The 72,089-nt window shown below is 42.5% G+C and overlaps 2 protein-coding genes across 2 annotated transcripts; one reads left to right on the forward strand and one right to left on the reverse strand.

Annotated features, from left to right (window-relative positions):
• Window positions 1–8,852: 8,852 nt before the first annotated feature.
• Window positions 8,853–52,110, reverse strand: LOC111145938 (WD repeat and FYVE domain containing 1). Its single transcript, XM_022501294.1, has 12 exons — window positions 51,944–52,110; window positions 37,078–37,145; window positions 31,586–31,665; window positions 28,344–28,398; window positions 26,408–26,558; window positions 24,664–24,776; window positions 22,759–22,885; window positions 21,344–21,449; window positions 15,632–15,733; window positions 13,928–14,058; window positions 12,974–13,082; window positions 8,853–12,179 (listed from the first exon to the last, which is right to left on the reverse strand). Exons 1-12 carry the CDS (start codon window positions 52,078–52,080, stop codon window positions 12,120–12,122), a joined length of 1,239 nt encoding a protein of 412 aa, XP_022357002.1. The 5' UTR covers window positions 52,081–52,110; the 3' UTR covers window positions 8,853–12,119.
• A 5,738-nt stretch (window positions 52,111–57,848) lies between these two features.
• LOC111142643 (mitochondrial ribosomal protein L44) lies at window positions 57,849–67,300 on the forward strand. The gene is made up of 4 exons (XM_022495960.1): window positions 57,849–58,063; window positions 59,606–60,074; window positions 64,036–64,214; window positions 67,014–67,300. Exons 1-4 carry the CDS (start codon window positions 57,885–57,887, stop codon window positions 67,183–67,185), a joined length of 999 nt encoding a protein of 332 aa, XP_022351668.1. The 5' UTR covers window positions 57,849–57,884; the 3' UTR covers window positions 67,186–67,300.
• Window positions 67,301–72,089: the final 4,789 nt, after the last annotated feature.

Consider the following 72,089-nt stretch of genomic DNA (forward strand, 5'->3'; position numbering starts at 1 on the left):
TCAGTGGGTTAAAGCCTCTGCCTTCTGCTCAGGTCGTGGTCCTAGGGTCCTGGGATCGAGCCCCACATCGGGCTCTCTGCTCCACGGGAAGCCTGCTTCCTCCTCTCTCTTTCTCTGCCTGCCTCTTTGCCTACTTGTGATCTCTGTCTGTCAAATAAATAAATAAAATCTTAAAAAAAAAAAAAGATTAAATCAAGTAAGCCAGGTGAAGAATTTCACACCGTGGCTAGAACGAGTAAGCAATCGTCCTGCTCAACCGGGGCCAGAACCGAGAATGTTCCAGAAGATATTCAAATGAAGACATAAATGAACAAATAAATGACGATTTATTCTTTTTGAAATGGTTCGTCGATGCCCTACCTTTTAGTTTGACTTTGTCGAAATAACCAACTGGCTCTAAGTAGCAACCTAATTTTCCTAAATTTCATCAGAGATAGCTAGAAAAATAATGAGACATATATTTTCATTGAATTAACTCTAATAAAGCTCCTGAGGCCAGAAGCCAGGCAAAGGCTGCCATACTTATTCGAGGCACACACGCTTCCTTCTATGTTCCTTTCGATATTTGATCTTCAGACACTAAGTGCACATGCCGACATCCAGTCTCTAATGGTATATGATGTCCTGAGATGTATATGGCCCTTTGGATCCTGCTGTGAGTCGGTTTGGAGACTTAGGCCAAAATTAAACCAGCACCATGCACGTAATTAGAAGCTTCCAGTGCATTCATTAGGAGGCAGATAAATAGTTTAAATAGGAGATCAAAGAGCCATTAAAATGATTACGGGAGCACAGAAACAACTCTGCAACTAGGGGACTAGGTCCCCTAATGTTCCCTAAATGTGCAACTGCATTTTCAACATAACTAGGTACTTATTTGTGTACTACCCTCAGTTAATACATTTTAACACATAAAACATTGGATTTTTTTAAAAAGCTACTTTGACTCACTTACTTTTACTCACTGCTTTTAGAAATCAGAAAAAAATGTATGAAGTTTCCTTCTTACCCTCTACCCAACACGTTGCTAAAGTTTTCATTGATTCAAATTCAAAAGTGTAATTTGCTTAATAGTTGTAAATGCTTGTCTAAGTCCCTGTAAGAAATTTGTAAGGAGCCATGTGAAAAAGTCTACTTCACAAATTGGACTTGGCTCCATAATTAGGACTTTGAACTTTTTAATCAAAATTATATATGAAGATTTGAGATAACATGCTGTAAATAGGTACACTTCTTCATTTCCCTTTAAGCACTTTCACCAACAGTGGCTGAAATGTGGCCCAAAAAAGTCTTCAAATAATTCATGATAACCAAGCCACTGATGTCCAGGTTTTGAGTGTAGTTTTTCAGGGAGAGAGGGAAACACAAAATTGTTAGAGCACTCAGCACTCAAACAATAAAAGAATTCAGTCAAGAAGCAGGATATAATTTCCAAAGGCAAAAAAACAAACACAAAACAAAACCCAATATCCTTCATCTGTACAATTTCCAATTAAAGGATATAATAGCAGGCAGACCTCCATTTACCACAGCAACAAAAATTAAAAAAAAAAAAATTACCTGGGAATAAATTTAACACAAAATGTTGGAAAACTTATTTGAGAAAAATGAACATTTTCCTGAGAACCCAAGAGCAGACTTCAACAAAAGGGCACACATTCTCTATTTTGCATAGGATTACTCAACAGTATAAAAGCATCAGTTCCAATAAAATGAGAAGTCATTGTTTATGGAGCAGGACAAATAGGAATCAAGTTGTTATGAAAAAATAAACGTGCAAGAACAACAGTCAGGAAACATTTAAAATGAAGAGCTGCAGCGTGGGACCAGGCCTACGGGACACGGCCAGGTGCTGTAAGGTCTTTACAACTGTGGCAGCTTAGCAGGCCCAGAGGTGACCAGACCAGCGGAAGGGCGCACAAACTCTAGAAATAGACCCAAGTTCATTGGCACCTTCATGACAAAGCTGGTATCTCAAATATTGACAAGGCAAGGAGGAGGTTTTTAATAAATGATGCTGGGATATTGATTCACTATTTGGAAAAAGATAACATTAGATCTCTACCTCACACCATAGATAGATGGTGTGAAACTCCACATGAATCAGGGATCTAAATCATGTGGTTTTTGAATGTTGGTGAGGTCCAGAGCCAACAGCCAAGAAAGACGTTTTGAGACGTCTTTGATGCAAAAAGTTGGTTTTATGAAAGCACAGGGACAGGACCTGTGGGCAGAAAGAGGTGTTGACCAGGGTTGTGAGGAGCTACTAATTACATATTTGGGAATGAGGGCTGGGTAAGGAAAAAGGGAGATGTCTAAAAGGGCTTTGATATGCTGAACACTCCCAGGATCCTGGAGGCCTATTGTCAAGCTAAGGTTGTTTAACATTAAGACATTTGGGAGTTTCCTGGAGGAAAGTTATACTCTGCCTGGCTCAAGTATTTGTTAATGGGCTGCTTGTTATAAGGAAATTTAATTTTATCTACATTTCCTTCTACATCTGTTTCTCACATCACTATGGATGGATGGGTGATGTTCAGACTCCGGGAAATTGTGGCTATGGGTTTCTGGAAGTTAGGCTATGGATAAGAAAGCTTTTAACTTGTGAATCACTAAGATGTTTGTAAACGGCTGGAGACTCCTGTCCCACAGGACCGTGACCTCTATTATTTAACCATTTGCTTTTCTTTCCTTAACTTTTACGGCAGCTGGGAGTGCCTGAGGAAGGTCACACATATCCCACCTGTGTGTGTGTGTGTGTGTGTGTGTGTGTGTGTGTGTGTGTGTTGGGGAACTGTTGCTCCATGTCAGCTTGTGCTTCGCCCTTAGCTTGCCTTCTACTCCCTCATCATAAATGTTAAAAAAAAAAAAATGGGAAGGGAAGAAAATCATGTAAGTACCAGAAGAAAACATAAGTTCCTCTTCACCTGTGTCTAGGGAAGGGATTTCTAAAAACAGCTAGACTCAATCAGAGATTGATAAATTTGACTCCATAATTTTTTTTAATGTTATTACAGGAAAACAAACACCATAAGTCAAAGTCAGAAGGCAAATGAAAAAAGGGACAAAATATTTGCAACATTGGCCTTGGATAAAGGGCTAGTTCTCTAACATACAAAGAACTCCTTGGAATTAAGGAGGAAGAGGTCAAAATACCTGCTAGAAATATGAGCAAAAGGCATAGAGACACAGGTACAGGTGCACGCACAGGCATGTGCACCTGCACGCGAACATTTTAAATGACCCTTAAACATACGAAAAGATGTTCAACTTCACTTGTAATGTGAGAAGTGCAAATTAAAATTACAGAGATACCATTTCTCACCTTTTCTGGTTAACAAGAATTAAGCAGTACGACAACAAAAATTAAACGGTGTAACAAAAATTAAACAGTATGAAAATAGCATTTCTGATTTTTAGAAGAACTTAAAATTCAGACATCTGCGTGAGCCCCTGCAAGTGTCATGTTCCGTAGGCGCCGTGCTTTCTAAAACTACTGGATTAGCAAACCTTGTTCGTGATAAGAGTTTACATTTTCATGGAGCTTTTTATAGTCTGATGGGAGAGGGGACTATTTCACATTATTCACCTCGGTAAATAAATGAAGAAGATAGTTTCCGATTATGATAAATACCAAGACAATCTGGGTAATGTGACTCAGGATGGGATTAGGGTGCAGCCTGTGAGTCTCTGTGGGCAGAAAATTTAAGGAGTCAGACCACGCAAGTATCAATTTAATTAAATCATGATCAATTTTAATTTAAATTATAATTGGAAACAGGGAGCCAAGATTAAAAAGCCTTGAGGCAGAGTCGGAAGCAGCCGAGGTTTCGCAGGCATCCCACAAACCAAAGAGCTTACGCTACCAGCTGATGATAATGAGAAAGGAACCATGGACCCTTCGTGGATCGAAAATGGTGTGTTTGGAATGGCTCTTCCACAATGGGACAATAAAACATCGGCAGCCCCCTCTTCTCAGACGAAGAACCCAGGCATCTAACAAAATAGTCCGGAGAAGTCCCCACCCCCATATCTTGCCTAGGGCTGGACATTCCAAGAGGCACAGGCATTTACACAACAGTTAACAATGATGCTCACTTTTTCCCATTTCACCTATTTCCTCCTTCTAAGGATTATCTGCATGTGACAGAAGTCCAGCGAGATGTCAAATATAGTCATATCAAGCATTCCTGATTAACAGATCATTTGGCATCAGGTGAATCCACAGTATTTCAGAAATAAAATGGTTTCTGAAGTCAGCACAACAAAGATACAGAGAAACTATAGGTAACTCACATACCTATGTTTGGAAGCCATAAATACTTATCAATAATTAAAAATTATGTATCAATAATTGGAAAACTATAGGTGGGACCAAAAGCAATCTGCCTTCAACAGTCTTTGGCATCCATATGTTCAAGCCGTTTCAGATCATAAAAAAACAGAGGGCCATTCAGACTGAATAAACAGGGTAAAGGAAGTCTAATGGATTTGTAGGTAAAATACACTGAAGTGTATTTTCTACGGACCCAGGAGAGGGGAGGTTTAGAAGGCAGTGATACCCTTTGATCAAGAATTAATTTTGTCTTATACAACTGGGCAGTTAAGGAACATATTGTGAAAACAAGCAAATTGTAACAAGGAGTAACAAGAGAGAGTAACAGGTCTTGGAGATGAGATGGGATTGCGTCCCATCCCTGCTCCTCCACTAGGCTGGGCAAGTTCAAACTTTTCTAAACCTCATTGACCTTTTGTCTCCTTCACTGTGAAACCCAGATCCTGCCTCATTTGTGGAAGTGGTGTGAAAGAAAAAAAATCATGTGGAGTAGCGGAGTATTGGCTTGGCCCTTGGTCGGTTCTGAATATGCTGTGTTCTTTTTCTAGCGCAAATTTAGACCAGAGTCCCACAACATCGACTGGAATAATTCTGAGCTATATATACGGCACTTCCTCCCTTCCAGGTGCTTGGGGCCAACCTTGGAGTCCCTGTTGACTTGCCGATTTCCCTCGTACCTCCTCCCCTCCAAGGCAGGAGGAAGTCATGCTGGCTCCCGGATGTCCAGAACATGACCACTTCTTACCCCCTTCATCACTGCCCCTGGGGGAGCTGCTGTCATTTGTCCTAGGTTACCCCACAGCCTCTCCAGCAGCTTCCGTGCTTCTATTCTTGCCTCCACAGGGTATGCACAGCAGAGCAGCCAAAGTGAGCTTCCCAAGGTGCAAGTCAGATAATACTCATAGCCTTCTGATGGCTGCCACCTCACTTAGTTAAAGCCAATGTCTTTGCAAAGGCCCGCCAGACCTCCATGACCCAGCCCCCACTGAACTCTTTCACACCTTCTGTGCTAAAACTCTCACTTTCCCTCACTCTGCATAGCCACTCTGGGCTCATTGCTTTTCCTCAGACACACCCCGCTCACTCCTGTATTGCAGCATTTTGTTTAGCTGTTTTCTCTGCCTGGGACCTCTTTCCTTTTCACTCTATCTTCCTCAACTTTTTCAAATTCTTTGAGCTTGTATCACCCCAATCACTCCAGCTGGCAAACTGGCCCCCACCTGTGTGCATTCTCCATCTGCAGGAACCTGCTTTTCCTGGTCTCCATGGCACTCTTCATACTGTAGTAGAATTTCCTTTTTTTTTGTTTTTAAAGATTTTATTTATTGGGCCGCCTGGGTGGCTCAGTGGGTTAAAGCCTCTGCTTTCGGCTCAGGTCATGGTCTCAGGGTCCTGGGATCGGGTCCCAAGTCGGACTCTCTGCTCGGCAGGGAGCCTCCTTCCTCCTCCCTCTCTGCCTACTTGTGATCTCTCTCTCTGTCAAATAAATAAATAAATAAATCTTTAAAAAATAAAGATGATTATCAAATAAATAAATATTATCAAATAAATAATATTATCAAATAAATAAAATCCTTTTTTAAAAAGATTTTATTTATTTGACAGAGAAAGACACAGCAAGAGAGGGAACACAAGCAAGGGGAGTGGGAGAGGGAGAAGCAGGCTTCCCACTGAGCAGGGAGTCTGATGCGGGGCTCTATCCCAGGAGCCCTGGGATCATGACCTGAGCTGAAGGCAGACGCTTAACGACTGAGCCATTCAGGCACCCCAATAAGGAAAATCTTAAAAAACAAAAAAGGCTAATGGAATCATCCAGATAATACTGTACTGGACCATGGCAATAGCAGCTCAGTGGTGCAAAGGGGCCATGCTAGGATACATTTTGAAGGTAGAGCCCATAGGCTTGTACTGAGGTTTGTAGCCGCAAGCCCGCCCATGTTTTCAGCACACATGTGCAACTTGAGATCCATTTCATACAGTAACAGCTGCTAGGACTCCTGCAGCAAGATATTAGATGTCATGGCTGTCAGAGTTCTACTGGAACTCTTGGGTGTGCGAAAATACACCACACTGCCTTGTTAATGCTGTTATGAAATGTCTATCACTGTGGCTTTCTCCAGAAAATCAAAACTCAGGATCTAAAATTTCTTCAAATATTAATGAGGCAGATCGGGTAAAACAAAAAGGAGTGTGGGCCTTGACGTCAGAAAGAACAATCTTGAACCTTCAGTCTCCCACTTGAGTTTGACCTGCAAGGTTGTCTCAGTCCCTGCTTCTACACTACAGATGACAGCACTGAAGGTGGACCCAGAACGTGTTTCTCTGCTTTCATGAGAAACTGCATGTACCAATATGTAATGGGCTTCGTGAGGGACAGTTTGCATGTACAACGCAAAGACTTAGAGAGAGATCTAACGTATAGCCAAGGAGATTCGGAAACTAAGGAGTGAAGGGAAGGAAGGCTGGAACTCTAATACTTGAACCGCTCATCTGAGCATGTGTTTTACAAATCAGTGGTAAGTCGGGTGAAGTCTACAAAGGAAGTCCAGAAACAACTTGCTCATGTGTTTCCACTGTTCAGCAGCCTTGGCAATGAGCACATCAGACTGTCACGATGGCATCAGTCATCCAGCCAACCTTTCTGTGTCCTTGGCGGCTAAGCAACCTTCCAATGGTGATTTGGGTTCTCTGTGGACTGTTCTAAAGGTATGTGGCCTGGGGGCACCTGGGTGGAGCAGCAGGTTAAGCGTCCAACTCTTGGTTTCTGCTCAGGTTAGAAACCTTTGGGTCATGAACTTGGGCCTCACATCAGGCTCTTCCCTCGGTGCAGAGCCTGCTTGATATTCTCTTTCCCTCTGCCCTCTTGCTTGTGCCCTCTAATAACTAAACAAATCTTTAAAAATAATAATAATAATAAATTAAAGAAAAAAAAACATGGTCTGCTTGGCAGATAGAATTCTTACAGTAAATTAATAAACTGGAATTCCACATGTTAAGACATTAAGACGTGCCTTTTTATTCCCTAGTCAAAGGAAGAAAATTCAAGTGTTGGCAATAGGGTGAAGATTCTAGCAGTAATAAAAAACTTAAAATATGCATATTCTTTGACCTAGTAATTCCCACGTTGAAGTATTTATCCTATGAAAATAACTGGAAAAGTGGGCAAAGATGAACATACAAGCATGCTGAATTTAGCATTTCTTAAAGTATTTTAATTAAAATTATATATATTCTAAAAATATATGGTCTAGTTTTAACATGTTATTTGTAAAATAACTGACAGTTGAGCCACATAATAGAACAATGGGATACCGCGGTCCAGACTAGGTGATGCCAGTGTGCGCGTGCGCGCGCGCGCGCGCGCACACACACACACACACACACACACACACACACACACACACACACACTCCAACCTCAGTGGGTCAGAACAAAGATTTATTGATCTCCCATGCAAAGTCCACTGCAGGTCCAGGGCAGTCAGGCTTCAGATCTTCTCTATCAACATGCACTTCTGTGACCCCTGTGGGAAACCCGTGGAGGTTAAGCCTCTCCCCAGCCATTAAACGCTTCTGCCCGTACTTAATTGGCTAAAGCAAGTCACGTGGCCTCACTGGCCCTCAAAGCCCGCAGCACAGGTCCCGTTGCACAGCGGTCATATCCACAACTGTGAATGCTCCTGTGGAGCTCTATTTGTTGATGTGGGCAAAGGATCCATAGTACCTTGGCAGTGGTAAAAGTATGGCCCCTGAACACTCTATCCAGAGGTGTTTTGTTACATGTCCTGCATGCATTTAACGAAAACACTGAAAGACATATAGCCCAGGTTTAACAGTGTTTTCTCTGGGGGGTTAGGACAGAGGGCTTAAAGCACATCATTTTAACATTTTTGGTATTATCTTTTTATTTTCACTTTTTAAACTATATATTATTTTATTACATATTATTTACTAAATAAAGCTATATGTCTTTGAAGACACAAAGTAAACTGCCATGCTGGTTTCTAAGAAACCAACTTCCTATCAGTGAAGCAGAGGAATCATCTCTCCTGGGTCAGAAGCACCCCGTGTTTATTCACAAGATGGAGCTGCTTGCTGATGTGGAGAACTGGGGCACAGATGCCGGTGTGTCCCCATGCACCTCGGGGAACCTAGACATCCAAAGCAATCGGACTCTGGGGCTTCACAAACTTGGAGAGAGATAACACCTAACCCCGAACCCTTACAGGAAACACTCATGACAAACAAGCACGTGAAAGCAGGTATTATGGAGAAGGCAAGTGCTTTCAAGTCAGACCAACAGACAAGATCTTCTTAGCTTCTCATCTGTAAAACAGGAACAGTAACACCCCTGAAGTGTCTCCAGGATGGAACAGCAGAATGCAGGCAGAGCAGCAGCATACTGTGATAAATACAGGCTGGCTAGTATTACTGCCTTGGGTCCGTATCAAACATAACAAAAGCTAAATTAAGCAAGAGAGTAACAAGCAAGGAACATTTTATTGTGTACGTATATTCTCAAAAAAAAAAAAAAAAACCCACAAAAACAGAACCCACAAACAGGAGCAAAGAACAAAGTTTTCTAACTCTCTGGGATTCACTGGGGCACCATATCTCATAGAAACACAGCTAGTACAAGACAAAATGTACTAATTGACACTGCCCTCTGCTTCCCCAGTCAAAAAGGCTATAGAGTAAAACACTTTAAATTGTATTCTAATATAAACTCATTGCACAAGGAGTTACTGTATAGTAAACTGCAGAAAACAGAGTAGGCATTTGATAATCTGCTCACAACTAACAATTAAGCAATAGACACTTGAATAAATAGAGCATGTATTACTTATTTGTTAAACCTCGGGTTTATAATGAGCAGATGGTTTATCATTAATAACTGGTTAACTGGTTCCTTACATTTTAGAAGACACCAGATCCAGTAACGGAAGTAGGAAGTAACTGAATGAAACCCAATTCAGAAAGTATTTCCTTGGGTCTGGGTCACCATGGAATTTATAACATATTTATGCCAGTTTCAACAGTTTAAAAATGTAGGTACTAGTAAATTGAATTCTTTAGGGGAGAACCAAGTGACATGTTCTAGAGAGCTATTTTTTGTTCATATCCTCCAGGCAGCAGGACAGAAAGTAGGACATTGTAAACAGAGATTTACAGTATAATGAATAATCTGTTTCCAGCTAATGCCATGGGGGTGTTTCTGTCATTTGCAGTTAAAAAAAAAAAAAAAGGAGGGCAATTTGAGAATACGTCTCAAATGAAGAACTGACATTTCCTTATCACAGACATACTAGATCTAAAACATAAGGATCTTCTCTAACATTCTGTACTTCTTAATCCCTAAGTTACAGGAATTAGCGTGAGTATTCAGGAATGGAAAAACCATGAAGTGTTACTTGAAGAGCTATTTTAAATGACCCGTTTAAGAGTAACGCAGTCAAAATAAGGCAATAACTAGAAACCTAGTTGGATCTTCCTTCTGTGTCCGGTCAGCAGAACTGTGAAAATAATTTTTGCTCACCTTTATAAAAAATATTACCCATTTGCTCCCTAGTGTGCAGTAGAGACAAGACAAGCCTGCGATGTGTGTCCCTAAAATGAAAAGTGCTAACAAGCTCTGGTGGAGAGAAAAGTTAACTGAGACATTCTTTCCTTTTGCCGATACCCCTCTCTAATTCTCCCTTATATAATGCCTTTCCTCTTTGATTTACATTAGCTTAACCCCATAGGAGGTGCTCTCACAACCTTATATTCTCTATTGAACACTGCGTTTTTCATTCAGTTTTTAAAATAAAAGAAGGTTGAAAGCTACAGCATGATATTGTGCTCAGTCGACCATAGACATTATAAAATCACATTTTACAGAAGTTAAAGGCAAACAAAAAACCACAGTTCGGTACTTGTCAAAATGGCAAGAAACAGATCATATCCTATTTTCCTTTCAGGACTTCACAAAATCCCCAGGATAGCACCTTTGCATGAGCTGGACCATTAACTGAACAAGAGCTAACATTCAAAACTGCCCTGTAAGAGCTCATCCCTCCAGTTTCCTTCTGTCTTAGTATCATACGTTTTGCAAAGAGCTCACAAAAAGTTTTTAAAAAGCAAACACCTTTTTCAGGTGATAGAACACAAAAATCATATGGAGCAACAAAACCCTTCAGTCTTATTTGTGAAAGCAAGTCAATTTTTAATGCAGATTATTCGAAATATGAGGTACCTGAACTCCTTTCCCTATCATTTGTGTCACTTGGCCAGTAAGACATCTTAATTACCTATCTTAAATATTACAGTCCCTTTCAGCTGTTAAAAAAAAGATTTAATCCCTTCCTCATATCACAGCGAACCACCATGCTGTCTTGATAGGATCCCAACACAGTGACGCAGTAGTGAGTTTTTAATCAATATCCACTAGGAAGACTAACAAAAATACTGTTGCCATCTACTTAAAATTTGTCTTTAAGAAAAGTAGGCCTCTCTCCACTCACTTGCATAGCCCTCAAGTAATAGGTACGTGTACTATTGTTAAAAACAATCAAAGAAATAAATATTGGAATATTAAAAGACAGGCTCTCCCTTTCCCCATATCTTCCCCATCCTGTTACTAAATGGCCAAAAACTTTTAAAATGCCATTTGATACAAGAGAATTCACTAGTTGCTATGAAAGCAATTTACAAGTTAGGAATTACTGTGCAGGACCTGGTTAACAATTCCTGCTCTGGGTTACTAATTCCCTTCTATGAGATGCTGATAATATTCCTTACAACGAAAAGTCAACATAGTTTAAAAAGCTTTGGAGTTCTTTTCCCAGGTGTATTATTACTAAACTGCCACAGTATCGCAGGGGCCCGTCTTGGGACTACAAACAGAATGTGTCTTTTTAGGAGGACTGGGCTGTTCCACGGAGCGGACTGATTATCTCCCTTCATCATCATGCTGCCAGCGGGGCTGTTTTCCCATTTTCTGAGAGTCGTTACTGACAGCAGCGAGTATCAGGTGGCTTGTGTGACTCCCACATTAACAGCACCATTAAAAACGTTTTGTCTTCAGGGAACATTTGGGGGAAAGGGAAGGATGTGGGCTGCCTAGGTTAATACAGAAATTGTACAGCTCACTTGGTAACAACGGGGAAGGTTGGCCCCCGGCACACCGGCTGGCTGGGAAGAGGAAACTGAGCGCTCTCGACACCGAGTGCAGGTAAGGGTGCTACCTGGAGAGAACAGAGATCTTTAAGAAGAATCACTACGTGCAGAGAATATTCACATACTGCCAGTGAGGAAGGAGAGATCTCTGGGTTCTTGGGGTCCTCCTGCACCCCTCAAGAGAGAGACAGCAAGTCCTCCTCTCCTAATCCCTGCTCTAACAACAGAGCCACAGGAGCCCGTGGAGGGCCGGCAAGTCTTAGGGGAAGGGTGTTTGCACTTGGGACTGCTTTAACGCTTTTGTTCAATGGTTTTTCCTCTAAACTCTCATTTGCCGAATGACTCCTTCAGCACATGTGAGCTCACTGCTCATGAGGAGGTCTCACTGAAGTCATTCCTTTCCTCAGGGAACCACAACAGATGAACTTTTTTTTTCCATATTCGTCCCTACAGGTAGTTCCGCAAAGGCCCCCAAACACACCTTACATTTTTTTCTCTTTAAAAATGTTGCTTTGTTTTTTAGTGGCTACTATCCATTCACGTGACCGTGACCACGGAGCCACGGGGAAGGGCTGTGTTGGTGAAGGGTGCCGCGGGGAAGGTGCAGACCTTGACCAGCTCCTGGATCAACGTGGAGCAAACCCAGTTGCCAGACTGCAGCCCACCACAGGCGTCATGTCCCATATCTGCAAGATAAAGAACATGCTAGAGAAGGCTGCGCTCGTCACAGGGCCCAGAATCAGCACTCACACCAAACAGTTATTAACCTGGAAAAGGGGATAAAAGAACTCAATCTATCATTCTTTCACTACAAAACCTCCTCAAGATCTACAGACGAAACCCCTCAGTGCACTAAAATTTGAAAAAAGCTTGTGTTATCTTGAGATCCGAAAATGACATAATAATGATGTTTTATTATAAATCTAATTTCATTTTTAATAAAAAGCCCACTGGGAACATTTCCTATTTTAAAAAAAAAAAGATTATGAAATAAAGTGTGTCATGGTTTCACAACTCTGGAGTGGTACTCAGTATGAAACACTTGCTTTTCGTTCCTGTGTTAGTGACCTGAGGGATCTAGTGAAAGAACATCTGGTTATTTCCTACAACTAGGAAACCTGTCTGGGCCAAAAGGAACACCAGCCGGGGAAGGATGACCAGGCAGAGGGGCTGACTAAGCCCTGACTGACTGGGGAGGCAGGACCTCTAGGCAGAGAGTGACCCAGGGGTGCCAGGCCCCAGCAGCTACTCTGAGAGGTAGAGGTGGTGCCGGAAACCCCCCCGGAAGGAGGGGCCACTGCATGCGGCGGTGGAGTTTGTTGCTCAGGGTTTCCATCCTGCTACAGGCTGCACGGCTGCTCATGAAAAGGGAAGGCAAGCCCATTGACAAGAGAGTGAAACCAGGCCAGCAGCTATCTGTCCACAGCACAGCCACGGAGCACTCCACACACAGATGCTCCCTGGGACACGAGCAGGCTACCTTTACGACGCGGTCGGTCCCACAGGTCACCATCAGTCCCCGAGCAATGTCCATGGACATGTGGGAAATGTTATGTTTTCCTTCATGAAAGGTTGCTAGAGAAGTCCGACTAACAAAGAGAAAAAAGAAAAGAGACCGCTGAAAGCTCACCTGTTTCCAGAGCTAAGGGAAGAGGTTTTTTTGCAACGTAACAATGATAGTGTTAAAAATTTATTCCTAAAAATGTGGCTACAGTTTGGAAAACTGTTTATAATTAGAGGACAAAAGGCAGGATAAGCTGAAGATTATTTTACATAAGGTCTGACAAAACTCTCCAGATAACTGATTTTATTTTTTTAGTGGAAAGGCTAGTATACTCCTAGACATAGAACAAGGGCCTTAACTGTGCAGAGGAACTGCACAACAGGAGATCCTACCCCGTGGACAAGACCTTCATAGGGAGGCAACAGGCCCCTGAAGACTCTGGGTCCTCCAGGAGCAGCTCGGGGCACCGGCTCTCACTCTGCTCCTGCACCCAAACCCCGGCCTCGTCATGAGCACGCATGGACTGATACCAGTCATGCCGACTAGCTTTTCCACTTGGGCCTCAGCCAAGGTCTGCCAATGTAGCACTTTCTAAGATGATTCAAAGGGAAGGCAAAGGAAACGAAATTCCCAGACCCATGCAAGCCAGGGTTGGGACACTGGAGGGACAGCAACCTCTGCCACCACACTGGTGTGTGCTGGTCTTGACCCTGAGGGGGCTCAGGGATGCCCCGCCGCTCAGCAGCCCCAATGGTCTAAGCAACACCACGCCCCAGAGTGTTGGGGAGAAACTTGTCTAAGGTCATACAGCGAGGACAGAACGCCCTCCCCAGGAACATTTAGGGAGCTGGGAAGAGACGAACAGGGGGCATCATTTCTCAGTCCTCCCCCTGCAGGCACCTAGTAAGACGAAGACCCACAAACACTCACTCCTCGTCCTTGATGGAGTCGTAGCAGGAGTCGCACACCCGGACCTGGAACTCGAAGCCCATGACAGGGTAGCTGGAGCGCTTGCTGCTGCACTTCCCACACACAGCCTGCCCACATTTCCGGCAGTGATGCTTCAGGACCACCGGAGGGAGGAAAAGGCGGAGTTTAACTTTCGCTCCTGTTCCGCTTCAGGGCAGGAGGGTAGGAGTGGGGAAGATTCGCCCTGAATTATAATTACCCTATTCAATGTACCATTAACACGGCAGGCAGAGAGTGTCAACATTTGTCAAGGATTTCCAAAGATCCTTGTTTTATTGGTCAAATACTGCTTTTTATTCATTCATATTATCTGTCTAGAGGTCCTCAAACAACATTATTAAAACCAACTTCAAGATCATTTAGGAGCTCAAATGACTACAGGTTTCAGGAAAAAAAAAAATCTATTCCTATGTCAGAGAAAAGGTTTCAAATAAAGTAATATGACCTCATTAAGAAATAAATATTCATAATGTATGTTTTATCATCTCTTTTAATCCTTCAAACTGTGATTCTGGAAATAAGCTTCAAGGACATTCAGAACAGTCCGGTTATTCATTCTGCCATATTCTTTTACCACTAAAAGTTTAGTAACCCATACCTTTCCTCTCTCTTCTAGTAGTTAATTCATAAGATGGAAATTAACGTCTTCACGTTTAGAGGTAGGGATTATCTTGCCCAGCAATTACAATGCACTAGTTACCAGCAGACATGCATTGCGGGAAGCAGTCTAACCATGGAACTAGAACTCGAGTTCCATTTCCGAGCATCGGAATGTTATAGGAATGCTAAGATCACCCCTGCACTGCCTGCCAGTCTCATAGCAGACCTTGTGGGGAGTAGCTTTGTAAGTGACACTGAAGAAAGTTTATTGACACACACAAACTTTAGGCCAATCCCTCAGAGAGGCGCAAAGAAATAAAATCAGCATTCTTCATTACTTACCTGCATCAATTCATACTGAATTCATATTCAATCTGAGTGGACTACCTTCAAGGTTGCTGTAGAAATATGTTTTTTGTAGAACTTTAGAATTACATGAATACCTAGTGATAAGGGCGTCTTTGAAATCTATAGGCTATTTGGGACATGTTTCTCTTATCCAAAAGAGAGAGAGAGAGAGAGAGAAAGAGAAAGAGAGAGAGAGAGAGAGAGAGAGAGTGTACCAGAAACATGCTTAATAAAAATGTTCCAGGTACACCAGGCACACTTATACGGAACAATCTGTGAATAATTTAAAATTCTTAGTGTCACAGTACTCCAGTGAGGGCCAAATTTTTACATTTTTAACAAACAGTGAAAGCATAAGGTTTACAACCATATGACCTGCTTCATTCTCATTCTGAGCATGGTTAGCACGGAACACTGACTTGAACAAGCCACACTCCTAGACTGAAGGATCTTTCATGTATTTGCAAATAGGCTCTCAGTGTTTTCCGTGCATCCATGCTTTTCCAACACTGGACAAGTGACGGAACACTTGGGTAATAATCTTGCTGCACCAGGAACGCCTCACTCATGGTTGTTACACAGAGATGGTGATCTCAAAAATGCAGGAGGTCACAGCACTTACAGGAAAAAGTATGATTCCAAACAAAATGACAAATTAGTACCACAAAGAACAAGATACATGATTAATCCAGTGAGAGCTCAACGTCGGCTACTCACCTGTCTCAACCCCAGTGTCTTTGTGTCCCACATCTGCTTTATATTCCAGAAAAAGGGCTGCTCGCATTTCTGGCAAGAATCACTCTCTAACCACTGAGGAGCCTGGGGGAGAAGAAAGTCAAAGCCACCATTGGAACATCTCCTTGTTTACTAGGATTTTTCAGGGTTAATACCACAGTTTCAGACCTTGCTAGGTTGTTAGCATTTTTTTAAAAACTTCCTCATTTTAGCTTTTGCCATATTCAATATTATGTATTTTCCATAATCTCTATCATTTTAGCAACGTTGACAAGATTGTTCCATTTTTGGGGCGCCTGGGTGGCTCAGTGGGTTAAGGCCTTCGGTTCAGGTCATGATCCCAGGGTCATGGGATCGAGCCCCGCATCAGGCTCTCTGCTCAGCGGGGAGCCTGCTTCCCCACCCACCCCCCATGCCTGCCTCTCTGCCTACTTGTGATCTCTGTCTGTCAAATAAATAAATAAAAACTAAAAAAAAAAAAGATTGTTCCGTTTTTAACATATATAGATAGGAAGGAGTAATTCAGTTTTTACTGTGAACTCCTAAGGGTTGTCTTCATGTATTTCTTTTTTGTGCCAGATACTGTTTAATATCTATATCCAGTTGAGTGAAAGCCCATTTCTTACAGAATCTAGTGAACTACCACTCGGGAAGTCTTGCGAGGTCACAGGGTGGCCAACAGGAGCATTCTTCCGGGTGTATCTCGTGTCAGACAGATTTGCCACCCCCAAGCCCCTGCCCCCAGCTCCTGGGAGCTCCTGTGTCTCACACCACCCTCAGACCTCTGCTCCAGCACTGGCCTCTCTGTGCTGTCATCCTTTATGCCCATTTCCTTTCTGTCACTAACCTGTTATTCACCAGGCTCGCCCATCTTTGTGTAGGGATAGCCTGTCACAGACTAGGTTCTTGATGAATTTTTATTGAAAGACGATGACTAAAGTCTCAGCATTACTTTAACAAGGGCTTAGAAAATATTTCTCTAAACAAACCATTACAAATTGTACCCGATTAGGGGCACCTGGATGGCTCAGTCAGCTAAACATCTGCCTTGGGCTCAGCTCATGATCTCAGGGTCTTGGGATCCAGCCCTACGTCATTCAGTGGGAAGCCTGCTTCTCCTTCTGCCCCTCCCCCACTCCTGCTTTCTCTCTCTCTCCCTCAAATAAAAAAAAAAACAAAAAACCAAAAAACCAAATTGTACCCTATTACAAGATGAAATCATTCAAAGTTATCATTCAACCTCAATCACTTACCATTCTATATGTGCACAAATAGAAAACATGCATTTCTATCAATTAAACCAAAGACTATGACAAAATAATCCTTTTGATCTTGAAATTGGGACGCATAAGAAAAATATCCACGGTAAGAGGAGACAATGCTGGGAGAACACAGACACGGCATCACACCGACCCTTCTAACACAGGCAGGAGAGACTGAGGACTTTCAACACTCAAACCCGGACTTCTGGGGGCTTCAAGGACGGGTGCCCTTACTTCCTTATTTTGCTTCCTATTGCATCAGAACTTTTGGGTTTCCTACTTCTTATTTCAGCGATGTCACCAGAAATATTTCTACACGTGACAGCCATGACAAAGGTGTTTCTTGGTGGGGGCGGGGGGAGCACTCACAAATCGCAGGACATGCGCTGAGACAGAAGAGAGGTCCCTTTAAACAATGGAGACGTGCTGGAAGGACGGGAGGACGGACAGAGCAACAGGGACGGGCACCTCGGTGAGGAAGAGCACCGTCTGGCTGCAGAACCACCTCTGCTTCTGTGGTCCATGGAACGCGGAACGAGGTCTGGGAACAGTGCTTGAGCACCCCGTCCCCCACAGTGGGCCCTGCCGCCAGCGGCACAGGGGAGGGGACGCAGGGGCCATGGCCTGGTCTCATGGCTGGGACTCCTGCCGGCCAGACGCCCACAGCACCACACGCGCGTGCAAAAGAGCACAAGACGTGTTCAGGGCGGCAGGATCCAAGCAGGAGGAGCCCCGGGTGAGGGCGTGAGGAAGGCGTGAGTGAACCCAGGTGAAGTGCTCGCACGGCACCCGGTATGCGAAGCGTCACGCACGTGCGGGCCGAGTGCTGAGATCAGCTGTGCCTTATTTCACCCGATTCTCCACACAACCGCAGGGCACACAGGCCACACCGTCCTCACTGTGCCGCAGACGAACCGGGGCTCTGACCCCGGGAGACGCAGTGGCCGCAGCCTGAGCCCCGGTGCCTGTCGGCCACACTCCACACAGCTGCCGCACGTGGGCCTCTGGGGCGGGACCCGTGAGGTCTCCACCCGTGGCTCTGGGGGGGGACCGCCAACGGAACCGGGTCCCTGCCCTCAGGAGCTTCGCTCTGTCTAGGGGTTTAGGAAAGAATATTACTTCGCTGAGCTGCAGGAGAGAGCGGCTCGGAGGAAGAAGGGTAAGTTTGAAGTAATCTGAGGTAACAAACCAAAAACATCAGAAAGAAACAGGCTTTCTGGAACAGTTTACTGTAAGAAATACCCGTCACTGCTATGCTCTAGGCTGTCAGGGAGCAGCCGGTTATGTGCTTACTCCCTGCAGAGGAAAAACACTCCTTTCCTAAGAAGAGCAAAAGAGAATATTAATCAGGAATTCTGCTCAAAGATGATGCAGCAAGAACAGCCCCTTGCACCACCATCACCGGCTGGGCAAGAACGCACACTGTACTGACGTATACACACACACTAACGCGTGCCATCACACACCCTGGGATCTACTAGTTTAAAAGTTCTCTTTTAAAGAGGATCCAGTCTAATGATTACTTGCTCGTTTATATTTCATGCCTACCTCCAAAAAGGAGCCCCTCTAATTATGATCTGGCAGGGAAACAATTGCCCCAGTCAGCATCTCCAGGTGACTCAGAAAGAAATTCCAAGCAGGCAGTGTGGGCCTAGAGAATCTGGGCCTTTGCCTAAGGAAGTCCTACAAATTGTACAAACCCTAACTCAGGGCCAGAACCTTATAGATCACAGGCTGTTTCCCTTTGCGCTATACTAAGCTGGTTTAAAAAAAAAAATAAAACTACTAAAAATAATGCATTTTTAAAAAGATTTATTGATTTACTTTAGAGAAAGATAGAGTGCATGGGGGTGGGGCAAAGGGAGAGGGAGAGAAAATCTCAAGCAGATTCCGTACTGAGCATGGACCCTAATATGGGGCTTGATCTCAGAATCCTGAGATCATGACCTGAGCTGAAACCCAGGTGCCCGAATAATGCATCTTTTTTATATAATTCGCTTCCCCACCAACACTGTCAATTACTGGGAGAGAAGCTAGTCGAGCGCGATGTGCTACCAGCCAGCATGCAAGTGATCCTGGGTAATCTTCCACAAACAATTAAAGAGAGAACCACCTACACAGGAAGTGGCCTGAGTGATGGCGCTATATTTTCTTTCCCTAGACATACAGATAAACTCCATAATTGCGTAATCTTGAAGGAGGGGTGGAATCTTGCTTTTATTTTGTCATTCTTTCCTAAAAGAATTTACTAAGGATAAGAACAGTGGATTGAAATCCAAGTGGGTAAGCCCTTAGGGGAACCACCAGCAACACTGGCCCCAGGGGGCACCTTCCCACGTGAACCAGGGAACACAGCCTCCGAGTTAGCTGTGTTCTCAACAAAATCAAAACAAAGAGACCAAGAGCCCAGGAAACCGAACAGTATACTAGTTGTTCTTGACACCTGAATCTAGCAGCTATTGTAAAACACAGCTAAAATAAATCTTTGTAAGGAAAGTGCCCATAACTAATATTAAGCCAATATTATATGTGTTTCATGAATTACCTTAAGCCTTACCAAAATATCTTGCCGCACACAGGTAATCAAGATTTCCTACACTTAACTCATCTCACAAGGTTACTAGAAAAGCTAGTGATCACTACTTCTCCACATATGGATTTCATTTTATTATTTATGTATAGGTTAGTCTATTTCCTTCATGAGATTACAAGTCTACAAAAAGCAGGCAAGAATCTGCGTAATGAGCATGGTAGCCATAAAACCTGAAAATGAGTAATGTTGCCTTGATTACGATTTCTGTGGTATGCCTAAGATGCAGGTTTATTTGGTGAAAACGAGACTCCCAAGTAATCAGGAGGCCCCACAAAGCAGATGTGTGCGGAGTGGGGTGGAAACGGTGCACCCACGCCCAGAGTCTGCTTCGAGGGGCACACGGGGCCTCTGCAGGACCCCGGTAACGTCACACAGCCCGTGTGTAGGGCCATGCAGTGCCGTAACCCTCTATGAGGCAGATGCACCTGCCTCCAGACCTGTGAGCCATCCTGTAGGGGCTCAAGAGATGTCTGAAGTTCAACTGTAAGCCCTCAGTTCCTCACACTCTAAAATCTCTTCTGAGTCAACAAAGAGGCAACTCTTCTGCTGTTTACATCACAGGTTGGAAAAGACAGATAATAACCACGCTGGCAGACATGAGAATGGAAATCCTGCCTGGAAGTCAGCTGACACCATCTATAAAAAGCCTTAAGACATCTCCTTATCCCAGAAGGTCTATTTTCAGAAATCTGTCTGAAATAAATAAACAATCACACAATGACGAGGTCAAGAATGTTCACTGCAGCATTATGTAAAATAGAAAAAAACAACCAAGTTGCCCATGAATAAGAGAACAGACTGGTGGCTGCTAGAGGAGAAGTATGGAGGTGGGGGAAAGGAGTGAAGGGGGTCAAAAGGTGACCCAAGAATCTGGGGGTCTCCTAAGCGCCTACCCACTTGGATTTCAATCTACTACTCTTACCCTTGATAAATTCTTTTAGAAAAAAAAAGTTGCAAACTAAAAGCAAGATTCCCACCTTCAAGATTACATGATTATGGAGTGTACGTTCTTCAATACAAGAAATTAAAGTTTTGAAACAATGGTTGGTGCTGGATGCTAACTGGGCTCATCGTGGGATCATGGTCCAATACCTATGAATGCCGAATTGTTATTTTCATACCTGAAGTTCATATAAAGATATATGTCAATTATTTCTCAATTTAAAAGAAGATGGCGAGGTTGTTTAGACAATCAGTGAATCTGCCTCAAGAACTAGAAGAGGTTTGGAAGTTGTGTCATTGAACGATCCTGCTTGAAGGAGGGTGGAACTGACACTCAGAGATAATGACACTCCTCTGAACAAGGTCCCACAACTAGTTAGTGGCCCCAGCAAATTAGAACACCCGTCTCCTAAAAAGAACACTATGTCAACATGTGCTCAGTGGAAAATAAAGCAGAGGATAGAGATATTCTTTCCCAGGAAAACATGAGGCTCCTGGCAAGGTCCCGGGCACTAGTCACAGCAGGCATCCCAGAGTACTGGGTAACAGGGATGCCGTGGGGCTGCTGCAGTGCTTCCTGCGGCTGCGCACAGTGCGTGCCCCAGGCGACACAGGGAACTGTCTCCGGCATGTACTCAGTGCACGTCTGCATACTGAAAACAGCCCACATCCTCAATCTGTGGGCAAGGCCTGTCACTGCGGAAACTCTCACGTGGCGAGAGGACACGGGACAAACTGACGGGCAGGACCTTGTCAGATAATAACCAGTAAGTACAAGGGAGAGGGGCTGGGGCTGTCTGTAACCTGGTCAGCATCGAGAGCCCGCAGGGTGGGAAGCCAAGAAGCCAGGTCCTCGGGGACCTCTCCACATCAGCCTTGCCCTGCTCCTTCTCTTACCTCCTCTCTGCTAACGTCCATGTTCCACACTGCAATCCCACCATCCGAGGAACAGGAGACCAGCTGCCTTGTGAGCTGAAGGTAACACAGCGACTGCACTCTGTCACTGTAAACAACACACATCGGTCACTCGTCTCAATGTGGAGAAACATAGATACTGTCTTCACTTAGGCTCCAATCTCTCCCCTTGCTGGAATCAGCCACTGGCATTTTATCATTGACAATTTGGTATAATTTCCTGGCTTCTAGTCTAAACTTGGATCAGCGTTCTGTAACTTATTACACAGCATAGTCGCTTCTATGAAATAAAAACTACTTTCAAGTCAGTCCCTCAGAATTGCAGGCCACAGATAGGGCAATGGCTGTTTTCAGGACCAGTCGCTGTGGTCCATTCCTTTTCAGGTATACAAGACTCACCTACCTGCTCATAACAAAGAACAAAGGAGGGGTGACTCCCTTACTGGAACACAACCCATAAGAATAGGTGATGAAACGCCAGAGACAACTGACACACACACTTGCCCGTGCACTCACTCGTGCACACACATGTGCACACACAATGATGGAATGAAATCTGCCTCCTTCCCATATGCTTGTCAGACTCCTTTCTGGATCCCCTACGAAGCAATCTCCTGCCCTGCAGACTTGTGTGAAGCATCTTTCCTGGGGCGCCTGAGGGGCTTGGGCAGTTAAGTGTCTGCCTTCAGCTCAGGTCATGATCCCAGGGTCCTGGGATCAAGCCTCACATCAGGCTCCCTGCTCAGCAGGCAATCTGCTTCTCTCTCTCCCTCTGCCTCTCCCCCTATTCTGCATGCTCTCTCAATCTCTCTCTGCCTAATAAATAAATAAAATCTTTAAAAAAAAAAAAAAAAAGAATCTTTCCTTGGCTAATTTTCAATGTGATTCTGCTTACGGTAAGCAGCAACAGGCTAACCAATGGGGAGGAAAGGCCAGTGTCCCTTCCCTCTCAAAACCAGAAGGCCTGGGTATTACACTGTCCTAGCTCAGCTGACGTGTCAAACCACACCCACATGTGACATTTCAGAATAAAAGAACAAATCGGGCATCCAGTTCGAGACAGGCTCAGCACGACATTCCACGCCATCTTCCACGGTCAAAGTCTCACCGGAACCTCCTTAACAGTCCCCCCAGCAGGTAGTTCAACAGGGTGACTCCTCAGGAGAGGCAGGTGGCAAGTGCTCTTTGGACTAAGAAGGAAGAAGACCCTGGGCTCTATTTTTGTTCTACAACATCAGTCAGGACTCACAGAAGAGCAGTTAAAAGGGACTGAGTGAGCCCCAGTAAATGGCTGTCTTAACAGATGGGGTTTGAGAAAGCAGGAGCAGACTACGAATGCTGCCCTCCTGCCCCCACAGACTCTGATTCTGTCCCCACCCCCACAAACAGTCACGCACTGATGGCCTTGCAGCAAGAGCGTGCGGCCTTTCCGTCCCCCGATGTCCCACATGATGATGCTGTTGTCAGAGGCTCCTGAGAAGAGTAACCGCTGAATAGGGTCCCACCAGAGGCAGGCGATGCTTCCTACAGGGCAGAGAGAGGGCGAGGTTAGGTACAGCTTTCCACCTGCACAGCTGGACTGAACAAGGACCAGCTAAGCCCCGAAGTCAAAACATCTCTTTGCTGTGTGAAAGGTCATTCAACGCTTTATCATGAGTCGCTGAGAAGAAAGAGCACATCCATCCCCCAGACTTGTAAGATAATGATCTTTGGTTGGACATCAAACTACTTTGGACACAAAGATGTTCAAAGAAATATTTTTCATTCTGTATCAAAAAAAAAATTACACAATAGCTGTATATATATACATATATATATATATGTATATATATATATAAAGCTAACGCTATTTCATGAGAAAAGACAGTGAAGATTATTGTGGTCAACTTGGGTAATCTAAAAATCTAGATTATTCCAGGTCTCCAACATTGCAGGTGTTTTACCTTATGATGCATGTTTAAGAAAATTAAATTGAGGGTCTCAGAAAAAAATGGTCTGTAGGTATACCATACAATTATGCCAGAGAATTTAGGTAAAAAAGTCCAAACTTCACAATTCATATTCTCTGTTGGGTGAACTAATCAGATTCAATATCCTTGGGAAATCTTTCTTTCTACAGCTCTCTAATCTATTTCTCTCTCAACAGATTTCTCTCTTCATTATTCTACTGATTACTGCCTATCTTGAAAAATTATTAATAAACTTAATAAAACAGAACCCGTCACACAAGTTAATAATATTTTTGGTGGTTATAGAGAAAACTGATGAAGTCATACTCAAAAGCAAACAACAGTAACTAGTTTCTCACAGAAACTTAACGTAAGTGAAAAGAAAAGTGTTCTGCAAAACTGGCTTCAGGGAACAATTATGCATAAATTTAAGCCTGTGCTGCATACACTTCAGCTAGAGGCCTTACAGCAGATAAACACGGGGCTTTGCTATAAACACCATGAAGCAGTTACCAGAACCTGGTCTGTCCTTAGCAACACAGAGAATACTTGTGAGCCTGGGGATCATGAGACCATTAGTCATAAACACAAGTGGTTTCCTTAGGGGCTGTGCTTTCCTGCCCAAATACATTCTAACTTGCTGTTTTTCTCCTCTCTCCCCTTTGCTCAAAAAGGTCCCTGATCTGACGCACTCGATTTCACCCAAATAGATCAGCAAGGAAGCACAGAGCACATTCAACTTGTTATACTAAAAACACTGTTTTCAAAAATAAGTTCATCATTAATTCTTTGAACAAATCCCCATTTCTTCAGTCTAAACCAAACAGTGGCAAAACTTCTAATTTGTTACCCAATACAGCCAAATGAGTTTTAAAACCCTTCCACAGAACCTGGCCAACTGTGCTGGAAAAATAGTAAAATTCCACCCATTCTTTCCCCTCAGTCCCTAACTGAGCAGAGGCAGAACCAGCCCAGACATTTCTCCTAATTGTATTGCTCTATCAGGTCTTGTTCAGTATCCCAGAAACCGAACCCCACCTCAAAAAAATCTTCTAAAGGTCTCACCACTTACAAGAAATTTTCAAAGACCTTCTGAAAATAACTTAAAAAGGCAAACATAATAGAAAGTATTACCCCCACGAGCAATCTGGAAAGGATTTTGATGACATGAAACCCAGCTCAACAACCTATCTTCACTTCGCTTTCAGTCTTTCAGATCTGAATCCCACATTTGGCCAATCAAACTGAAACTGACAGGTCAGAAGAGCGGATCATTCATGAAGCTGCAGGGCTGAGAACTGAGTCTGGATGCCCAAATTAGGAGAAAAACCTGTGGGTGATCACAAAGCCTACCTTCATGACCTTTGAGGGTCGTAATGACTGAACAGGAGTTCTGTTCCAGCTTCAGAAGTGTGATCTGTCCGGAATAATCGCCAACAAAAGCATACTGAGTATCAAAATCGTATCTGTGGAGAAGCAGTCAAGGATATGTAACACAATCCATCTAGAAGTCATCAAACAGAAAAATGTGCATTTTAAAGACCTAAGCATAAAACTATGAGACAGGAAGTACCCAACTGAAATTCAGGCATTATGTACATATTTAAGAAAACAAGCTTTCAAGCTGGTAAATTTTCTTGGGAAAATTAACATTCGTTCATTTAACAAGAATTCATGGAGTACCTACAACTATTGTAATCAATGCCCTAGGAATTAGGAGTAAAAAAGGTTAAGGAGTGACAGAGAAGTGAGACATGAAAACAAGTAATTATAATCGAATTATAAGAGAGTTTAAAAAAGTAGGATAACAGTGAAAACAGCAAAAAAGAATTGGAACAAAATTGCTTTTTATGAACTATCTCTGGAGATAATGTAAAACTGATAGCAAATATGACATGTGCACCTATCCCTCTTTGGCGTAGATGATGCAGCTTTAAATGAAAAGCATGGGTTTATTTTAAATTGCTGTGGAGAGTTTCATCATCCAAAAGACAGCTATTTGGGGCAGTGGTAAATTTAAATTTTAAAAATATACTAACTATTGATAACAACGCATTACTTTCTAAGTCACTTAATGGGCATAGATAGACCTTTATGGCCAATCTGCAGCATAAACACATCAGGATAACCACTGCTTTGATTCCAAAACACAGGTCAAAAGGAGCATCACAGGCTGGGCCATGACTCTGTGATTCTGTGCCATTTTCTATCAGTCCATATGAAAAGCCCAGCACATAACAGAAACACTTAATTAGCAAATTAAATATCTGAGTATTTTTCCCTTATTTGATTCTGAAGTGTATGGTACTGCTTTAATGCTTACTTTAAATATCTCATGCTGTGCATTGATTTGTAGCAAACATTTTTTTACAGAGGTTTTCAATGGAAAAAAAAAAGAATTTACTATGCGAGACATCCAACTCTAAAAGAAACTACTGTGGGGCATCTATCTGCCTGTTGACAGCCTTGATCTTGCTGTCACTAAGATACACAGCTACTGCGAGAAGTCCCTAGCAAGGGCAAATTCTACATGAAACAAATGCCATACAGTGGTAGAAAACTGTGAAAGCAGCAATTTATTAACATTCTGGGGGATTCTGAGGCACTTCTGAGAATATGGAAAGGATTATGAACCCTCTCCACACATTCACACAAACTATGAAACTCCTTTAAGCCCGTTTATGAAGAACTCTAGGGTCACAAATCCTTACTATATTCTCTTTCAGGGTCTGCCAATAAGCAAATAAAAGATCGATTCCTTTCTACCTTTATTCAACAAAAAAGTCTTTTCTTTCACCTTGAAATGCAAAGGAATAAGGGGGTGGGGGTTTGCATTAATGAGGTTTAGGTTTCCAAGATTTTGTATTAAGAATGGATAGTACCTCCCAATAAGAACAGTAATTCACCTAATTGTTATTTTTAATACACCAATTTTATACCAAAGAAAAGCAGATATGGGAAGTCTTGCATTTCAAGTGAAATACACAGGAGTCACTCGGTCTTTGGATCTCAACGGACAGGTTATGAGCGTACTCAAAGCCAACTACTGAGCGGAGGAGGTGCTGGGCAGGAGGAGGTCCAGCCCTTGGAAGGATACTGTAAGCACGAAGCCCAGGAGGTGAAGAAATGCCTCCCCAGCATGTTGCCACTGCGGGTGCACATCCAGCTGACACACTTGTCGTGGCCGGTGCTGATGACCCACTCGGCGGCCAGACTGAAGATGATCGCAGACACCCGGTTCTGATGAGCTGCAGGGACAGAAACGGAAGTCGGCACCCTTCGCGAAGAAACGGAACCTTCCGGATCAGAACCGAGCCCCACCTTCTCCAGCTGTTCAGCCGGGAGACCCACAGTCTGAACAGGGGTACCAGGGAAATGCCTGTGCGCTGAGAGCAGCTTCAGATAACTGCCCTACCCGACCGCACCAACAGGCTTTCCGCGGCCCAGCCGCCCTGTCTCCCCACCTGATGGACAATCGTGAGCTGCAGCTTACTAAAGACTGATGCTCGAGGGGGATTCCGGTAACTCATCAAAGAGCAGACCTTTTCTTCCCCTTTTCTGTACTCGAGAACATTTTTACTTTGCTAGTACTATCAATAAGGTCCATATGAAAGGAAGTAGTATTTTCTTAAAGGAGCAATGTGTTTTTATAGCCTATCACTTCACTACTTTGACCTTTTAGAAAACACTGGCATTGTAAAGGCGCCTGGGTGGCTCAGTTGGTTAAGTGACTGACTCTTGGTCTTGGCTCAGGTCGTGATCTCAGGGTAGTGAGATGGAGCCCAGGTTGGGTAAGTGAGAGGTCTGCTTCTCTCCCTCGGCACACCCCACCCCCCGGCCCCAAACCCTGCTCAGGCTCTGCTCTGAAATAAATAAATCTTAAAAAAAAGAAAGAAAAAGAAAACACTAGAATTGTAAACAAGAGAACTTAAATTTTCTGAAATAAAAAAAAAAATAGTGTAAGCATTTTGTTTCTGGAATAATTTCTGCTTGTGTAACTTTTTATTATTTATAAAAACAAAGTACTTAGAGAGTACCGTATTCCAAAGTAATAGCTGAGAATGAGGAAAGTATTCTGTTACCGAACTCCTGAAATGTTGCATTTCCAGCTGACTGTAAGCCACACTGGGACAGTGACCTGTCAGTCTACTTCATCTAGTGTAGGACCTGGCATGCAGCAAGTGTTTAATAAATGCCCAATCTGATGAATGAAGTCAGAGGCTAAACAGAGAAACTTCTGACCTTGCTCTCAGCTGTTCAGGTTGTTTTGGAAGAACCGAGGGACACTTTCTTATAAATTAATTAGGAAATACTACAACTCTGTGAGTACAGGGGTAAAATCATGAACAGACATTCATCAGACCTAACAAATGATCGCCATTAAGTAAAGCTTAAATAATTTATAAATTGAGAACTATTTTGATCATCAAACAGGCAAAAAACATTTGTTAAGAGCAATGATGCATAGGCTGGATGAGCTAATACTCTCAGCCACCACTCATGGGCCTGTAAAAGCTTACGATACGCTAATGTGGGGAGAAGATTGCAAAATAAATCTAGAGCATTAAAACACTTTTTAATGTTCAACCCAGTTACTCCATTTTTAGGAATTTGTCTTAAATAGAAGCAACCAGGGTTACAGGATTAGAGTCAGAGTCAAGGACACGCACACACTGTGTATGTATACATGAAATATACACTCACAGATATACACACACACAGACACACACATTGTCATATATATTAGTGTGTGTTATCAAAAAACGGAAGCAGTACATAAGCTCAAAAATAGAAGAATGGTTAAATTAAATCTGATAATGCACCCAATGGACTAGTAAATGCAAATTTAAACACTGATAAGCAGGTAAAGGATGGTAAATAACCCTGAAGAGTTGACAGCATCCTCTATAATTGGGGGAAACACATCTACAAAGTTAATGTGAAAACCTAATTCTGATCACAAGAGACAGAGCTCTCGTTTTGTGTCTATTTACATACATGTGTATGCAAGTATGTGTTTGTATTATAATTACCTGGGTAGGTCTTGATAAAGTTCATTTTATTAAAATCCTCAGAAACATGAAATTCCTAAAAGTAAACATATGCAGTAAGAACACAGTTATGATTTTAAAAACAGGAACTTAACTTTCAAAACAAAGTAAAATCCAAGACTAGCTATCACCAGAGTAGGGACTCAAGATTAGCTGTAACAGAATACTAGGGAATTGCTTCCTTCATCAGACTTGTCCTCAGGCCACGATCTCTGCTGGGGGCCAGACCGAAGAAAGGTGTTGCCGATCAGCATGGCGTTTTTGTTCAATTCTTCCTCCACAAGTGCAAGCTTTGTGGTCCCTCTCCCTCTACTGCAAAGGAGGCATCTTTGCTAATTCTGCTCTCTCGGCTACACTGAGTATTCCCAGGATGACACACATGAAGCAAGACTGCAAAGATCTGTTAAGAGAGTTCTCAGCTGCAGTGAAAATAAGGCACTGGGAACCTCAGCAACGTAAGGGGGATATTATACACATGTCACAGAGAACACACACAAAAAAAGGGAAATTCAGAGACTGTGAGTGGCTTGCTTCTTTTAATATTCTTGTATTTTTCAAATACAAGTATTTGGAAATAAAGTATGTAATACTTTATAAGTAGGAAAAAATAAAAGTATATGCTTTTTAATGAAAAAATCAGATTCAGCATAAAACCAAGAAGACAAAACTCTAAAGAAAAAACACTAAGAAGTCTATTGATCAATGTTAACTGAAAAGTTCTTAAGGCGCTAAGGAACACGGGCATTAGGAACTGTTATACATACACACACACACACACACACACACACACACACACACAGAGGAATACTGATTCCTTGCTCTCCATCTTGATATTGCGAAGTACAAAAATGTGTAAGTATATGTAAGTATGTGTATATGTATGCATTAATATATACAGTATATTGCGTGTGTATATTTACACAGATATATACATACATACACACCGGGGACAGTATAAATGTATTATTATATAGATCATTGTACATATACTGATCTGTATTGGATGGAAAATCAATAGATCAATTGTTACCAAATGATACACTGGGTTTGCACTGCCCCTTTGCACTGAAGAGCTATGAGTTTTTATACGCTGTTCTACAATCACAGAGTCTAAAAGCATCCCTAGAGAGACAAAGTGTGCAACCATTGGAGGAACTATTTGTGCTTTATGGTTTCTGGTTATAAACGTGTCTGCACATCACCATGATATACCTATAAAATTCCAGAAGGAGGAATACGCAAACACTGACATCTACTACTACTATGGTATTCATAGCAGTCCCCAGCTGATGGCAAAGACCTGGGACAGCCCAACCCTGCAGCCCTCACCATCTGCCTACTGCTGAGTGAACTGCTTGGGCAGAGAGCCCATCCTTTCCACTGGCTTTTTCCTTCCTGGCCCTTAAACACACACTCAAGGCTTCTTAGCCTTTAACTCTAAAAACAAAACAAGTAGACACAACAAAACACTTTTAGCAGTTCTACGACTTTCCTCAGATCCTTCTCTAAAAATCAGCCCACACTGATGACCCACCATGGCACACGGCATACGGCACGGAAAGGGCTTCCCTTGCTCAGCACCAGCTGCTAACTGCTGTTCCCAAGGTCATTTTCCAGGCCTGACCTCATCCTCTTCCCACTGCACCTGGCCCTGTGACTCACCCAGCCCTGTGACTCACCCCTGCATGAAACTCACTGTCTCTCCGGCTTCCACAGTCACAGTGTCCTGGCTGGCTCTCCTCCCACTTTGCCCATTCTGCCTCCGTCTCCTCCAGGGACTCCCAGTCTCTGAATTTCCCTTAAATACTGGTATTCCCAGGGAATATGACCTTGGCTCTCTGCTCTTCTCAGTCTACCTGCTCTCCCTAGTTGAGGCCAGTCACTGCTATAGTTGCCACTGACACCTATGTCAGAGAACTCCCAACCCTACACTCCAGACCAAACCCTGAGGTTTATGTCCATGTACCCAACTATAGTACTCACCTCATCACTTTTCCCTCTATATCACATCTTTCCTGTCTTAGAACGTAGCTGACCACTCAGCACCACCATCCTGGCTAAAAATCTGGAAGCCATCTTCACCCCATTCTCCATAAAACACCCACATCCAACTAGACATCAAGTCTGCCACCCAGATAGCTCTCAAAGCTAACACCTCTTCTCCAGCGCTACCCCAGCATTTCAGTGTCACACTGGGGTCCTGAAACAGACTCTTAACTGGGACGCCTCAGTTTCAACCTTGTCCCCTCAAACTCTACACACTGGCACAGTAAGCTCAAAAAAACAGAAACCCAACCATTCTATCCTCCCCTGCTTAATGCTCTTCAATGTCTCCCCCTCATGCAGTGACTCCCTACTGCACCTGACCCTAAGGCTCACTTTTGAGAGAGGTCACTGAGAGGGCATGACCACCAGTTGACCCATGAGCCGGGCCCTGGCAGTCAGTTGTCCGAGGCTCCTCACTGCTTACCCCTCTTTGGTATGTATGTCCCACTGCCTTCCCCATTCCAGAGGCTGCCCCAAGTGCAGAGACTTGATGGCGATGTGGTGTTAGGGCCATCAGGATGATATACAAGACTGAACCCAGCTCAGGCCTCTACATAAACTTTTAAGACTCTGGTGAGTGGGGACAGAGATTTACTCGTCTTGCAGCCACTCAAGACAAGCCTTGTACGTAAGCTCCCCTGCTCATTAAAACTGCCACCCAGCAATGTGGAGTGACCTGCTTCTTTTTTCGGTCTCACACAATTAGACCCACAAAAATATCTATCAATCTATAATAAACTGAATTTTTAACCATCTGGTCCTTCACCAGGGTTAGCTTGAGAAGCACTGCCTTAAAGAGTTATAGGACTTGTTGGCTGGATAACTAGTCACTGACCTTGTTCTCGTCCCCCTCTGTTGTTACTTACACACACACAAACACACCAGCACCCACAGGCTCTCCACTGTGCCTGCCCTGCTTCCCTGTAGTTCAAGGACAGGGCTGCTGCAGACCATATATTCAGTGTATGAAGGCTGAGCACCAAGCATTCTGAACTCCATGACTTGTGTAAAAATAAGTACAAATGAAAATTAATCCATTTTTCGGCCTCGTGTCTAGACTGAATTAAACATTTTGTTATGCCAAACAATCAGGCATTCACTGCTCTTTATTTAAACTGTCCACAGGCATGAACGCAGGGGGGGTCAGTATTAAGGAGAGCGCTCTGCACGCGACCTACCATCACGGCTCCGTTGTCCTGACCCACAAACACCCGTCTGCTGTCGTGGTGGTGGTGGTAAGCCAGAGCAGAGCACGGGGCTGCCGGAAAGACAGAGACCGCGTTACGAGCAAAGCTAGGCATTCTGAGTCATTGTTTAAAATACATTACTATAGAATTTACATTAAAAACAAGAGGGCAAGACTGTTTTAGAGAAAATAATGATGTAAATGGAATATGTTATTCAAGTTCTTTCTGTTGTTTTAGTTTAAAATACCAATTCAAAAAATCTTCTACATTATTTTTCTGACTTTGAGGGCAGCGAGCCAGCATGAAGCTTCATCTGGTTGAAACTCCTACCTCCAGGCTGCAGAGTGTGGGGGCCAGTGCTCAGAGTGAGGAACCTGTTACCCAAACTCAGCAGGCCAACCTGGCCCCATGCCCCCTTCCCCATAACAGAGTGGTCACAGAGAGGCTGGACTCTGTGGAAAAGGGGTTCCTATCCCACTGTACATGTGAGCGAGCAGGGCAAGCCACTTTGGGATTATGTGCTCTCTTGAAGGGTCAAGAAAGGCTCCCCTTCCCGTGACATACACAACCTCAGTGTATAGGGAGTGAGGTGTACATGTGAGGTATACATGTGAGTATACACATGTTCTTTGTCCGCAGCAGTGTCAAGTGCCTGGGATAGCACCTGCTTCTTCCCACGTCCATATCCCCTTCCAGGTTCTACCTGTCTTGCTTCCAGAAAGCTTGGGCCAGAAAATGAGTTTCAGAAAGGAGAAACTCTACAACATCTCCTTCTGCTTAAAATCAGATTGAAGTGATCTGGAAAATGGAACATGTGGAAAAAGAAATATCTGGGTTCATATCAGCCTAAAGAAGTTTAACTGACCACAGGAGACCCGCGAGGGAATACATTCCATGAAACAAACCTGAGTTTACTTTAAGGCAACACTTCTTATAAAAAAGTACAACCAAAAAAGGCTTATAAGTGACATGACCACTTGAAAACAGGTTAAAGTTTTCTCTCTACAAAGGGCTGACATTTTCTACTGAAGGATGAAGGTAAACTATGATGCTCCACTGCACCTGGAGGCAAAGAAACAGCAAGCTGTACGATCAGATCAGGGGAAGGGACATTTTTCAGGTGCATTCAGAGAACTACCCCACGGGGAGGCAGGAGCTGTAGCTGTCTGCACACGAAGCAATTACACGTCACTGAAGCCTGTACCCCTCACCCACCACACCGAAGCGGGAGCCTATAAAGAATCAGTGTCTGGGTGGCTCAGAAGGTTAAGCATCCAACTCTTGATTTCAGCTCAGGTCATGATCTGGGGTCATGAGATAAAGCCCCATGTGGGACTCCGCACTGTGTGTGGAGCCTGCTTAAGATTCTTTCGCTCCCTCTCCCTCTGCCTTTCTCTTTCTCTCTAAAAAAGAATGATCGAGTTTAAGAATTATAACCACAGGGCTGCCTGGGTGGCTCAGTGGGTTGGGCCTCTGCCTTCAGCTCGGGTCATGATCTCAGGGTCCTGGGATCGAGTCCCACATCGGCTCTCTGCTGGGCAGTGAGCCTGCTTCCTCCTCTCTCTCTCTCTCTACTTGTGATCTCTCTCTGTCAAATAAATAAAATCTTTAAAAAAAAAAAAAAGAACTATAACCACAAAGGTGTAAATATCTTTGTCATATAAAGTACTCTATATTTTTATTTTTATTTTTTTAAAAGATTTTATTTATTTATTTGACAGAGAGAGATCACAAGTAGGCAGAGAGAAAGGTTGGGGGAAGCAGGTTCCTCACTGAGCAGAGAACCCGATGTGGGGCTCAGTCCCAGGACCCTGGGATCATGACCTGAGCCGAAGGCAGAGGCTTTAACACACTGAGCCACCCAGGTGCCCCTGAAGTACTCTTTAATAACTATCATGAAAATATCTTTGGGGGGGGGCCTGGGTGGCTCAGTGGGTGAAGTGTCTGCCTTCGGCTCAAGTCATGATCCCCGGTTCCTGGGATTGAGCCCCGCATTAGGCTCTCTGCTCAGGGGGGAGCCTGCTTCTCCCTCTGCCTCCACCTCTCTCTCTCTCTGTCTCTCATGAATAAATAAATAAAATCTTTTAGAAAATAATAATAATAAAATTATCTTTGGCAAATCAAACATGCATTGGTGATTTCTGATTCATTGTCACCATTTTGCTTACTTTTAGGTTGGTACAAAATCTTAATGCTTTAGTTTTAAGCTTCTTTTCAATTCTTTTTATGTCCAACCCTATAACAAACTATACATAAATATGTAACATCCTCTTGTGTAAAATTTACAATGTGCTGAGTAGTTTTATGAGGCTAGAGAATTCTCACATTGGGGGGGAAAAAAAGCTTCCCTAATTTATTTGCTCTGTATCCAAAGATGTCCTGGCATTTTTCCCTAGAAGGGAAGCTTCTAATGAGATAAGTGGTATTAATTAAAAAAAATTAGATATTCACAGTTATATAAACACACAAAACATACATCATCTTTCAAATCAGTGACCTTTTAAAAAAGCATCATTGCAATCCAAAATCATAAGCTTAAAACTCGAGTTTCACAAATAAAGGTTATTTCTGTTTTTTTGGAATATAGTCGGGCTCCTTCGTTTATGTACTGTTTATGGTTGCTTCCATGCTGTAATAGCAGAGTTGAGTGGTTGCCAAAGAGGCTGTTTGGCCCACAACGTCTAGATATTTACAGGTCGACCCTTCACTAAAAAACCTGGCAGGCAGCACAGTTCTGGAGTCTGATGGGCGCAGACGGAATTCCCGCCACAAGCAACGGACTCAACCTCTGGTGTCAGTTTCCTCACTCACCAAACTGTGAAAAAATAATCTACCTTTTATAGCTGTGTGATTTCATAAAAATGGTATTGTAAAAAATAGGCAGGAGTCACACAGTAGATCACAGAAACTAGGGGTTACCATTTTTCTTCAGCTAAAGCATATTCTGAAATTTATTTTTGTTACAAGAAGTAAAGTTATGAAAAAACTCAACCGCACAGAGCAGTACACTAAGGACTGGCTGTTAGATCACAAGAAGAAGTTCAAATTGGTGGATGGTCACTAAAGTGTCCTCAACTGGATAATCTGCAGATAGTTTTTGGAACAGGTCACTTCGCATACTTTGAACTCATCTTCAATTAGAAGTCCCTGTAAAGCAGTCGTTTCTCATCATTCATTCACCCTGCTCTCTGCTGGAGGCGTTTGTACAGTCCCAGCAGTGACGCAGTTCCAGATGGAAGTGTAAGGCGCAGTAGGGAAGCATCTGGAAGCCATAAGCTGAATATGTTTAGGTGCAAACATATGGATGTCGGCCACTCACAGAGACGCTATGCCTGTTCTTTCCAGTTGTTGCTGGTCCTTCCAGACACAGCATTCTGGGAGCTGCTTTGGCTGGCGGGGGCAGGGGAGCATTTAAACCAAGTTAGCAAGGGATGGCTACTGAGATAGCCAAAGCCATGAGCTCAAGACCTAAAAGCCAAAGAAGAGTGCACACTTCTGCTAAATTCGGAGAGAGCAAGTATAAAGCTGTACGAACTCTCTGGGATAAATATAAACCGGGGGGGGAAGTGAACTGAACATAGGACAAAATCCATCTCCGTCTCTATTCCAGGAAGCCTGAACTCCAAGGTCGAGGACGCAAGGGCATGAAGCTATGCCCAAAATGCGAAGTGCGGAGGAATGGAGGGGAAGGAGGACTAAGAGCAGTAGTGTTAACAAGACTGTTCACAAAGATGACAGAACATTCCCCAGCACTGGCAGGACTTCCTTTCCAGCTGTGAGACGCTTCCCTGGGCCGCTGAAGGGAAGGGCTTATCAGTCTGAGAGATGCTCTGCCCTGGTCCGAAACAATCAAACTCTGATTTGAAAATCTGTCCAACGGGCTCTATGAGTGCACATACTGAGATGCAGGGTCATCGTCATTGAGAATAAGCAAGGTCACGCAGCCACAGTCCACGTGGACGTGGGCAGGAAGTGCTACTGCTTGGCACAGTAAGTTGTGATTGGGTTCTCAGGGGGTCTTCTCAGAGGGGCCATACTGTAGAATTCTGTATCTCCCTCTGCAACAGTTATCGTTACAGCAGCAGCCCACAAAGTCTTCACATTCGTGGTGGAATTACCAAGACAGAGGTGAGCAGTCTGTCCAAGTTGTCCCAGGAAGGCAGGAAAAATCACACTCCTGATCGACTTCTGATTTTTTCTGTACGTGATCACAGAAGCTGAACAGTGCGCGCCCCGGGATAGATGCAGGAAGGAGAACGTGCCAGCCGAGAAAGGAGGCGCTCTGAAGGACGACCCAGATGGATTCCTCGGAACTTGGTGAAGAACTGGCTGTTCTGTGTTTCTAACACACTCTACTGCCTCTGGAATGAACTCTTGAGAAAGCTGGGAACACTGTCAACAGTGTCTGCAAACAATGGCAAGAGCTCTTCCTCGGAGGATCTGACCATAGCCTTCAGAAGAACAAAGCATCAAGCAAGCCCCAAATCCTTTCTCTTCCTCGGGGGTCTTCTGAACACCCAAACCATTAATGGAGGAAAATTCCTCATTAAGGACCAACATCACACGAGGGAGTGAATAGCGATGGTGCCTTCCGTGTGGCCATTTGGGATAGCAGGACCCAACCCCAGAGTGGGCCCAGGGGCATCCAGGCCTCTGCCCAGGGCTTTCTTTCCAAGAAAGGAGGAAGAGAAGAGGGGCAGGGACGGATGGCAAGGCTGCTCACATCCGCAGGAAGGGCTGGAACTTCGGTGTAATTTTATGTCACTGCCCCTCAGGGCTCTTTTAAAATCGCAGTGCAAAAGCTTTATCTTCTGGATTTATTTTGTGAACCTAGTGAACTATTGAGAAAATTCTCCATACAGAATGGATTATACTTCGGACGCAATCTCTCAGTAGTACCCGGAAGTTTGTGAAAAGGGTGAGCAGAAGGCGGGTTATGAGGGCATGGGAGTACACAGCTCTTTTTTAGTGCCAGGCTCGGCCACTTCCAAGCACACAGTCATTCCAAACACAGGCTGGCAAAACAAAAACAAAGGAAAACCTGGGGGCAGTGAGGCACGCCCCTCCCCCTGCCTCTCCTTGTTTTTCAGTTTTGCTCAAGTCAGCTTTAGGTGAGCCAGCAGACCTGACTTCCTTTGCAAAAGAAAAGGAGTCTTCCTGCAGCTTAGCACAGTCTGTTGGAGTATTAGGCAACTAAGAAACCCATTTTGAAATCTCGTAGCACTTTTTTAAAAAAAGATTTTATTCATTTATTTATTTTTGTTGGGGGGGTCAGGAGAGCAGAAGAGAATCTCAAGCAGACTCCCTGCTGAGCAGATCTCACAACCCTGATATAAAGACCTGAGCCGAAATCAAAAGTCAGATGCTTAACTGACAGCTACCCAGGCACCCCTCTAGTAGCACTTTTTAATCAAGCACTTTGAACTCTGAATCACCAAAGGCATTAGACATACTTCCTGGAGTAGAACAGTTCTGCTACTCACAGGCCATGGTGTGGTAAATGCTGGGCCAGTACTGACCACTGTCTCTTTTCAGCCATACTCGGATGGTTCTGTAGAGAAAAGAATGGAAGAGCAGTCTTTAGCAATTTCATCGTATTTGTGCTCCAGGGAAATATAATTATTTACTTTATTTTCAATCCTGTTTCCCAATTGACCTTATAACATCGATCAGTTGGACAAATTAGAGAAATACAGTAGCAACCACAAGTACTGCACACAGTACCTTATATACAAACCGTGCGTGCACGCACATGCACGCACACACAGACACACACACACCATATCTAGCTACATATCTATGACCATGTATGGCAAGTTATGTGGCAGCTATGAGTCAGAATTTCAAATAATTTTAATAATATAGAAAATCTTATTATATAAAAATATACAATGAAAACTGCTGCTTTTCTTAGTAAAAAACAAACTATGCAAACTTGGTCGCCTGCCATCTGAGCCAAATGAGGGGAGCAGAAGACATAAACAGAAAGAGAATGCTTCTGGAGAACCGGGAGACATGTGCAGTGCCCCTACTGCTGCTGGTTCCCGATAATTCCTGGTCTTCCTGCCCTGGGGGAGGAAGTCATCCCACGCCAGGTCACTGGGCCTCTCCTTTCATCAGAACCTGCACAGGGAGATGAGGAAATCCTGCACACAGGCAGGAAAATGACAAATGACCAAAATAGCAAAGTTTAATATTCCGGCTTATCATGTCAGAATAACAATAAGGAACACTAGGGCTCTTCCTACTCCACTCGCAGAAGCTCCTCAAAGCTCCAGGTCCCTTCCTCTTCCCAATGCCGGGGACACTCACTGCATCTCCCCACACAGGCTCACTCTGCTTCTGTGCTGGGTCCCACCCATCCCACTGCCCCTGACTCTCAGCTCTGTCACAATCACGCTAGGATTTCTAACAGCAACGCAGATTCTCGTACACAGCTGGCACTGATTAAATGTCTGCACCTTAAATTAAAATACATAAGTCTAAATGTTGACACGATCTGTCTTCATTTTGTTTGGCATTCAAGACAAGTGTGACTAGTCCATGAGGATAAAAATCAGAATGGTGTTGCTTCCAGGGGAGGAAGACAGAACGTAAAGGGATATGCAGGAACTTTCGGGGTAATGATAAGGGCTCTGGGGAGTTGGTTTCATGAGTACAAGCATTTGTCAGGACTTGCCTAACTACAATTCAGATCTATACAGATTACTGTATATAATTAGATTGCAATAAAGACTAGATGTTGACCTTCATTCATCCAAATAAATAAGAGGACCTAGCAGCAGAGTTGGCAAATTACTATTTTGTATATGAACTGGATACAGGCCTCAGAGTAGAAGCCATGTGTACAACACGCCATCTTCCAGCCACTGCTGATTGGTCACAATGGAATCTTTACCAACTTTCTCCACATCCCACCCCTGATCACAACTGGCTAGACCAGAAATGGGGCGTCTGATCCTAGCTGGTCCAATCAGCTCCTCCCTGGGGAAATTAGGAACAGGGAGAGAGAAAAATAGATCAGTATCTCTGATAGTTGAAACGACTGTTTCTGGTCACATACTGTTTTCCGATTTGGACTGCAGAATGTTGCACATCAAAAAAAGGGAAAGAATGAAGTCAACCTATTAAAAGAAGCAGAATCAATCTGAAGAGGGTCCAGGTAAAAGGCCCTCATGCCCAAGACCGAGCTACTTCCCTAGTCTGGTGTTCTTTGAGGCAGATACCGCAGCATCCTTACCAGAAACACTCTCAATAGCTTAAGTCAGCCTGAGTTATTTCTGTTGTTGGCGATCAAGCAGATATTAATACAGGACATCTACCTGATGACACCAAGAATATCAGACCCAGTTTCTTCAGTTGAGCACCATTAAACAAGCTCCTATGTGATGAGGTTCACAAGGCAGGATAACCAGGCAGACTTTCTTTCAAGATACCTGTATTGTGACAGTAAGTTCTAAAGTCTAAGTTCATATGCAAAATTAAACGAGAGATTAAGAATAAAGAATATAGGAAGGGACCTTTAATTTTCATAATTTGTAATTCTATATCCTCACAAACACACAGGCAGCTCAAAGAAGGACTCAGTGGCACATGCTCTCCCTCATGGAAGAAGAGCAAAACTCAGTAACGGAGAAGCTGGCCCTGAGTGCGAAACCCTAAAGGTCACCTCTGCCATCCAGTCACCTAACCTCGAAAAGTCTAATTCTTATTTCATGAAGTTCAGAATGATATATAAAATAGCCCAAGGTCAACATGGAAACTACCCAGACACCAGCACCTTGGGAACACAGTATTACTTCCTTTGGAGGACAAACATTAGTACTACAACTTAGTCTGCATCCGGCTGACACACCAGCAAACGGGCAAGACTTAAATTATCTCACATGATGTTTCGTTTGAAAATCGATTACATCCGGGCTGAGAGAAGACCATCCTTGCTTGAGAATCAAGTTCCAAAACAGGCACCTGACCTTGATAGTCCGCTCTACCTCTCCATATTCACATCTTCTACCTGGAATTCTGTCCTGTCTCTTTTCAAGCCTCGCTCTTTCCCCTCCTTCCACAACAATGCGAAAACCTCCCATTTCCAAGACTAAATCAAAACAATGTTAAGTTTAACACCTAACACTCCAGTACTTTACCCAGAACCAATGTATTAAACAAAGTTGTATTATTTCTACTAAATAATATAAGAATTTGTTTTGTATTGTGTTTAGAATGTCTCTTGATTGGGTAATAAATGGTTGTAATAGGCTTAAGTTGGGCTGCTTATTAAAAAAAATCAACAAATTCAAGAGACAAAAAAAATTTACTATTCAGTAAACTGGAAGTAAAATCTAAGTTGAAAGCAACACAATAATACAGTTTAGTAACATTTACAGGACAAAACTATTAAAAACTCTAGTATGTTATTAATAGACTATATAATCACCAAGTATCAAGATCAGATTGTTTTACTTCTATTAAAAACCACAGTATTTTCTGCCTAGCTGAATGTCTAAGCCAGTCTCTTTGAGTTAAATTAAAATATAACAGCTTAACTTTTCCTTTAATATTTTGACAAGTTTACACCCACTCACCTAAACTCGTTTTTTATGCTTTGCTTGCTGCTTATTTTAGCCATTTTTTTAATGGATGGGTTTTCTTTGAGATTCTAAGACCATGCCAGTCTGAAAAAAAGGTCTTTCCTTAAAATCAAAACCTTAGAAACATGTTCACCTTTGCCAGGCTCTACTTTTATTTTAAAACAATAGTCCGATAGTTTTCCAAAAGGTACTTAGAAGGGAAATGTGTCATTTCTTTCAGAGCCTACATAAAATTTTTCCAGAGGTCTCCATGCTACTGTTACCTACACTGATCTCCCGTGCCCTTCTTGTTAGAGATCCTTGGGCTCACATACAGCTGCAGTATTTTCCAAGGGGAGGTGAGAAAAGCTGTTTCTATGTAAGACGGTAATGTGATACATGTATGATCACGCCAGACGCCCACCGCGACCATCACTTCATCTGTCTTTCTTCAGCTAGCTGGATGACCTGCTTGTTTTCCAGATAAAGGAGAAGCCAAAGCTGGATGGTAAATTTTTATTTTAAGTATTTCCGACTGAAATGTGTTTAAAATGTATCGCCATGGAGGGCTAAGCAAATGAACACGTGAAAACAGTAACAGAAATGCCATTTCTGGGGCTCTCATAATTTTCTGCCAGCGCTGTAAATCAGAACTCACTCTTCGGCCAGAATTTGTTCCATATACCGAGAAAAACGTTTCCTGCCTAACTAATACGGCTGCTACCACTCCTACTAATAGTAATGGCAACAAAAAGTGATTTAGGAATTCCACGCTTGGCAAATGAGTCCAAAGAAATTATTTAATAGGAAAAAAAGAATCACACATTACTAAAAAGTTCCTATGAGCATCATTCCAAGGAGTAAAAACTGGGAAATGTTAAATAATGAAATGGATTAATGTCATATTAATTCAACAGTTGACATAACCATTACAAATAGTTCTGAAAATCATGAGTTCAGATAAGCTACTGAATTAGCATGCTCACGCAGTCATCAAAAACAGTTGCAAAGGGGCACCTGGGTGGCTCACTGGGTTAAAGCCTCTGCCTTCAGCTCAGGTCATGATCTCAGTCAGGGTCCTGGGATCAAGCCCTGCATCAGGCTCTCTGCTCAGCGGGGAGCCTGCTTTCTCCTCTCTCTCTGCCTGACTCTCTGCCTACTTGTGATTTCTGTCTGTCAAATAAATAAATAAAATCTTAAAGAAAAAAATAGTTGCAAATACTATGAACCCACGAGAAAATGTTTATGAAATGTTCATTTTTTTGTAAAAAGAAAAAAAAAGCATAATGTAAAATGATATATCTAACTTGTAATTAGGCTGGGAACACACCTGTGAAGCAGCCAAGGCCTTCAGCTCTGTTTTGGGGAGAGGGGGAGGTACTGGAGCCCTGAGACTCGGAGAACTCCAGGGTCCCCAACCTCCACTCAGTAAGCGGAAGAACAAGCCAACCATTAAACAACGCTTCACGAGCCCTCAGGCACTCAAGGATATCATCCGTTCAACTTCAAGGCAGTTATCTAAATGTGAAGACTGGGGACCCCTAGGTGGCTCAGCGGGTTAAGCGTCTGCCTTCAGTTCTGGTCATGATCCCAGGATTCTGGGATCAAGCCCCGAGTCAGGATCCCAGCTCAGCGGAGTCTGCTTCTCCCTCTGCCCCTCACCCGACTTGTGCTCTCTCTCTTTTAAATAAATAACATTTTAAAAATCAATCAATAAATAAACGTGAAGACTGTACACTCCCTACGAATGCATCCGTTAAAGCACTCCCAACATGAGCAAACAAGGCTGAGGAGTGACGCTCCAGGGCAAGCGCAGGCTCTAGAATCCGAGGCAACTCCAAGCAGGCTGCAGCCACTTCTCTTCAGTAAGGCAGAGCCTAAGAGGTTCTGGTCATCCCTCTCTGATAGCTCTCCTCTGAGGCTGATTCTTCTGTCTTCAACAGACACTCCTGCCACGGGTGAGTGTCTCCACGGGTCTGGAGCTTGTCGCACCCCCATTGAGTCTAGTCAGGGATCTGATGCCTGGAGGAGGTTCGTGCAGAGGGCCACACACGCCCAGAGCTACGAAGGAGACACGAACCCATGGACTGGGACTCAAGGACTAGAAGTGCTATGTGGACACAACCTTGAGAATGTCACCCCCCCGAGGAGAAGTGAGCAGGGGGCACAGCTGGGTGAAGGAATCAGATGCAGAAAGGCAGGAAAGAGAAGACCCCAAAAGACCCAGGGCCATGAGGCCTGAAAGACACAAGACACTGTGCCTCTTGATAAACGTGCCCCTGCTTGACTTCTTCTAAGTTCACAGCAGTGAACTGTAGTGGCAGACAAAGCTGCTTCCTATACTCTAGAAAACACATCGGGATCCAAGAAAGGCTACTGTCGGTTGAGAACGTGATGCCATATCCTCATGGCAATGACGACAGCTAAGACCTCCATTTTATACTTAAACTTTTTTTTTTTATACTTTATACTTAAAAAAGTAAGGAGAGTCAAAGTCCTAAAATCAAACAAACCAACATCAGTTTGTCCGGTTGTTTTGTCCAATTTTATTGCTCTTTTATCAAAGTATGATGAAAATTTCACATTTCAAAACATTACAAAAGTAAATAATTCAAAGCCGAGCAGCTTTTATATGGTAAATAATAAAACAATTTTTTTTAAAAAAACCCTTTTTAGAAAATTCTACATTTTCTCCTCCAAAGCAGTAACCTCTAAACAATAAGGAAACATGAAGAATTAAGTAACTTTTTCCCTCCAAACAAATCTAGAGTGTGGAAAAGTCTAGGTCTAACTTCGAAGTTTTTATTTGGTACAAAGAAATCCTGACTTCTATGCTAAACAGGAACAGTGACTTAACAAAATCTCCCTTGACTAACATGTATTTTGTTTTTTGTTTCAAATTTTCACTTAAATTCTAGCTAATATACAGTGCAATACTGGTTTCAGGAGCAGAATTCATCCCTTACATACAACACCCAGTGCTCATCACAAGTGGGCCCCTTAATCCCCATCACTCATCTAGCTCACCCCCCCACCCCCCTCCCTCCAGGCACCCTCAGTTTGTTTTCTATGGTTAGAAGTCTCTTACAGTTTGCTTCCCTCTCTCTTTTTTTTTTCCTTCCCATATGTTCATCTGTTTTTTTCCCTAAATTCCACATATGAGTGAAATCATTCAGTATCTGCCTTTCTGACTTATTTTGCTCAGCGTAATACACTCTAGTTCTATCCATGTCATTGCAAATAGCAAGACTTCCTTCTTTGTAATGGCCAGTGTTCCGTTATATATATCATATGTATATAAAAATATATACACACACACACCTTCTTTACCCATTCATCAGTCGATGGGCATTTATTTTTAGAATAAAATAAGCTAGAGAAGAGAAAAAGTTATTAAGAAAATCAAACTGAAAACACATTTATAGTACCATACTATAAGAAATCCACACAGAAGTGGGTCTGCACAGTCCAAAGTCATGTTGTTCAAGAGTCAGCTGTACTTGCTGTTTTAAGCCACTGAATTTTGAAGTGGTTTGTTTCATAGCAATAACTAAGTGATACGATGCTATCTGTTCCAAAAATAGAATACCCCCCTTTTTAAAAATATTTTATTTATCTGACAGAAAGAGAGAGAAAGAGAAAGCAGGCACACACAAGCAGGGGGAGCGGCAGTCAGAAGGAAAAGCAGGCTCCCCACTGAGCCGAGAGCCTGACACAGGGCTGGATCCCAGGACCTGGGGATCATGATCTGAGCCACAGGCAGACGCTTACCTGACTGAGCCAACCAGGTGCCCCTAAATACTTTGAAGAATACTTAGGATTCTGACCTTAAAATGAAGGATAAAAATAGCATATGGCCTTTACTGAGTGTCAAGGATTTAAAAGTACGGAATATACACTCATTAAAAGCAAGTTGAAAATGTAGGAAATCACCAAGTATTTATAAAGCCTCATCTGCTTAAACTAGAAAGAGGAGGAATAAAGATAGATTCCAAGCATGGTTCTTGTGAAAAGCACTGGCTCTCCAACCCAAAAGCATCTTGTGGGAGTGCAGATTAGTATCACTTTTAAACCTAAAACTCCGTAAGATGGACATCTGGATTCAATACAGTTTATTTTCCAATACGATTACCCTGAAAATCACGCCCACTCTTTGATAAATAGATTCAAAAAGCTTTGGTAAAATCACAAGGCCAAATTCTGTCTAGACCGACACATCAGCATTTCTAAAACCAGTTGTTGTTTTGTTTTGAAGTAGGCTCCGTACCCAGCGTTGTGCCCAAGGCTTGAACTCAAGACCCTGAGATCAAGACCCAGTCTAAACTCAGGAGTTGGACGCCCAAATGACTGAGCCACCCAGGCGCCCCTTTTTAAATTTCTCAAAAAACACCCTAATTATCCCAAAACAGCTAAATGGAAGCAATTCAACCATTTTTACATTATAAACTGATAAACGAGGATTACTCAATTAACCAATTAAACACAGAATACACAGGACAGCATATGTTACAAATTAAGCCCAAGCCCTGGTATTTTTAAACTCTTAACTAGTTAAGTTTGAAGAAATCTGATTTCCCAGTCACTTGTAGGACTGCTGATCTATTTCATGTCTTGATCAATCACCAAACATTTCTGTTCCCTTCAGCAAAGGATATTCCTCCCTACTCTAACTACCTTCCAGGGCTACAGACACCAAGTGTAACTCTGGAAGCCTCGGTGCTTTCTCTAACATCAGGATGCTAGCCTACAAGAGACGGAAAGGGATATGGTCATCAGTGCAGTCTGCTTTTATCAAGTAAATAGCAGTTTCCTTTCAGCCAAGTCTCCCGAACTCTGACCTCTTCATTCCTGCTGTGGAAAGAAGCCTTTCTCCTTTGGTAACAAAGGGGGGAAACACTAGATTTTTATTGAACTGACTATCTTAACAGAAAGGCAGGGAAACCACCTTTTTTTTCCCCCCCAAGGAAAATTAGATTGGCTGAGAAAAATTTAAATTTCCATCTCCTCCTACAGTCTAGGAAAGGAATTCTGAACAGCTTTAACTGCCCGTGATGATGACGCCTGGACTCCTAACTTGGTCACAGGCAGATTTCTAATCCCAAGAGGAAGGCCACTTACGTGGCACCTCCAGCAGCTCTTAAATGAGGAATGCCTCTCCAGAAGTCAGACGGATGGTTTTCTATCTGCACATGTTTTCTTTTTTACTTGAGGAACCATTCCTGTTGTTATCTTTGTTATCTGCTCACCGTTAGCATCAAAATGATTTTTGGTGACCTCTGTGCTACCAAGAAGGCTAAAAAGCCATCAGAACCTCTAGCAGCAGAAGCAATCCAGGCAGGAGGCGTCAACAGAGGGTCCATTAAACACTTCAACTTAGGAAAAAAAAAAAAAAAGTCCAAACTCTATCCATAGCCTACACGTCTCGAAACACAAGGTTAAACTAACCCCCCAAAAGCAAAGTTTGAGGCACTCAGGAAGAGCAGCCTCATTTCCAATTCTGTTCCACGCTTCTTTCTTCCTACCAGGTCTGTTTATTGATTCCTTCAAACTAACAGCTGAGAGACCACTGCCCACCGGCTTTCCATCTGGGAGTCTGGAAGTTTGGCAAGCGCTAGGCAGAGGGTTCCAGCCCCTGGTAAAAGCAGGGGTACAGAGTGGCTAATGAGCCTCCTGGGAGACAATGCTTTACGTGTGTGGTCAGAAGTCAATGCTGGAGGAATGGAGCACTTTCTGTGTGACTCTACACAGGGTTAGGACTCCCAGAAGCTCATGTTGCTTTTCTCTGGACTTCGCCCCTTACCTTTCCGTCACCAGTTCTGTCTGTGTCCTTTTGCTGTAATAAACCATGGCCATGAGGACGACCATATGCTGGCAGTCCTCCTGATGAATCAATGAACTGAGGGGTGGTCTTGGGGCCCCCGAACACAGCAGGGCAAAGATTTTATAACAGAAAACTCATGACTGAGATGACTCCTGACCAATATGGAAATGATGAGAAGACGTGACTCAAAGACAGTTACAAGAACTTAGGTTTGTAAGTGACTCCCAAAATTGTTCTTGTGCTTCTTCATACAGAATTTTTTTTATTTACACACATACACACGCAAAGCAAACTCTTTAGCTTTTGATGAGATTAAAATAATTCCGTGGGAAATAACAATAGCCAACACATACACAGTGCTTTCCCTGTGCTGGCCACTGTTCGATGCACTTTGCATCTTAATTAATCCAGTTTCGAGGCAGCTTCTACCCCCATTTTGCAGATGAGAAAACTATGGCACAGAAAGAATAAGCAACCCGCCCCGGGTCGCATGGCTGGGATTCAAGCTCAGGCATTCTGATCCAGAATCCGCTCTTGACTATGCTATAAAAAGAAAGTGATCCTCACAGTAAAGGGCCACCCTAACAACAGAGGAATAAATGCTTCCTGCCTTCTCACTTCTTCGTTTTATTTTCTAACACAAATCAAAGAGTCTACTTTTAGGCACTGCGTGACAACAAAAACACAGCAGTTAACACCCCGGGTTTCTGTAAAAGCCAACAGCTTCCAGCTATGCCAGGCTTTCTCTGAAGTGTAACGCTTAAAAATCAAGTTGTTGATTCAAAATTGCTTCCATGTGAACAGTTAGTAAATATGTAATTTTTCCCTCAAACGACCTTAATATGCTTAGAAGTGTCCAAAAGGAAACAAGTACGTCAAAATAACGGCAGTAAGAAACGTAGATGTACCCATATATGTTAAAAGTTGGATTTCTCTAATTGTTACGGTTTACCAGCCTAAGTGCAACGTCCAAAACACACGAGATCTGCCTTTGTTTGACTGTGGCCAGGAAACTGAGTTCCCCGCAGAAATCGATCATGGCCCCCAGACCCTGATGCAAGGGCAGAAGCATGCTCATCCTCCAACTGTCTCCCAAACACGAACACGGTAGGACTGCAGCCTTGCCTTACTTCTAAGACTTTATCATAAAGTTTTTTCTTTTAAAAATTCTACCCTTCCGCTGACTCTTAAGAAATTTTTGGTGCAGTCCATAGGAAAAGAAAAAGTTCAAAAGGCAAATGTGTCCAGGGAATGGGTTTCTCGCCGTCTAACCACTTTTCAGTTCTGTTCAGAAAGCGGAGTCTCGTTTTCTGTTCCCACTATCAAGAAAATGATTGCTGTAGTTCAAGTTCCTAAACTGACCACTCAGGTTAGTACTTTTACTTTTACAGTTTCCTGAACTCAAGAGAGAGACAGTCCATCCTATTTTATTGATTCAAGAATTTTTTTTTTTTTTTTTAAGCTTTACAAACGTAGCGTACTTGGCAAGCAGAAAAACAGCAGTTCCCAAGTTCAGGCAACTGCAAACTAAAGTTAAAAACACAAATTCAGGTCTAGTGTGACAAAGGAGTTTGGGGTAATTATGACTCTAACAAAATCTACATGAATGCACACAAGAGAGGAGTTCCCATTTTTTGTTAACCCTTTGTGGTACAGGAACTCCAACATTTCGGATCAGACCCCTAAGCGCAACAGGCCAAACCATTTCCAGTGACTCCAGGTGCAATGGAATTAGGCTCAGTGTTCCACATGGGTTTAACACTCTTTGAGGGGATTGTGTGTTTTCAGATTTGTTGTACACAGGTTAGTTTTATTTTTTTTATTTTTTTAGAAGATTTTATTTATTTGACAGACAGAGATCACAAGTAGGCAGAGAGGCAGGCAGAGAGAGGGGGAAGCAGGCTCCCTGCTGAGCAGAGAGCCCGATTCGATTCGGGGCTGTATCCCAGGACCCTGGGATCATGACCTGAGCCAAAGGCAGAGGCCTAACCCCCTGAGGCACCCAGGTTCCCCCACAGTTTGGTTTTAATGGGAAATCGATGGGTACATGGAAATGACTCCAGATAAATATATCCCAGAAACTGACAGAAAAGAAGGCAAAGTATACAGTGTTCACCCCCAGTGGGCCTACGCAGGCAAGCACCATGACAAGTAACTCTGATACAAAGTGGTTCTCAAAGTGGGGTTCCTGGACCAGCAGCATCAGCATCAACATCACTGGGAACTTGGAAGAACGGCAAACTCTCAGGCCCCACCCCAGCCTCAGTGTCAGAATCTGATACAGGCTCAAGTTTGAGAACCACTGGCGAGACAGACCAGATAATTACACGAAGCCTAACCCAGGGTATCTCAAACACGGCGCCACTGACATCTGGGGCTGGTAATTCTTTTCGTGAGGTACTTGGTGTCCTGCACTTTACAGGATGTTGTGCCCCATCTCTGGCCTCTACCCACTAGAAGCCAGCAATACCCTCCTCCAGCTGCAACAACCAAAATGTCTCCAGACCCTGCCAAAGTGCCCTGTGGGCCCAAACCACCCTCTCTGAGGACCACTGGCCTAGTTTAGAAAACTGGACACTAACTTCAGGCGACCCTCACATCTTTCACTTTTCCTCTCAAAATGCTCTCAAGCCAGTTCCCGCTGCTTTTAGCATTTATAAAACGAATTAACTTTAGCTGGAACCTACTTTAAATGTTAAGAGTTAGTGTTCTGAGCATTAAAGCAGAAGTTATACAGAAAAGGTGTAAGCTTTGTTTAAAAAAAAAACAAAAAACTAAAAGAAGGAAGGATAATTGAATCATAGCAAAAGGTAGAATCCTAGCATTTTACACTTGCTGCTGGAACAGTCGATCAGTGACGGATACTGCCTGGATTCACTTTGCCCAAACACGCAGCTGGATGATGGCAGAAAGAACCAGAGCCTCCCAATCAGACCTGGGTTCAAATCTTCATCCAATCACTTACTAGCTACAAGGCCTTGGGGAGTGACTTCAGGATCCTTTATGCCTCCATTTCCTAAACGTTAAAGGCCCACCGCAGTGGGATGCATAAACCCAACGTCTGTTCCAAACACCCCCAGCAGGGCCTGGGGACAGCCCCTGAGGTTACATGCACGGCTGCTTCTGCAGGAAAACGCATGAGCACTCACACAGCACGGGATAAATAAAGAGTACAGTCTCGTTTCTTCAGGCCAAGTTTTTGCACCAGTGAGTTTTCAGGCCCAGTTTACAAACAAACAAACTAACCCACCTGTGACTTTTAGAATACACTGAATTTTGGAGCTACTGAAAAGGTTAAAAGATTAGCCATTGTTATTTCCAAAGTATAAATTCTGATCACATCACCTGCTTTGCAATCTCATGGTTCCTCACTACCAGCAAACTGAAGTCCAATTCCTAAGAGTGGTGCACAAGGAAGGCCCTTCCAAAACTGGACACTAGGCCCTCCAGCTCTCAGGACTCTCCCCTGCCATGGTTACTCATATACCTTTTGCTCTGGTCACCTAGATGTAACGGTGGTCCTTCATCGCGTCCTGTTCTTTCCATCTGCCTGGTGCAGGGCTGTGCACCCTCTTCCTTCACACAGCCCCCTCCTCTATCCAATGACATCTCCTGAGGCTTTCCTTGAACCCTGGCCCTCAAGGACACTCTTTCCTCTGTGTCTCCCCAACACCCTGAAAGCTGAGAGCACAGAGCCACCTCCTCACCGGTCTGTCCAGCTCTTTGGAAACAGAGATTTTGGCATCACTGTCGTTCTACCCCACAGATCCAGCCCAATGTCTAATAAATGCTTGTTTGATGAATAAGGGTGGTCAGTATTCTGTTTCCCTAGATGCTGGTTCCATCAGGTCAAGGGCCATAAAAATCAATGAATCAGAAGTCAGGAGGGCAGGTGCTGTGACTTTTGATCCCTGCTCTACTGCCCGAGCCTGGACTCAATAGGTACAGTATTTCTAAATCTATGAATCAATGAATATATGAATGTATAAATGAATGAATGATTGAAGAGGATGACACACATATATGACTATGTAAAGACGCAGCAGCACATCCAACAACAACAAAAACCCATAACCAAGTGCTTTCATAAATTTGATAAAGCAAGGCACCTGCTCCAAAATGTCCTACCTTCAAGGAAGCTCCAGGGGGCCTGAAACACAAATTAGAAACACAAGACTCCAAGCATTATCTGGTCCAGTCATCAGCAAGGGCCCTGCTGTGCCCCAGTGAAAAAATGAGCTGATCTAAGGCTCCCCCAGAACATTTCAGTCCCAGAGCAGCTAAGTAATCACTTTCCATAAAACATTTATCAGCACTGCTCCTAGCCAGTAATCTCAAATATTCAGCAATTTATCCAACATGCATGAGTCACGGATAAGACATTTTACTGAATAAGATAGCTAAGTTTTATAAAATGTCTGCATCTAAGTTCATATCATGCAAATATCATTATTATGTCCTTTGCCTCTTTTTTTCCCCCCACATTCCCTTCTTCTCCCTCTGGCTCATGCTCCCACCCCCTTCTTCCTTTCTCTTACAGTTTCTGCACACCAACACCCAGGTCTTTCCAACTGCTCCCCACCTTCTTTGAAGTTAGCTACATGCAAATGAACTGGAGAGACTACTGCCTGCTTACAATAAAAGGCCTCAAAAAGCAAAATACAAAGGTCAAGTAGGCACTGGAGGCTTCAGGTTTTCTGTTCCCAATCAGGACAGGCCTCTCAACAGTACTTCAAAAGCTATGACTGCGGAGGGCTGGACTATGCTGTCAGCTCTAAGGGGACAACAAGTACCTCCCATCTTCCAGAAGGCCTTTATGTCTTTTGAAATATCACCATTTAAGAGCACTCCTTTTAGCAAGGAAACACAATTTCACTCTACAAACATCAGTCATTTCCTCCAAATACCCATCGTAAAGCCACAAACCTTTTAAACACTTAAGGTTTTAAAAACACTAAAGTTTTAATACAAATAATATGTCTTCAATCCAATCACACAGCCCTGGGCCGACCAATGAGCTGGAAAGAAGTGACTTTAGGTGCATAGAGACATGCTTTAGCTATGAGTTTAATTCTTTATGGCAAGTGATACTGGTTTTCCATTAACGGTGGAAAATAAATTTTTCCTTGAAATAAAAGCATCTAACCTTTTCAAAGATAAATCTCTTTTACAAAACAAAACAAACACCCAAAAAACTATGTAGTAAATAAGAGTTCAGATGGTAATAGCAGCTGTAAAAAAAAATAATAAATTAAATAAATAAATAAATAAAATAACTGGTCTAGGGAGCTGGTGCTGTGCGAAAAGAGTTGTCAACCCCAGAGTAGAGAAGTAAGAAAGTGAAAGCCCCGGAGTTCTGCTGAGAGCAGGGAATCCCTGGCACTACCGCCAGTGCTCCAGGCTCCAAGGCTTGGAACGGACCGCCGAGGTCCAAGCAACCCCCCCACCCCACCCCATAGAGGTCGCGACGCTTTCGAGGAGCAAGCAAAACCCCACAAAGGAGAGCAGGAGCGGGAGTCCCGCGCTGGAAGGGGCGCGGTGGGACGGGGTTGCTAGGCTGGAAAGGGTGAGGATCCCGAGCCAGACAGGCGCGGTGGGGGGGGGTCACTGACTAGAGGGGCTCAAAGGGACGAGGGTCCCGGGCTGGAGGGGCGGGTCCGGGGTCCCGGGCTAGGGGGGGGGGGGGGGGGTTCCCGACTGAAGGGGCGCACTGGGATGGGGTCCTGGGCTGGAAGGACGCAGTAGGACCGCGGGGCGGTCCGGAGGAGCGCGGTGGGACTAGGGTCTCGAGCTAAAGGGTGAAGATCCAGGACTGGAGGAGCGCGGCGCAATCCCGGGGGTCGAGGACGCCCCCACGCGGAGACGGAGACCGCCGACCCTACTGCCCCCACACCCCGTCGCCTGCGGGAGTACGGGCCGCCCGGATCGCGTCTCGGCCGGCGCACCACCCGCCGGCCCTACCTGTCCTCGCTGGCGGTGATGACGCCGTCCTCCTTGGGGATGAGCAGCGCGGCCGTGACGGCGTCCTGGTGCCCCTCGATCTTGCTCAGCAGCACCGGACGGCTGCTCTGCGGCCTGGAGTGGATCTCGGCCGCCATGTTCGCACGGCGGCGGCGGCGGCGGCCTTCCCGGCGGGCGGCCCATCAGCTGACGGCCGGGCGGGCGGGGACGCGCGGGTTCTGCTCCGGCTCCCGGGGCCGCGTAGGCGCTGCGCCGCCGTAAGCTCCCGAGTGCTGCCGCCCCGGCCCGTATTGCCTGGGGAAGCCGCGCAGCCCAAAACTCCGAAGGCCGGCGGAGCGCCCCACACCGCGCCTGCCGCGGTCGCGGAAAGTGATAAAGGTTGAAAAGTGAAGGCATTTACCCAGGAATGGATTGAGCAGTTGGAGGGGATGAGGAATTGTCTCCCAAACCAGAGCCTTCTGGAAATAATACCACTTTGTGTTTATTCTAAGAAGCCATTGTTTGGAAGACGTCCCAAGATACTGGAATTGTGAAAAAATATAGGGCAGTTTAGATTCCTTGAATGACAGTGACACTCATTGAGTGGTGACTATATACCAGGCACTATTCCAGTTTCTTTACACGGATTGTCTTACTTAATGCTGCTAATAAACTTTAAGAGATTGAGAGGTGAGTGTTTTTGTATTCTCATTTTAGAGACAAGAAAACTGGACCATGGAGAAGTTAAATTACTTGATTAAAGTCGCACAGCTATTAGAAAGAGAAAAGTTGCTAGCTCTAGAACTCCAGGAGCTGGCTTGGTACTCTGAGCCAGGCGTCTGCATTGCTGGAAGCTGGCCTGGTGCTCACAGCTGGTTCTTGCGGAACATAAACATTAGACAATGCCACTCTATAATCATATATAAACACAGCAAAACATGAAATTGTTCAAGCCATGAAAATGAACAAATATCCCTCTATTCTGGTCAATAAAAGCGACTCCTTTTTCTTTACCAATTACAGATTTAGCTTCTGCCTAGTCTTCCTCCCTCTAGACCAAATTAAAACCTCCAGTCATAGAATTATCCCCGTTTCCTAACAGCATCCAGCCCAGTCCAGAGGAAAACCCTTCTTCCTTAAACCCTCCCTGAAATCACCTAATACAAACCTAAGTCCCACAATAAGTTCTTTCATTCACCAATGCCCCCATAGTTCCCATCATATGCCTTGTGCCAATTAGCAACCAACCCATCATGTTCAACTATGAATGTGTTTCCAGTAGCTTTTGGCTGGAGTACATCAGTAGCTAAGTTAAAGGGTCATGATAGGGACCCAGAAAATCATTGACTCTGGAGACCTCCCCTCTCCAACCCACACTCCCCCCAACATTGTATTATTCTGACTAATGAATTGCAGAATTCCAATACAGTCGTATGATACACAGGGCTATCCAGCACTTAAAATGTGACTAGTCCAAATTGAGTTATGGTATGGGGGCAAAATACACACTGAATTTTAAAGACTCAGTATGAAACAAAACAAAAAGATATTTCATTAATAATTTTCATACCACTTACATGTTGAAATGATAAAATTTAGATATACTGAGTTAGGTATTTTAAAAATTAATGTTATCTGTTTCTCATTATTTTTTAATATAGCTAATGAATTTTAAATTACACATGTGTTTCACAAAATAGTCATTCGTGGATTTATTCATTTATTCAACAAACCTGTATTATACACCTACTAAGGACCATATGCTGGCAAGATGAATAAGACATGGTTCTTGCAAGGCTTTTACAGTATGATGATTAGACAGGCTACTAAACGACATTTTCAAACAACACATATCTATTGAGTGCCTGCTATGAGCCAGGCACCATTCTGCATGCAACTGTGCTCCAAAGACACAAAAATCACTTGTCCATTAGAATGTATACTCCAGTGAAAGAACCAGATAATAAAATAAATAAGTTACATAGTATATTAAAAGGTGTTAAGTGCTGTGAAAAAATAAAACAGTGAAGGGTGATAAGGACGATTAAGGGTATTACAATTCTAAACAGGGTGGTGTTGAAGATTTCAAGACACACTACACAGATTGCCTTCATAGAAGGGAGGCAGTCAGCAAACACTCTTGGCCTGCAGCTCCCTCAGGGTCTGCTTCAGAAGAAGGGAGCCACCATGACTTGGCCATGCCCTTCATGGCACAGACAAAATTCAGTAACTAAAAGAGAAAGGGCTATAAAGGCCTGGCCATGTTGGTCTGGTGCAGAACACACTGATAGAGCTCTCTCCCAGGTTGGATAAGGTTTTGTCAGGCCTCTATTTCAGCTGACTTCTTCTCCTGCCTAATCCTGTTACATCTGCCTCTCTTCACAGCTATGAATGCTTAATAAATATGCTGCACACCAATCTCTGTCTCAGCATCTGCTTGCAAAGAAAGCAGCCCGAGGAAAGGCCCCACGGGGAAGGTGACATCTGAGCAAAGGAGGAGAGCAGGGAGCAAACCATGTAGAAATATGGAAGATCTCCTTTCCTGGAAAGGAACAGCAAGTGCTAAGGCCCTGAGGTGAGTGTGGTTTTCTAGGGCTGGCAAAGCAGCTGGTGTGGCTGGAGCAGAGTGAGCAAGGAATACAGAGAGATGAGGAAGAAGGGTCACCAGACGGACCATGTTAAGCCCTGAGGTCATGGTAAGGACTTTTGCTTTTCCTTTAAGTGAGATGGGAAGCCAGTGGAGGAATTTGAAGGCAGAACGCTGCCTTAATCTGCCTTTAGTCTTAAAAGGCAAGGATGTCAGTTGGGAGGCTAATAAAATAAGGCAGTTGAGAGTTGATGATGGTTTAGACTGCAGATGGTGAGAAGACAGCAGAGTCTAGATATTTCTGGAAGGTGGAGCCAGTGAGCTTTGTTGTATGTGCGGTATGAAAGAAAGAGGAGCCAGGATTTGTGGGATGACCAACCAGAGGAATGGAACAGTCTGGGGAAGGTATTTGGGCAAGAAGACAGGGAGTTTGGTTTTGGATATATGAAGCTCGAAGGGCCTGTAGATGTCCAGGTGGAGGAGTTAGCAGATGATCAGGCGCAGGAGTTTTGTATACACAACTGAAGAGCAGAGAGGCCTCTTCTGAACGTATAACATTGGGATCTGAAGGGGTGTAAACGAAGTGTACCAGGCTGCCCTGGGCGGGGTATGTTTCCTGGGTCTGGGTTCTAGAAACATGTAGTCCCATTATTGAATAATGGGACTATTATCCATTTATTGAATAAATAAACAAATGAAAAAATAATAAACAAATTGAAAAAAATAAACAAATTCATGAATGAATTTTAAAAACTGGCTAATTCCTCAACTCTATGAGTTAGTGGTAAAAAGTCTCTGAGACCCTACATTTTTGGTTCCATAAACAATGTTCTCATTTTATTTCCTGAGAAACTCTCCATACAGAGACACCTCATTTTAATATAACATTGTTTGCTTCAACTAGATTATTAGATTATTTCTCCCATTAAGTGGACTATTACAGAAATAACAGTTTCCTGTGCTTATAATCCATTTATCTAATGAATGAATGTTCAGTGAACTTTTTTTTTTAAAGAATTTATTTATTTGACAGAGAGAGATCACAACTAGGCACAGAGAGAGAGAGAGAGGAGAGAGAGAGAGAGAGAGAGAGAGAGGAGGAAGCAGGCTCCCTGCTGAGCAGAGAGCCGATGCGGGACTCGATCCCAGAACTCTGAGATCATGACCTGAGCCGAAGGCAGAGGCTTAACCCACTGAGCCACCCAGGTGCCCTTCAGTGAACTTTTTTTTTTTTTTAAGCTTTCATTTATTTATTTGACAGACAGAGATCACAAGCAGGCAGAGAGGCAGGCAGAGAGAGAGGAAGGGAAGCAGGCTCCCTGCTGAGCAGAGAGCCCGATGCTGGACTGGATCCCAGGACCCTGGGATCATGACCCGAGCCGAAGGCAGAGGCCTTAACCCACTGAGCCACCCAGGCGCTCCTTCAGTGAACTTTTTTAACATGCAGTGTACATTTATTGAAACACAAAGACCAGTCATGATCTTTTTTCATCCCTTCTTAGAGAATTTGCTTCATCCAGAAATCCATCAGCTTGTTTTATGATATGTGCCAACCTGCCATCTCCTCTCTCCCTCCCCAAAGAGAACCCTTTTCTAGGCTAATGAACCATTCAGATGTTCCCTCTTGAAAGGTTAAGCTAAGAGACCCGAATCAAGTTGTATGATCTAGCAAAGAGAAACAAGAGCTAGACGATAGTTAAGAACAGATTTTATTCTGGAACTATTGCGATAAGGGAAAAGAGACCTCTGTATGGAACTGAACTCAATTCCAAATACAACATGGACCAGGGGAAATTATAGCCATGGGGGCTGGGAAGTGTCCGTGAACACTGAACTAAGTGGAAGCATCAAAGGTAAGGGTGAGGGGCAGGATTCTAGCTAAAACAACAGGATTCTTCTGAAGGCAGGCCAGGATGACCAGGTATCACCAGGGGACAGTGGTAGGTGATGAATTTGATTAGATATTAAGGGTAATCATATATTAAGGGTGGGGGAGCCTTTCTTTTTTTTTTCTTTCTTTTAAAGATTTTATTTATTTATCTGACAGAGATCACAAGTAGGCAGAGAGGAGGAAACAGGCTGCTTGCGGAGCAGAGAGCCCAATGCGGGACTCGATCCCAGAACCCTGGGATCATGATCCCGAAGGCAGAGGCTTTAACCCACTGAGCCACCCAGGTGCCCCGTGGGGGAGCCTTTCTAAACTGACTTAGGATTCTTGCTGAAAGTGGGCTATGCAGTCCCAACAGACACCAAAACCTAAGGTTGAAGCCTCGTTACAAAGAGGGCATAGGGGAGTCTGATTAAAGTTTGGTCAAGCGGAGAACCTTTGCCAGAGCCTAATATTAGAGATTCTTGAGCTAAGTAGTAACATCCCTGGGTCTGCGTTTCAGGGAGATGAAGGAAGATGAACAGTGTCTGGGGAAGAGAGGAAGGTGCAAGATGTGTTTGGAGGTCTGGCAAGGAGGTGAGAATCACCAGCAGGTAGCCAACCGCTGCTAGATGTGACACCTAGACAAAAGTGGGTGTTTGTGGAAAAAGGAATAATTGAAGACATAGTAGTCCAAGCTGGGTAACTGTGGGGGGACACTGATGCCATGAACAAGTAGAGAGACCACAGAAACAGGTATCTTTTGGGGCCTAGATATTCAGCCTGCAACTCAAAATTGGAAATTCAGAGACGCCCTCCTTTGTGAATTAATATAAGAGCAAAACATTTATATGAACAGTTTGGTAGGAAAGTTTCCACTAAAAAGTGGAATATAAAGGGGAAAGAAACCCTTATAATCCCACTGTTCTCATTTTTATATATATTTTCTTTTCTTTTCTTTTCTTTCTTTTTTTTTTTTGGCGGGGGGGAGATGCTTTAAAAAGTTTGTACTATTAGAAATCGAAATTTGGTTAAGTCAATATCGCTTAGTCTAGGGCTCCTGAAAAGTTTTCTGGAGACATGTTGGGTAAATATTCGCTCCTAAATAGTGGCTGGGTTGATGGTCTGTAACTCTTAAGACTAAATACATATACATGGACAGGAAATGTTCTCTTTTATTAAGACTTTCACGTGTTTTCTTTAGACTGAGAGTGAAACAGGTTTTTGCGCTAATGAGAAAGGAAAGAACAAGAAAGCAACTGAGGGTGAAGTAACTCCCACACATTTCCGGATCCAAACGCCCCTCACTCCCCGCTCACCTGAAAGTAATCTCTGGGTTGGCAGGAACCAGAGCTCGCACATGCGCAGTAAAACTCAACGGCAGCCGCCCGGCCCCGGGTACTAGCCCCGCCCGGATCTCGCTCAGCTTCCCCAATTCCGGGGGGACTGTGTTACCGAGACACTGGTCCGACTTTCTTCCTTCCGCCCTCCATTGCTTTTCCCGAGAAATGGCATCCGGCTTGGGGAGACTGCTTTTGCGGGGGCCTCGCTGCCTCCTGTCACCGGCCACTCCCACTCTCGTCCCACCAGTTCGGGGCATGAAAAAGGGATTCCGTGCCGCCTTCCGCTTCCAGAAGGAGTTAGAGCGATGGCGCCTGCTCCGGTGCCCGCCGCCGCCCGTGCGCCGGTAGGAGGCTCCTCGGAAGGGGTCGGGGTGGGCGTCGAGGACCAGGCGGCTGCCGGGAGGGTTGTTCCTCGTTAAAGCGCGCCTGGTTTTAGCCTAGGACGTTTGCCGTAGGGACACCGGTGGAACGTGGACGCGTGGGCTGAGGCCCAGGGAATGAATTTCTGCCTCGGGGTGGAGCGCGGGGCTGTCCCCGATGCTTTGGAACCCTTAGAGCCTGTCAACTGAGTTGTGAGAAATGACGCCTGCTGAGGCTAACTAACCTTTATGTAGACTTGGGGGTGTAGTTTCTCTGGTAATGGCTGAGAGTTCCTGAGTAAGAGAGGCGAGAAACCGTTGCACAGCATTGCAAGAGCAAAATTAAGTATGTGCAACTACAAGTCTGTTTGCCAGAATAAAAGGAAAACAGTTGAGCTTTAGCTTTCTTGCCCCAGTTAAACTTGTTTCTTCTTAGTGTTGTTCCAGTAGTGTCTGGCATTAGCCTGACAAGTCCAGTAGTGTGGCATGAAGAGACAGCTTCTTAGCTCCAAGTGACATCTGCTATACCTGAGGTCTTGAATCTTGCTCTCTAAAAATGTGACTTTGACATGTAGTCGTGGCGATGTAAAATATGACTCCATTTGTAGGTATTTGAGTTCCATGTTATTGCTATTACAACCGATGGAACAGTGATTAGTTTTGAAGTTCTTACTCCTTGGGAAATTTAGTGTGAAATTTTGATAACTTCTTTAATATTGCTCCCCCCCCCACCAAAGTTGAACCAACTTATACATCTGTCAGTAGGAATATATGTGTTCGTATTCCTATACTCTTTCAAAACAATATTGTTATTTTCCTAATAGGCAGAAAATAGTATCTCTTAACTCACGCTTCTTTGATTATTGTGAGCTTAGTCACTTTTGGCTTTTACAGTTGGAAGAAACTAAGGATTGTATAGGTTAATGCACATTTTATGACTTATAACCAAGATCTTTATATTTTCTTATCCACTTTTACTTAAAAGTTTTATTTGGATTTTACTGTCTCTTTTTAGAAAGACCTTTTAGCATTCTTCGGAATGCTTACGAACTTTTAATTTACTTGTAATGCTATTAGATTATTTAGATGCTAACTTAAGTGGGGGTTTTTAAAACTTAATAAAATATGAGAAATATAGTGTACTTGTTGTTTAGAGTTTGAGCCTGTGAAATTATAACTCCTATTTCCTACCTACATATAAAGCACAATTCCATGGTTATAGCAGAAATAAAGACTCAAAAAGATAGGGTAATGACTTAATTTCTGATGTTGAAGAACTTTAATTTGGCAGTTGGCTCAAAGGCAAAATGAATCCAGCAATAAATATAGCAAAGAACCATGAGTAATCATCTGACTTAAATTTTAACTTTCAGAAAATCAAAATGTGATGTTAAAATGAAACTCAGTCTTTTCTTTATTTCCTTTACGTAATCAATAAAGTTGCATCTCAGTTAAAGTTTTCGCGTTATTGTAGCATCTTATTGCTCTCTTTACCATCTCTTACTGTCTTCTGTTTTACATTTTTAGTTCAGAGAAGCCCAACTGGGATTACCATGCTGAAATACAAGCATTCGGACACCGGTTACAAGAAACCTTTTCCTTAGATCTTCTCAAAACTGCATTTGTTAATACCTGCTATATTAAAAGTGAGGAGGCCAAGCGCCAAAACCTTGGAATAGAGAAAGAAGCTGTTCTTCTGAATCTTAAAGACAATGAAGAACTCGCTGAACAAGGGACATCTTTTTCAAAAACTTGCCTCACACAGTTTCTTGAGGATGCATATCCAGACTTGCCCACTGAAGGCATTAAAAGTCTTGTTGACTTTCTCACTGGTGAGGAAGTGGTATGTCACGTGGCCAGAAACTTGGCTGTGGAGCAGTTAACACTGAGTGCAGAATTTCCAGTTCCCGCACCTGTTTTACAGAAGACTTTCTTTGCAGTGATTGGAGCCCTGCTACAGAGCAGTGGCCCTGAGAGAACTGCTCTTTTCATCAGGGTAGGTAATGCTTAAGTGCACATGCTGGGACCTGCTTGAGGTGGACAGTAGGTTGTAATTCATTTCTTTGTTATATGATTGTAGAAGGTGATCTGTGAATTTTTCTCCCTACCAAATTCTGAGAAAGACCTAAAGCTTTTTTTTTTTTTTTTAATGTTTATTTGAGAAAGAGAGTGTGCACATGTGTGCATGCTAGGGGGTGGACAGAGGGAGAGAGTCCTAAGTAGACTCTGCTGAGCATGGAGCCTGGTACGAAGCTCCATCTCATGATTCTGAGGTTACCTCGAGCTAAAACCAAGAGTCAGAGGCTTAACCGGCTGCACCCCCCAGGCACCCCCCATATGTGCATTTTAGAAACTGTTGTAGGGAGATGGGGTTAGAATAATTCAACTTGTGCTCCCACTGAAAGTTCTAATAATAAACTAATAAGACCATTTTCCTGTGCGGAAAAATAGGAGGCATAGGTGATCACCAAAAAAATCTGGATTTCTTTTTATATTCCTACTAATATCTTAGGTGTTCACATTGTTTTTCCTTTACCCTGCAGTTGGTTATTCTATATTGGAAGTAATCCAGTGATCCATACATAGTGTAACTAACCGTATGTGTCTCATAAGACAACTCTATATCTATACATTAGAAAATTCAAAGTCCCCTATTGAGGACCTATAAATTTAAATTTTTTTTTAAATTCCAGTGTAATTAACATTCAATGTTCTGTTAGTGTCAGTGATAAATATTATTTATTGACGAAGCTGAAATAGAGTTCTAGTGCTCAGGCAAGTGTTGTAACGAAATTAACTATTTTGTGAACTAAGGTATTTTTCTTTTTTAAAATTTCTCCCCTCATGTCCCCATTCACCCATCCTTTATTATATACTGTGTTTGTTAACATGAACTAATTGCAGTGTATTGGGACAATTCATGTTCCCATATTTTCTGTCATCACTGGTAATTTTTTTTATTGGCAAATGAATTCTACTTTGAATGTTCATAACTTTTCTATTTTTTTAGTCTTACAAATTGAAAATATTATCAAGTCTTTAATGGTTTTAAAAGAAAGTTATTGTGAAATTATTTAGATGATTTTTTTTTTTAAATCATGAATTTAGACAGTGAAGTACTATTATAGGAGTTTCTGCCAGAAGTTACCACTATTTATTCATTAATTCGTGTGTTTTAAAAATATTTTTCTTATTGATAAAAATATATTTCTAAGTTGTGAGATAAGATTTTACCTTTATGAACTTTGGTGATGTTTTTTTTCAAGTTTTTATTTAAATTCCATTTAGTTAATGTATAGTGTAATATTAGTTTCAAGAGTAGAATTTAGTAGGGGCTCCTGGGTGGCTCAGTGGGTTAAAGCCTCTGCCTTCGGCTCAGGTCATGATCCTAGGGTCCCGGGATCGAGCCCCACATCAGGCTCTCTGCTCGGCAGGGAGCCTGCTTCCTCCTCTCCCTCTGCCTGCCTCTCTGCCTATTTGTCAAATAAATAAATAAAATCTTAAGAAAAAAAGAGTAGAATTTAGTGATTTATCACTTACATATAACACATAGTGCTCATCACAAGTGTATTTGTTAATACCCATCATCCATTTAACCTAGTCCCTTGCCTACCTCCTTTCCAGCAGCCCTGTTGGTTCTCTGTAGTTGAGTCTCTTTTATGGTTTGCCTCTCTTTTCCCCCTCCGGGTTTGTCTGTTTCCTTTCTTAAATTCCACGTATGAAGTGAAATCATTTTGTATTTGTCTTTTTCTAGCTCACTTACTTCGTTTAACATAATACTCTCTAGCTCTACTCATGCCATTGCAAATGGCAAGATTTCATTCTTTTTTATGGCTAAGTAATGTTGTGTGTGTGTACACCACTTTATCCATTCATCAGTTGATGGACATTTGAACTCTTTCCATAATTTGGCTACTGTTGATAATGCTGCTATAAACTTTGGGATGCATGTGTCCTTTTGAATCAGTATTTTTGTATGGTTTGGGTAAACACCTAGTAGTATAATTGCTAAATCATAGGGTAGTTCTGTTTTGAGGAGCCTCCGTACTGTTCTCCAGAGTGGCTGCACCAGTTTGCATTCCCACCAGCAGTGTAAGAGTGTTCCCCTTTTCCGAATCCTCGCCAACTTCTGTAGTTTCCTGTGTTTTTAATTTTAACCATTCTGACTGATGTGAGGTGGTATCTTTGAGTTTTGATGTGTCTTTCTCAATGTTAAGCATATGTTCACGTGTCTATATGTCTTTGGAAAAATGCCTGTTAATGTGTTCTGCCCATTTCTTAAATGGATTATTTGTTTTTTGTGTGCCGAGTTTGATAAGTTCTTTATAGGTTCTGGATACCAACCCTTTATCAGATACATCATTTGCAAATGTCTTTCCCATTCTGAAGGTTGCCTTTTAGTTTTGTTGACTGTTTCCTTTGTTGTGCAGAAGCTTTTTGTCTTGATGAAGTCCTAGCAGTTCATTTTTGCTTTTGTTTCCCTTGCCTCTGGAGATGTGTCTAGTAAGAAGTTGCTATAACCTATGTCAGAGAGGTTGCTACCTGTGTTCTCTTCTAAGATTTTGATGGTTTCCTGTTTCACAATTAGGCTTTCATCCATTTTGAATTTACTTTTGTGTATGGTGTAAGAAAGTGGCCCAGCTTCATTCTTTTGCATGTTGCTGTCCAGTTTTCCCAAATTGATTGTCTTTTTTCCAGTGGATATTTTTTCCTGCTTTGTTGAAGATTAGTTGACTGACCATATCTTTTGGGTCCATTTCTGAGTTTTCCATTCTGTTCCATGGATCTATGTATGTTTTTGTGCCAGTATCATACTCTTTTTAAAAATTTATTTATGTATTTATTTCATTATTATTTTTTAAATTTTTATTTATTTTATTTTAATTTTATTTTGGGGGTGAGGAGGGGCAAGAGGGAAAGAGAGATAATCTGAGCTGAGCTGAGCTGAGCTGAGCTTGATCTTACAACCCTGAGATCTTGACCTGAGCTGAAATCAAGAGTTGGATGCTTAACTGACCACACCACCTAGGTGCCCCAGTACCATACTGCCTTGATCACTACAGCCTTGTAATAAAACTTCAAGTCCAGAATTGTGATGCTTTCAGATTTGATTTTCTTTTTCAAAACTGCTTTGGCTATCTGGGGTCTTTTGTGGCTCCATATAAATTTTAGGACTGTTTGTTCTAACTGACAAATGCTGGTGGTATTTTGATAGGGATTACATTGAATGTGTAGATTGCTTTAGGTAGTATAGACATCTTAACAGTGTTTGATCTTCCAGTCCATGAACATAGAATGTTTTTCTGTTTCTTTCTGTCATCTTCAGTTTCTTTCATAAGTGTTCTGTAGTTTTCAAAGTACAGATCTTTTACCTCTTTGGTTAAATTTATTCCTAGATAGGGGATGCCTGGGTGGTTCAGTTGGTTATGCATCTGCCTTTGGCTCAGGTCAGATCCCAGTGTCCTAGGATCCAGTCCCACATTGGTGCTGCTCCCACTGCTTGTACATGTACTTGCTCTCTTCTTTCTCTCTCTCCGACAAATAAATAAAATCTTTAAAAAAAAAAAGTTTATTTCTAGGTATCTTATGGGTTTTGGTGAAATTGTAAATGAGACCTATTCTTTGATTTCTCTTTCTGCTGCTTCATTATTGGTGTATAAAAGTGCAACAGATTTCAGGATGTTGATTTTTTATCTTGAGACTTGACAACTCATATATCAGTTCTAGCAACTTTTTTGTGGAATCTTTGAGTACTCTTGCCAGAATATCATGTTGTCAGCAGCAACTATGATTTTTGTAAGAAAACTTACATGAAGAACTATATGGATATGAAAAGGAGTAATACATTTTGTCTCTTTCAATTCCCATTAAGTTTTAAATTCTGTTAAAAGTGTGCTTTGATTACATTCCTTATTTTCTTTATACTATAAATGTATAAATTGTATTTTTATATGCAGGACTTCTTAATTACTCAGATGACTGGAAAAGAACTTTTTGAGATTTGGAAGATAATAAATCCCATGGGGCTACTGGTAGAAGAACTGAAGAAAAGGAATATTTCAGCTCCTGAATCTAGACTTACCAGGCAGTCTGGAAGTACCACAGCTTTGCCAGTGTTTTTTGTTGGCTTATACTGGTTAGTAAAATTTTAATCTTGACTTCATAACATTGATAGGAAGCCTTACAACTGACTTTTCACAGTTCTTAAAACCAACTCTAATTGCATTAACAGATTTAAAAAATCTCATTCCCATGATTTTTTTTTTTTTTAAGATTTTATTTCTTTATTTGACAGAGAGATCACAAATAGGCAGAGAGGCAGGCAGAGACAGAGGGGGAAGCAGGTTCCCCACTGAGCAGAGAGCACGATGTGGGGCTCGATCCCAGGACCCTGAGATCAGGACCCTGAGATCATGACCTGAGCCGAAGGCAGAGGCTTCAACCCACTGAGCCACCGAGGCGCCCCACTCTCATTCTCACGATTATCTATTGATTACTTTCCTGCTGGTCAGTCTTAGGGGAAGGTAAATAATCTGTGGTTTGCTAATAGTAGCTTTTGTTAACCAACTGTACATTATAGAATTCCATTCATTTCAGTGAATAAGAATTTCATGTTAATTAAATATTTCTGTAGAAAAATAAAAGTTCTGATTCATAAGTGTTAGAGATTTACCCTTAATCCACACTTGTAATAGCTTCAGCTGAGCCTAGGACTAGAAAAAGAAGGGCCTAGTTGTCCATCAAAATATATAAATCAGTCCACATTGAGAGAGAGAAAACATTTAGTTTTGTTAGTAAACAGTTGGCTTGCCTCACACTGATTGAATATTTAAGAAACCTAGATTAAAATTTAGGTCAGTATTTTTCTGATCTTTATATGATGTAGGATTTTATAGGTTAAAGGCTCTGGGAGACATCACAAAGGAGAAAATGGACAATGTTGTAAAAAGTTTCAACTTTAGTTTTAATTGAAATGCAAAGCAAAATAATGAGGGACTCTTGCTTATTAACTTGGTAAGTCTTAAGCATATCTTTTATCAGCAGTTCATATATTCCTAGTAGAAGAAAAGAGTGGTACAGTATTTCTGTCAGTAATTTTGACCAGACGCCAAGAGGTTTTAAATTCTTCATATCCTTTGATTTGGTATTCTCATTTTGGGTGTGTCTCTCCAGGTTGCATCAAAAATTTGTAAACAAAGATATGCATTTGTTGTTTACTCTTCATACTCCATACCTAGAACAGTTCCTAGGACATGGTAGTCAGTATACAGTTGTTGAACTAATATTATTTTTTTCAATTAGAAAATTAGAAATAACTTTGGAATCCAGTAAGAGAGGAATAATAAATGCACATGACAGAATATAGTACAACTAGGACAGGTGATTTTTTTAAGAGACTTTTAGTGACATACAGAAATTTTGAAGAATGGCCTCTTATTTTTAAACAAAGCAGTTTGCCCTATTACTACCAGTGGTTGTCCCTGGGTAGTAAAATTATTTAGTTTTTCCCTAGATTTTACATAATTGTATTTTAAAAAAATGATCAGTGATACACTAAGACCATCATTGGACCAGAAACATAATAAGCATTTTGTAAAAGCTTGAAGTTCACTCAGATGATTTTCTCATTCCATACTATTACAAATATGTATATGGAGAATTATTACTGTAAAGTTTAACTTCTATGATTAATCTTTGTTTCATTTCAAATTACTACCATAGCAAATGTTTCTTTACAAATTCCTTCTGTATTGTTTTTCTTTTTCCTACATAGTTTTGCTCATTTTTCTTTAATTTGGTTCTATTCTTCCTTAGCTTTCAAGTCAACTTATATTGAATCTGAGCTATTAAGTGGAATTGCTGCTCATGAGATTTTCAGAGAGGCTTCTTTTAGTTAGTAAAGTTTGGGGTCAGGAAATTTCTAGGAGGTAGTTAAATGTTATTGAGAAGTAGCACATCCATACCACATTTGTTCAGTGCACATCCTTTCCTCCCTGTGGGAACAGTTCTACATTTTTGGAGAAGAATTTGCCAGTTTTTTGTAATAGAAATATCATTTTAGCGGGAATACCCATTTTTGTTTAATTTGGCTTAACTAGAATACTGATACCCTTAAGTGTTCGTTGTGTGACCTCAGTATCTTTTGGGAATAAATTAGAGTGGATTATAATATGTAAAATAATGTTTTAAACCGTAGCAAGTTTTAAAGATCTAAAGCTCTTAATTTAAAGGACAGAACTGATTTCTTATTTGTTTTAAAGTTTAGATGAGAAACCAGAAAGGCAACAATTTTTTTCCATAAAACTTCCTCATATCACAGATTCAGGATGAATTAAAAATAATGTAGTTATATTTTCCATGAACATTTTTAATAGTTTCAAATTTCTTATAGCAAGATTCGTATATATTCTTTAAATTCCTTCAACAACAACAACAGCAGCAGAACAAACCCATACTTAGATGGGCCTTGGTTTTTTTTTTTTTTTTTTTTTTTTTTTAATTTTTATTCATTTGACAGAGAGAGAGAGAGAGAGAGATCACAAGTAGGCAGAGAGGCAGGCAGAGAGAGAGGGAAGCAGGCTCACCGCTGAGCAGAGAGCCCGATGCGGGGCTCGATCCCAGGACCCTGGATCATGACCTGAGCCGAAGGCAGAGGCTTAACCCACTGAGCCACCCAGGTGCCCCGGGCCTTGGTTTTTTGATTTGAAAAATATTGGCTCCATCTCGTGAGTTGTTTGTATTTCTATGGAAATGTAAATATTTCTTTTCTAACTACTGCATATAATAAATTTGCAACAAAACTAGTTAATATCCAAAGCTCTTGTGTTATTTCTGGTAGATATTATTGCCAAAGTAGGATTTAGAAGCCATAACTGATTTGTGGACTATCTTATGATCACAGGTAATTTCAGACTACTCTTGTTTTTTTTCCTAGTGATAAAAAGTTGATTGCAGAAGGACCTGGGGAAACAGTGCTGGTTGCAGAAGAAGAAGCGGCTCGAGTGGCACTTAGGAAACTCTACAGGTTCACTGAGAACAGACGGCCCTGGGACTATTCCAAGCCCAAAGAGAATTTAAGAGCAGAAAAGACTGTCACTGCCAGCTAACCTGTCAAAATTGTGGCAGCCTGAGATTTGTGAGCCAGAGAATGAGATAAATGTTGAAGATGTTCGAAGCTGGATATTTTTCAAATTGTAAATAAAAAGGTCTTATTTCTCATAATGAGTTCCTAAAATTAAATATTTATCAGGTCATTGATTTTTTTTGGGGGGGGGTCAGAAGTCTTGGATGTATTTACAGTAAGTTTTTTCTAAAGTCCTTGATTTTATTATTTTATTTAACGTGTAGTTAGCTCTATTTTATTCCTGGCTAGCTTTGAGGTATCACCATAATTTGAATATATGTTTTACGTGACCTTTAATACCAACAAAAAAGGCACTCTTTCTCTAAAGATTTTATTATAGTTTAATTTGATATACCCACGTTGGTGAACTGTTTCCATAATGGGATTTTAGCTAAAATAGTAATAACTCTCAACCCTTATAAATGTTAAAGTGCAGCTTATCACAATTAGACAGTTATTTATATGATCCCTAGAGTCTGTCTAGGTTTAAAATTCTGTACACCAATTCATAGTTACTCAATTTCTATAAAACAAATAAAAGATGAAGTTTATGTTTTTAAAAGAAAAGGAAGTCAAAAGCAGCTAACTGAAAAAGTATGTATTTATCAATGTTATTGGAAAAACAAGGTATCAATTTAGTATTCCATAATCATAATCATAGCCACTGTGTACCAAACACTGTTCTTTTTTTTTTTTAATTAATTTATTTATTTGAGAGAGAGAAATCACAAGTAGGCAGAGAGGCAGGCAGAGAGAGAGACAGGGAAGCAGGCTCCCCACTGAGCAGAGAGCCCGATGCGGGGCTCAATCCTACGCCCCTGAGATCATGACCTGAGCAGAAGGCAGAGGCTTAACCCACTGAGCCACCCAGGCACCCCCCAAACACTGTTCTAAGTATTTTATTGTAACACATTAAGTTTCTAGAGAACAAATCTTAAGAGTATGCCCTTCTAGTTCTTCAGTCCTTTGTGTTGGATGTAGTATTTCTCCAGCTGCAAATTTTTTTTGTTTGTTTCTTTGTTTCTTTTTAGCTTTTTGGCAATAGTGATAATTTTTAGTTTCAGTTTGTCAGTAGTCACTCCCAGGGGTTAATAAGAAAAATGGGACTTGGGAGTTGGGAATAGAAATGTTAGAACTGAGGGCACTTGTGCTGTAAAATCTTTTTTTTTTTTTAATTGAAATATTTTTATGTTTGAAGAGCTAGCATTAAGGTAAATATCCTGGATGACCCATTCAGAAAAGTTCATTTAATCCAATTTCCTTTTACTGATGGAGATGCTGGTGGTACTCACTGAGGCTGTATTTCTGGATCAGACCATGCTCATTTGAACAGGGGTGGCAAAAACAAGACCCCTGGCTGAGTTTTCACAGCTCCCAAAGACCCGCTGGTGACCCATCTTGCTTTCTCAGATGCAAGGATGTGAAAGGCTTGACATAAAATCTTTATAAGGGAAAATGAAGAGGACCATTGGAACCTCTTTCCTGAAAATGGTCAGGGAAGTGGGAGTTTTGTCATATGTAAGGGGGCTTTCAGTATCCCAAGTGAAGCAGAGGCTGTGTTTAGCGGGGGAAGTTTGAGAACTACCTAACTGGCCAAATTGGTAGGTTAAATGATTTCACCTTTTTTTTTTTTTTTTTTGTAAGATTTTATTTATTTGACAGAGAGAGATCACAAGTAGGCAGAGAGGCAGGTAGCGGGGGGCGGGGGCGGGCTCCCCGCTGAGCAGAGAGCTTGATGCGGGGCTCAATGCCAGGACCCCGAGATCATGACCTGAGATCATGACCTGAGCGGAAGGCAGAGGCCCAACCCTCTGAGCCACCCAGGCACCCCGATTTTTGAGAGTTAAGTTTTGAGAGTTAACTTTAACTCCTAACACTTGACGCAGGGATAGAGGGCCAAACCCAGTAGTAAAAAACACCACACTTGTGTGTGTCATCCACAAGGAAACATGATTTGATTTCATGGATGCCAGAGAAGGGATGATAGAAAGTTTCTGAGAAGCAAAAGACAGTAAATGTCCTCCAGCCACTTACACATCCAGTATATGCAAAATGTCAGGTTTAGCTGGAGTGTTACTCTTATTTTAGATGAACATTTTTTTCCAAAGCTCTTGAGAGAATTCATTTGCAAACTTAGTAGTCCTTCATTTCCCTGACAAGTAGTGCTGGTAATGTGATCCCAGGTTTCCCCTGTTCAAGGCATTTTGCAGGACCTTATCCTACAAGGTTGGAGGGGAACTATCCTCATACTTTGTTTTTTAAGCTCCTGAACCTTGAATGATTCTAGATTTACATGTAGGACAGATCTAGCTCTGGTTCATAAAAGCTACTTTTTGTGAGTAGAGAGATCCAAATCCCTTATGGAGAGAATGTGGTTTCAACACATTTCTAAGTAAAGTCTTCTCTGAATTTAAGTTGTACTTTTAAAAAAGTACCCACCAAGCTAAGATTGGCTGGAATGTAGAAAATAAAACACATATTTTCTCAGTTCCATATGAAATTGCTTGAAACTTGGAGCCAACCTCTAGGAAAACTTAATTTGCATTATAAGAACCAATAAATACTGTGTGAGTTTGATGTGTGGGCAAGAGGAACATAGGTGTAAGGATGTTGTCAAAGGGGTGTGTGACCAAGAGCATTGAGTGACCGGGTGGAGGACTGCCTTTTGACTAACGTCTGGTTCATGTTGAGAAGACAGTCATTATGACCATAAGGAAGTTGAAGAAATACAGTAGCACTAATACTTGAGCTTGGCCTGGCACCACCGAAAGACGTTTAACTCTTTAATCTTTACTCTGAAATTGACATCCTTTCCCACCATTTCCCACTCGCTTTCCCTAAGCCCAAAGTAGAACATTGAACAAAAAATGCGTGATAGATGTCTATAGACTCCATTACATAAACCTTATTCTTTTTAGTCCATACTGCTTTTTATGATATGCATATATAAAACAGGAAACTGTATTCTAAAAGTGTTTTTGTTGTCATGAGAAAGTGAATTATTACTAGAAACTACCTTCCAAGTAAGAATGGAACAAATAGGGACTGTTTTCGTGTGTGTGAACCTGTTTTAATATTTGGCCACTAGGTGGTGTGGTAATCCTACTTCATAGTTGGGTATGCAATGTGCTCATTGTGGGGAGCTCTTTTCTCCCTATACAGGAAGGACAGACATTTAGGGCAAAGGATTACAGTGAAAAGTGACTTCCTGAGGCCTGTTAGAGCTCTGACAGCCTATGAACGTGGTTGCAGAAACTAGCTCACCTTATCCCGTAAGATGTTGAGTCTGATATGTGAACAATTCACCTATGATGCCAAGGTATGGATGTTTGAGCTCTTTCATATTTTCTGAAAAGAGGGAAAGTTGTAGGGTTGCCATAGATTAAACTTTTAAAGACGTTATTGGCCCCTTCTTGCTATTCTTTTCTTCTTTTTTTTCTTTTTTTGGTGATGGAGAAGATGCACTGCAGACTCAAGGGCATCTTGAAACTTTTAGCCAGATGTGGACATTTCTTCCCATGTGGGGGACCAGATCTCCCCGGCTGAGGGGCGCCCACTGAGGAGGCCCAGCTGGCAGCCTGTAAGCAACGTCTGTATACCTAAGCCCACTTGGTTTTCTCCTCCCTTCAGTTGACTCTGGTGTCATCTACAAATCTAGTTTGTAAAGCCCCTCTACCATCGTCCCCGAGGACCCAAGCTGAGGCTTGTAAATTTGGTTGGCTATCAGAGCACTTGGAAGCCATGGTTCTCTCTGTAGAATACCAAGAATGATTGTTAGATTAAATCTCATCTGGCAAACTGACAAGTCCCCCCACCCCCCAGGAGAAAATTCATGCAATCAAATATTGTAACCACAAGCACACATGCCCCTGAAAAAAGAGCAGTTTGACACTGGTAGTGGCTGTGCCTTCCACAACATTCATTTGTTCTTGATCAGGTATCTCGTCTGTTAGTGCTCACTCACAGCAAGACTAAGAGTTTCGAGAAAAATTTCTGGGGGAAAAGCAATTAAGAAAATTAAAAACATTAACGTATTCTCCCTTCAACTGAGGAAGAACTCCATTATTTGATTATTTGCAGAATATCTTTTTACCACATCTGTTATGTATCAGAATCATCAAATGAACTAATGAGTTTATTCTAATGAGTTTTGCAGAAGAGATGAGTAATGAGGTCATTGAGTGCTAGAGAAGAATATTTCTAATCAGAGCAATTGCCTGACTTTCTGAAGACACTTCCTCTAGGTACATTATTGATCAGCAAGACAACAAATCAGGGACAGAGATACTTATCAGTAGGCAATATAGTTAATAAGACAAATACAGTAAAATAAAATCAGCTGATCATCCTCAGATTAACCAACCTGATGATGTCTCTGGGGCTCCTGACAGCCTGCCTTGGGGACCGAGCTGTGCGTGCTCGCGTTGTTCCCTGGTCTATGAAGGACAAGCACAAAGGCTGGCTACCCTTCTTTTCACCTTTGGTGGCTGGGATTAGAAACTTCAGATGAAGGAGGTATAGTGCTGAGAAATTTAAAAATTCACTTCCATTTCAGTACCTCCTACTCAGTAATTTAATCTGCAAACACTAATAATGTATCTTGCTATCATATAAAAGCGATTTTAAAAAAAATCTTATTTATTTGACAGACACCGTGAGAGAGGGAATATAAACAGCGGGAGTAGGAGAGGGAGAAGCAGGCTCCCCATTGAGCAGGGAGCCCAATGGGGCTTGATACCAGGACCCTGGGATCATGACCTGAGCCAAAGGCAGCCGCTTAACGACTGAGCCACCCAGGCACCCCATAAACAGTGATTTCTCATTTAGCAAATTTTTCCTTTAAATCACATCTGTCTCCTTTTTTCTCCGAGATTTGGGAGAGGGTCA

This window comes from Enhydra lutris, unplaced genomic scaffold (assembly GCF_002288905.1).
Source record: "Enhydra lutris kenyoni isolate GAN:26980312 unplaced genomic scaffold, ASM228890v2 scaffoldscaffold1, whole genome shotgun sequence".
In the NCBI taxonomy this organism is placed as follows: domain Eukaryota; kingdom Metazoa; phylum Chordata; class Mammalia; order Carnivora; family Mustelidae; genus Enhydra; species Enhydra lutris.

Bases quoted from the DNA above. Each gene is read 5' to 3' on its own strand.
- LOC111145938 (XM_022501294.1), bottom strand. From the start codon at position 52,080: ATGGCGGCCGAGATCCACTCCAGGCCGCAGAGCAGCCGTCCGGTGCTG. The intron at 31,666-37,077 runs GTGAGTAGCAGA...TCTTTCCGGCAG, and splicing joins CATTTACCACACCATGGCCT to CCCCGTGCTCTGCTCTGGCT. The intron at 13,083-13,927 runs GTGAGTGTTTGT...TCTCTTTGTTAG, and splicing joins GACTCCATCAAGGACGAGGA to TCGGACTTCTCTAGCAACCT.
- LOC111142643 (XM_022495960.1), top strand. From the start codon at position 57,885: ATGGCATCCGGCTTGGGGAGACTGCTTTTGCGGGGGCCTCGCTGCCTC. The intron at 58,064-59,605 runs GTAGGAGGCTCC...TTACATTTTTAG, and splicing joins CCGCCGCCGCCCGTGCGCCG to TTCAGAGAAGCCCAACTGGG. The intron at 64,215-67,013 runs GTTAGTAAAATT...TTTTTTTCCTAG, and splicing joins TTTTTTGTTGGCTTATACTG to TGATAAAAAGTTGATTGCAG.